Raw genomic sequence first — 72089 nt, 5'->3', positions numbered from 1 at the left:
CTATAGGAAGTGACGGATTGTGGTTTCTTGCTAAAAGGAACACATGATCTGTCACTCCTCTCACAACAGAACAGAGAAGTGTGTGTTTACACACACTCGCCCCTGTTCTGTGTCTCCTGGTCATCATCACGACCATCGGCCACAAGCATCAGCACCCCTGTTATGCAGCGGGCGCTCGCTGGTCCAGAAGTGGTTAAGGCCCTTCTACCCAGATCGCTCAGTTTGGCTGGGTGTCCCACTCTAGGAAGAGTCCTGGTAGTTCCAAACTTCTTCCATGTATGGATGATGGAGGCCACTGTGCTTTTTTTGTACCCTTCCCCAGATCTGTGCCGCAATACAATCCTGTTTCGGAGGTCTGCAGACAATTCCTTGGACTTCATGGCTTGGTTTGTGCTCTGACATGCACTGTTAACTGTGGGACCTTATACAGACAGATGTGTGCCTTTCCAAATCATGTCCAATCAACTAAACAGGTGGATGCCAATCAAGTTGTACAAACATCTCAAGGATGATCAGTGGAAACAGGATGCACCTGAGCTCAATTTTGAGTGTCAGGACAAAGGCTGTGAATACTTATGTACATGGGGTTTTTTCATTCTTTATTTTTAATAAATTTGCAAAGATTTCAAACAAACATCTGTCACGTTGACATTATGGGGTATTGTTTGTAGAGTTTTGGAGGAAAATAATGAATTTAATCCATTTTGGAATAAGGCTGTAACTTAACAAAATATGGAAAAAGTGAAGCTCTGTGAATACTTTCCTAATGCACTGTAAACCTTACATTCATTTAATCAAGAAAAAACTGTATTACTGCTATTAAAAATGTAATACTGTTTCACTGCACTGAAAGTGCACAGAAGAGTAAATACACTAGCATCATTATAAACAAAGCTATGTGCTTACCATGAATAATCCCCCCACTCCTACTCTATGAGAAAACAAAGATGTGACTAAATAACAAATCACTGCAGCCACAACATAATTATAACCTCTAGTGAGTAAACAACAAAAAGATCAAATAAATGTAGCGCTGTAAACATAAAATAATCAAAAATAGATTCAGTAAAGTCCACAAACATAAAGCGCTCAGTGCTTGTCTGTGTCAGAAACCATAAATCAAACGGAGACAGAAATTGCAGTAAAAATCACACCATTTAATATAGTGGTAGAAATGGTACAAATAGTAAATGTAGTCAAAACATAGCCAGTGTTCGGTAACCAAATCGGGTAGTCAGAACAAGCCAGGAAATCAGGGAGCCAGAGATCAGCATAGTCAGAGCAGCAGACAGGATCAGGAACCAGAAGAGATGTCAGCTAGGCAAGTCTTCAACAGGAACGCAGCAGAGAGTCTCTTGATATGTTGACCAAGGCAAAGGCACAGGAGATCTAATCCAGGCAGTTTAACCACTTCAATACAGGGCACTTAAACACCTTCCTGCCCAGACCAATTTTGAGCTTTCAGCGCTGTCGCACTTTGAATGACAATTGCGTGGTCATGCTACACTGTACCCAAATGAAATTTTTATCATTTTTTTCCCACAAATAGAGCTTTCTTTTGGTGGTATTTGATCACCTCTACGGTTTTTATTTTTTGCGCTACAAATAAAAAAATACCGAAAATTTTGAAAAAAAAATGTTTTTTTTTGTTTCAGTTTCAAAACTTTGTAAATAAGTACGTTTTCTCCTTCACTGATGGGCACTGATGGGGATACACTGATGGGCACTGATAAGGCGGCACTGATGGGCACCAATGTGGCACCAATGAAGTGGCACTGATAGGCGGCACTGATAGGCGGCACTGATGGGCGACACGGATGGGCGACACGGATGGGCGACACGGACGGACACTGATAGGTGGCACAAATTGGCACTGATAGCTGTCACGGATGGGCGGCACGGATGGGCGGCACAGATGGGCATGGATAAGCGGCACAGATGGGCATGGATAGGCGGCACAGATGGGCATGGATGGGCATGGATAGGCGGCACAGGTGGGCACTGATAGGCGGCACAGGTGGGCACTGATAGGTGGCACAGGTGGGCACTCATAGGCGGCACAGGTGGGCACTCATAGGCGGCATTGGTGTTATACTATAGTAATGGATGCCAATCAGTGCCAAACAATAATGCATGCCAATCAGTGATGCCCATTGTGGGCACTGATTGGCATCCATTATGGGCACTGATTGGCACCCATTGTGCTGACTGACATCCCTGGGGGTCTAGGGAGGATTACCTTTTCCCTGGTGGTCTGGTGGTGTCCCTGGTGGTCCAGTGTGGGCATCCTCGGGGGGGCTGTGCTGATAATCGATCAGCACAGACCCCCATGTCAGAGGAGCAGCCGATCGGCTCTCCTCTACTCGCGTCTGACAGACGCGAGTGAGGGAAAGCCGATCACCGGCTCTTCCCATTTACACTGTGATCAGCCGTGATTGGACACGGCTGATCACGTGGTAAAGAGTCTCCGTCGGAGACTCTTTACCGAGATCGTAGTTGCCGGGTGTCAGACTGACACCCCGCAACAACGATCGCCGCGATGCGCGCCCCCGGGGGCGCGCAGCGGCTCATAATCCTGATCACGTCATATGACGTCCGGTCAGGATTATGCAACCACTTTGCAGCCGTCAATTGCCTATAGGGCGGGCGGCAAGTGGTTAAATAGCCAGCAGGGCTTGTTAGCAAGCAGGATCTGATCACCAGGTGAGTCACTGAGGAATGCTCAGTGCTGGCAATTAACCGACAGCTGAGCAGCCTCAGCTCTGCGAAGGGATGGTGAGCCCAGCCCTGACAGCATGTGAGAAAAATGTGTTAAGCTGGCCATACACCATACTATTTTTGTATTCAATTTTCTTTAGATTTACCTTCAACTATGTAGTGCAAGGGCCTGCCTAACTGCATACAAATTGAAAGGGTTTAGGTTTGACCTCCTATTATATGGTTTTGGTAAATCCAAAGGAAAGTTGTACAAGAAAATTGTATAATGAATGGCCAGCCTTCATTCCATAAAGTTCTTCACAGCTCCAATGAAAAACAGATATAGTGCCTTGAAAAATGATTTATACCCCTTTAAATTTTTCACATTTTGTCATACAACCAAAGACATAAATGTATTTTATTGGTATTTACCAACACACAGTGGCACATAATTGTGAAATTATGTGCCACTTTGTGTTGGTCTATCACATAAAATCCCAATACAATCCATTTATGTTTTTGGTTGTAACATGACAAAAAAAATTTCAATACCTGAGACCTTGTAACACTAACGAGTCACATGACACCAGGGAGGGAAAATGGCTAATTGGGCCCAATTTGGACATTTTCACTTAGAGGTGTATTCACTTTTGTTGCCAGCTGTTTAGGCATTAATGGCTGTGTGTTGAGTTATTTTGAGGGGACAGAAAATGTACACTGTTATACAAGCTGTACACTCACTACTTTACATTGTAGCAAAGTATTATTTCTTCAGTGTTGTCACATATTTTAGTATAGTATATATAGACTTGACTTTCACAATAGCTGACTTTCACAACAAGGTGAAATCACCTCATTAGACTTCCAAACAGCAGGGAGGACCCTTGGGAATGTTTGCTATAGGATGGGCCTCACCGGGCAACAGCTGAGTGGTATAAATCCAGTTTACTGTACCACTGAATTTGAATCCTTAGAAGGTAAGAATGTGCATTCCTAAATCTACCACCTATGATGTTACACAAAATGTTCACCTTCATTCTTATGTTTCTCTTTTTCCAGCAAACACGATGTACCGTAAAGTCATAGTTGCAGTCCTCAATAGTGAAATGAACTCAGTACTTTTCACAAATTAAAATACACATTGCCATTGCCAAGTAACTTTGTTTGCTATACAAGGCAAAACTATGACACTTTTGTTACATTCCAGAGAAGGCTGCTAAATATGGAGAAATGCTTGTTTTTTTCTACAGCTTTTTTTTTTAAGTACAATGTGTATATGCAGAACTCTTGACAAAGCACATCTGAAGTGTAAAAATGAATGATTCCAGCCCTCGTGTTTAAGGTCCATTGCTGTCCTCTTCCCTTCTACAAGTTGGCTGGGTTCTATACTAATCAAACGACTTCAATATTTGTGTATTATTGAACTAGCACAAGTGGGCAAATCAGGAGTTCTGAGTGTACTCTTATGTTATCAACTGCATGCATGTAACAGCTCAACGTAGAGATTCCAGAGACAGCATGGCAGAGACAGACATGTTTTTCATTGTACAGGTGTGAAACAAAAGTGAATTATCTTGTTTAACCACTTCAATACCGGGCACTTAAATACCTTCCTGCCCAGACCAATTTTGAGCTTTCAGCGCTGTCGCACTTTGAATGACAATTGCGCGGTCATGCTACACTTTACCCAAATGAAATTTGTATCATTTTTTCCCCATAAATAGAGCTTTCTTTTGGTAGTATTTGATCACCTCTACGGAATTTATTTTTTGCTAAACAAATAAAAAAATACCAAAAATGTTGAAAAAAAAATGTTTTTTTTGTTTCAGTTTCAAAACGTTGTAAATAAGTACGTTTTCTCCTTCACTGATGAGCACTGATGGGGCTACACTGATGGGCACTGATAAGGCGGCACTGATGGGCACCAATGAGGTGGCACCAATGAAGTGGCACTGATGAGGTGGCATTGATGGACACTGATATGTGGCACTGATAGGCGGCACTGATAGGCGGCATTGATGGGTGGCACTGATGGGTGACACGGATGGGCACTGATAGGTGGCACAAATTGGCACTGATAGCTGGCACAGATTGGCATGGATAGGCAGCATGGATGGGCATGGATAAGCGGTACAGATGGGCATGGATAGGCAGTACAGATGGGTATGGATAGGTGGCACAGATGGGCATGGATGGGCGGCACAGATGGGCATGGATGGGCACTGATAGGTGGCACGGATGGGCACTGATAGGCGGCACAGATGGGCACTGATAGGTGGCACAGATGGGCACTGATAGGCGGCATTGTATTATATTATACTGTACTAATGGATAGCAATCAGTGCCAAACAATAAGGCATGCCAATCAGTGATGCCAATTGTGGGCACTGATTGGCATCCACTGTGGACACTGACTGGGATCCCTGGTGGTCTAGGGTTGCATACCTTGTGCTGGGCATCCCTAGTGGTCTGGTGGCGTCCCTGGTGGTCCATTGTGGGCATCCTGGGGGGGCTGTGCTGATAATCAATCAGCACAGACCCCCCCTGTCAGAGGAGCAGCCGATCGGCTCTCCTCTACTCGCGTCTGACTGACGCGAGTGAGGAAAAGCCGATCACCAGCTCTTCCTATTTACACTGTGGTCAGCCGTGATTGGACACGGCTGATCACGTGGTAAAGAGTCTCCGTTGGAGACTCTTTACCGAGATCGTAGTTGGAGGGTGTCAGACTGACACCCCGCAACAACGATCGATGTGATGCATGCCCCCGGGGGCGCGCAGCGGCTCAAAATCCTGATCACATCATATGACATCCGGTCAGGATTTTGAAACCAGTTTGCCGCCGTGTTTCTGTTATAGGGCCGACAGCAAGTGGTTAAATAAAAGCACAATATTAAGAGAGTTGACATTTGAGGAATGTAACCTAGTTATAAGAGACCTGCTAATATAGAAAACATTACTTTTATAGTGTCACAACACTTTGTTTTAAGGAGCAGATGGATTCAAGGCAGTTAGTAATACAAATGGTGTATAACTGAGGTTATCACTGCTTGTTGGCAGTGATTACTTCATGTTATGTCAAAGCCACAGTGTTCCTCAGGAGCAAAAACTTCTACTTCAGAGCCTGACTATACCTGAATGATGCAATTTAAAAGATGAGTAGTGTTGCGCTGTCAACCAAACAAAAATATCAGCTTTAAGTATGCAAAACGTGATAATAATTCCTGTGCAATAGTGCAAACAATATTACCGTGTGTCTCAAGGATGGACAAAAAAACCCCACATAAACTAGAAAACAATATCCGTGAAATAAATAGAAAATTCCTTTAATAGTGTATCCATATTATAGTCTGTAATGAATATTCGTGATGTATCCCTTTACCATTGCTTGTGAATGTGTATAATAATGGGTGACTTCTTCCCTTTCTTCTCGTGTCACCTTTGTGCTTTCCATCCTCTCACCCGAGATATGCTTGATATACAGCATATATTGATATCTCTCAGAAGTGATGTAATGTGGTCGGGTCAAAGGACTGTGTATATAGCACAAACCAGGGCTTTTTTTCAGCGGGAACGTTGGGGGAACACAGTTCCGGCACCTCCAGCACTGAATGTATGTACTGGAAAGGGGTGCTGGAGGGTCTATTGATGCTTTCTGCTGGGGTATCTATTATCACTGGTGGGGATCTGTTTTGGGGTGGGTGTCTATTGTTACTGGGTAAGTCTAATGTTGCTGGTGGGGGGTGGGTCTTATCTTGCTGGGGGGGGGGGGGGTCAATTGTTGCTGGGTGAGATCTACTGTTGAGAGAGAGGTATATTGTTGATGGCTGCTGGAGAGTCTATTGATGCTGGCTGCTGAGAACTCTGTTATTTCTGCTAGGGGTCTATTGTTGCTGGGGTGGTATTTTGTTGTTGGGGGTCCATTGTTGCTGGGGGGAAGTATTTTGTTGTGTGGGGGTCCATTGTTGCTGGGGGGAAGTCTTTTGTTGCTGAGGAAGTCTTTTGTTGTGTGGGAGGTCCATTGTTGCTGGTGGGAAAGTCTTTTGTTGCTGAGGAAGGTCTATTTTTTCTGGGGTGGAGCCTATTGTTGCTTATTGCAAGGGATGTTTTAATATCTTTCTTGTTTTCAGTAACTGAGTATCACAAAATACTTGGTTCTGTATTCTCTGAAAGGTGATGTACTGGGATGTGGGTAGGGGGTGGAACCAAGGGATGGTGCTCAGAGAAGTGTAACTCAGAAGGGTGGAGTTCCTGCACCTATTCCCTAAGAAAAAAAAAGCCCTAGCGCTAACACGAAACAGTATTTCAAATATCAGCCAGCACAACACTAAACAAATCAAACTGAAAAAAAATATAAAAATATGTGCAGCACTTAGGGATTTTGTACTGCTGCAAAATAACTTGTATATAATAAACAGAAAGGCATGCATATCTGATCAGTTTAAGCCTGTTGGGAAGTGGTGTGAGCACTGAAGCACTTTTGTAGCACATGTTAACATGTACAGTACCTTGAAAAAGTATTTATACCCCTTGAAATTTTCCACATTTTATCATGTTACAACCAAAAACATAAATGTATTGTATTGGGAGTTTATGTGATAGACCAAAACAAAGTGGCACATAATTGTGAAGTGGAAGGAAAATGATAAATGGTTTTGAACATTTTTTACAAATAAATATGTGAAAAGTGTAGCATGAAATTGTATTCAGCCCTCTTTACTCTGATAGCCCTAACTAAAATCTGGTGGAACCAATTGCCTTTATAAGTCACCTAATTAGTATATAGAGTTGATCTTGTGTAATTTAATCTCAGTATAAATACAGCTGTTCTGTGAAGCCCGCAGAGGTTTATTACAAAGCCTTAGTGAACAAACAGCATCATGAAGGCCAATGAACACACCAAACAGGTCAGAGATAAAGTTGTGTTGAAGTTTAAAGCAGGGTTAGAGTATAAAAAAAAATCCCAAGCTTTGAACATCTCACTGCAAATCTACCAAGACATGGCCGTCCACCAAAATTGACAAAACTGAATTATTGGAAAAGAGTCAGCATATGTTATGCATCAATGTGAAAATGAATATATAAATAAAAATATTAAAAATTGAAAAACAGTCCATAAGTGTTGTGAAAATAGATAGTGATAACAATCTTCCCCAACCACCACCGGAGTGATAAAAATCAGTGCCTCCACCAATAGCTGAAGGGCCTGCTTACCAGCTCCTATTTATGCCCTATTACATGAGATCAATAATGCTTGTAGCTATAACCCAGCCTTTACACCAGGTCCAGATGGTTTCCCCACCACATCACCCGCTTGGTGGTGTATAGATTAGATGGTATCTCAAAAGAACAAAGGGCTCCACATAGTGTGAAAACTTTATTTAAAAAAGTAAGGCCCTTACAACTGCCACTGATAAAAGCGCATTTAAGATCTTGTGTGCCGGCTGGCACACAAAGACAACCCATCCTCTAGGGCTCGTATGGGATTGGGGATGTCCCTGCATTACTCTGCCCTACGCGTTTTGTCATAGAATGATGTTGTCCATCCTTTTGTGGCTAATTGGCATGTTTTGGAATTAAATACGTTGGATCGATCCTTTGGTGTGCAACCATTTTCTTCTGTTCTTAGAATGGCTCAGTCAAAGTCCAGACCTAAATCCAATTGAGAATCTGTGGTAAGACTTGAAAATTGCTGTTCACAGATGCTCACCATCCAATCTGACAGAGCTTGAGCTATTTTGCAAATAAGAATGGGCAAAAATGTCACTCTCTAGATGTGCAAAGATGGTAGCGACAGACCCAAAAAGACTTGCAGCTGTAATTGCAGCAAAAGGTGATTCTACAAAGTAATGACTCAGGGGGGCTGAACACAAATGCATGTCACACTTTTCATATACTTATTTGTAAAGAAATTTCAAAAACATTTATCATTTTCCTTCCACTTCACAATTATGTGCCACTTTGTGTTGGTAAATCCCAATAAAATACATTTATGTCTTTGGTTGTAACATGACAAAATTTGAAAAATTTCAAGGGGTATAAACACTTTTTCAAGGCACTATATCTGTTTTTCATTGGAGCTGTGAAGAACTTTATTTAACAAAGGCTGGCCATACATTATACAATAATATTGTACAACTTTCCTGTGGATTTACCAAAACCATATAATAGGAGGTCAAACCTAAACACCTTCAATTTGTATGCAGTCTGGCAGGCCCTTGCACTACATAGTTGAAGGTAAATCTAAAGAAAATTTAATACGAAAATTGTATGGTGTATATGGCCAGCTTAACACATGTTTCTCACATGCTGTCAGGGCTGGGCTCACCATCCCTTCACAGAGCTGAGGCTGCCAGCACTGATCATTCCTCAGTGACTCACCTGGTGATCAGATCCTGCTCGCTAACAAGCCCCGCTGGCTGCTGGCTATTTAAACTGCGTGGATTAGATCTCCTGTGCCTTTGCCTTGATCAACATATCAAGAGACTCTCTGCTGTGTTCCTGTTGAAGACTTGCCTGGCTGACATCCTTTCTGGCTCCTGATCCTGTCTGGCAACAGCCACACAGTCTTTGGATGCTTGAACTCTTATGCCGCTTAGACACGGTCGGAGAATCCGTCGGAATGCGTGTCATCGGACCGTGTCGTCAGATAATCCGACTGTGTGTGGTATGCATCAGACTGATTCCATCCGAATCTCCGTCTGACCCAATTTTCCAACATGTTGGAAATATTTCCTGACCAACTGGGCCGGTCGGACCTAATCCGATCATGTGTAGCGAATTTTGATCGGACCAAGTGCCACGCATGCTCAGATCAAATTCCTACATCAAAGCTATTGGCTACTAGCCTGAATGTAGTCCCATCGTAACGAAATTACGTCACCGTGTTCTTGGCAACCGCTAAATCAGACAACTTGGCCCGACCATGTGTATGCAACAGTTTCGGACACAATCCGTCGGACTAAATCCGACAGACAAAATCCGACGGATTTGGTTGGCAAAATCTCCGACCGTGTGAATGTGGGCTTATGCTGCGTACACACGGTCGGAGAATCCGTCGGAATGCGTCTTATCGGACCGTGTCGTCAGATAATCCGACTGTGTGGTATGCATCGGACTGATTCCGTCCGAATCTCCATCGGACCCAATTTTCCAACATGTTGGAAATATTTCCCGACCAACTGGGCCGGTCGGACCTAATCCGATCATGTATAGCGAATTTTGATCGGACCAAGTGCCACGCATGCTCAGATCAAATTCCTACATCAAAGCTATTGGCTACTAGCCTGAATGTAGTCCCATCGTAACGAAATTATGTCACCGCGTTCTTGGCAACCGCTAAATCAGACAACTTGGCCCGACCGTGTGTATGCAACAGTTTCGGACACAATCCGTCGGACTAAATCCGACAGACAAAATCCGACGGATTTGGTTGGCAAAATCTCCGACCGTGTGTACGTGGGCTTACTGTTAGTTGTGACTGGGTGAGAATGAATGGTAATTAGGATGTATTCAATCAAACCCACCATCAGAGCTGTGAAGGAAGTTACATCATTTGCAGAGTTTGAAAGACTACATAGGGGAGTGTTATACGCTCCAGCTGCTGCAGGTAATGACTGTAGAAGGGACAGAGTCTATTAGCAGGATATACAGAGTGTCACATGATACACAGCCACAACTAAACCCACAATATCAGGGGATCTGCAGACAGCAGAGCAACATGGTACAGAGGTATGATCTATGCTGGGATTGATCGTTCCATTCAGTTCTAGGGAAAAGAAAATCCCTAAGCGCTGCACATATTTTTATATTTTTAATGTGGTCGGGTCGCCTCTGAGGGTCCTCTGTATGTTTTCCCAACACTCTGCTCTTTGAAATAGTAGTGTAGATTCTGCAGTGTTCCTATGAGGTCCTTTCCTATATCCTCCAGTTATGCATATATAAAGGAGAATACTCTCGTACTGTATTAACGTTCAAACAAGTTTATTTAAAACAAACAGTTAAACTCACATTTAAAAGTAGAAAACAAGCAAAAATCCATGAGTGCCGAACTCGTGGTCTTTACTAGCGTCACTTCTGGTACCTCTGCTCGTGCCCTATGCGTTACGTCATGCCAACATGACTTCTTCAGGTAATCATTAAAGGAAAAGGAGAATTTTCGGGACTTTGAATGAGGCTGGCACTAAAGGAATGCCTACCTCCATCCCTGTCAATATTATATGAGAGGAGAGAACCGAACACACGGTCGGAGAATCCGTCGGAATGCGTCTTATCGGACCGTGTCGTCAGATAATCCGACTGTGTGGTATGCATCGGACTGATTCCGTCCGAATCTCCATCGGACCCAATTTTCCAACATGTTGGAAATATTTCCCGACCAACTGGGCCGGTCGGACCTAATCCGATCATGTATAGCGAATTTTGATCGGACCAAGTGCCACGCATGCTCAGATCAAATTCCTACATCAAAGCTATTGGCTACTAGCCTGAATGTAGTCCCATCGTAACGAAATTATGTCACCGCGTTCTTGGCAACCGCTAAATCAGACAACTTGGCCCGACCGTGTGTATGCAACAGTTTCGGACACAATCCGTCGGACTAAATCCGACAGACAAAATCCGACGGATTTGGTTGGCAAAATCTCCGACCGTGTGTACGTGGGCTTACTGTTAGTTGTGACTGGGTGAGAATGAATGGTAATTAGGATGTATTCAATCAAACCCACCATCAGAGCTGTGAAGGAAGTTACATCATTTGCAGAGTTTGAAAGACTACATAGGGGAGTGTTATACGCTCCAGCTGCTGCAGGTAATGACTGTAGAAGGGACAGAGTCTATTAGCAGGATATACAGAGTGTCACATGATACACAGCCACAACTAAACCCACAATATCAGGGGATCTGCAGACAGCAGAGCAACATGGTACAGAGGTATGATCTATGCTGGGATTGATCGTTCCATTCAGTTCTAGGGAAAAGAAAATCCCTAAGCGCTGCACATATTTTTATATTTTTAATGTGGTCGGGTCGCCTCTGAGGGTCCTCTGTATGTTTTCCCAACACTCTGCTCTTTGAAATAGTAGTGTAGATTCTGCAGTGTTCCTATGAGGTCCTTTCCTATATCCTCCAGTTATGCATATATAAAGGAGAATACTCTCGTACTGTATTAACGTTCAAACAAGTTTATTTAAAACAAACAGTTAAACTCACATTTAAAAGTAGAAAACAAGCAAAAATCCATGAGTGCCGAACTCGTGGTCTTTACTAGCGTCACTTCCGGTACCTCTGCTCGTGCCCTATGCGTTACGTCATGCCAACATGACTTCTTCAGGTAATCATTAAAGGAAAAGGAGAATTTTCGGGACTTTGAATGAGGCTGGCACTAAAGGAATGCCTACCTCCATCCCTGTCAATATTATATGAGAGGAGAGAACCGAACACACGGTCGGAGAATCCGTCGGAATGCGTCTTATCGGACCGTGTCGTCAGATAATCCGACTGTGTGGTATGCATCGGACTGATTCCGTCCGAATCTCCATCGGACCCAATTTTCCAACATGTTGGAAATATTTCCCGACCAACTGGGCCGGTCGGACCTAATCCGATCATGTATAGCGAATTTTGATCGGACCAAGTGCCACGCATGCTCAGATCAAATTCCTACATCAAAGCTATTGGCTACTAGCCTGAATGTAGTCCCATCGTAACGAAATTATGTCACCGCGTTCTTGGCAACCGCTAAATCAGACAACTTGGCCCGACCGTGTGTATGCAACAGTTTCGGACACAATCCGTCGGACTAAATCCGACAGACAAAATCCGACGGATTTGGTTGGCAAAATCTCCGACCGTGTGTACGTGGGCTTACTGTTAGTTGTGACTGGGTGAGAATGAATGGTAATTAGGATGTATTCAATCAAACCCACCATCAGAGCTGTGAAGGAAGTTACATCATTTGCAGAGTTTGAAAGACTACATAGGGGAGTGTTATACGCTCCAGCTGCTGCAGGTAATGACTGTAGAAGGGACAGAGTCTATTAGCAGGATATACAGAGTGTCACATGATACACAGCCACAACTAAACCCACAATATCAGGGGATCTGCAGACAGCAGAGCAACATGGTACAGAGGTATGATCTATGCTGGGATTGATCGTTCCATTCAGTTCTAGGGAAAAGAAAATCCCTAAGCGCTGCACATATTTTTATATTTTTAATGTGGTCGGGTCGCCTCTGAGGGTCCTCTGTATGTTTTCCCAACACTCTGCTCTTTGAAATAGTAGTGTAGATTCTGCAGTGTTCCTATGAGGTCCTTTCCTATATCCTCCAGTTATGCATGTATAAAGGAGAATACTCTCGTACTGTATTAACGTTCAAACAAGTTTATTTAAAACAAACAGTTAAACTCACATTTAAAAGTAGAAAACAAGCAAAAATCCATGAGTGCCGAACTCGTGGTCTTTACTAGCGTCACTTCCGGTACCTCTGCTCGTGCCCTATGCGTTACGTCATGCCAACATGACTTCTTCAGGTAATCATTAAAGGAAAAGGAGAATTTTCGGGACTTTGAATGAGGCTGGCACTAAAGGAATGCCTACCTCCATCCCTGTCAATATTATATGAGAGGAGAGAACCGAATTGGGACTTTAAATGAAGCACACATCAGTAAGAGAATAAGTCAAGTGACTGCAATAAATATTTATTTTGTATAGTCCATGATATGTCATACAAACATTTTGGGCATCAACCTCTAAAATGCTCTGGGCATACAGCCTCCATACAATGAGTCATGGACTAATATTTCACAATAATTTACAATCCAAAGAGCATTCTCATAAAATACAAAGAACAGTATGCATGTATGTACGTTATTTTGCTGTGGTTGAACCCAAAATGGCCAATATAACCATGGTAACTAAGTAATTAATAAATCAGTTAAAAATGGCTAATTAATAATTTATAAATCAAAAAGGATCATATGATTCTTGATTTTCCATGATTGGGATAGAGGATAATGGCTAAAAGCTCTACGCGTTTCGCGGTATTCCAACCGCTCATCAGGAGCATACATCATGGCATAATTCTACAGAATGCATAAAAAGAAAAAAAAATTTATCTTTTTATTTAATATATAAATTAGGTAAAAATTTGCAAAATAATTTAATAATTATAAATTATAATTAATTTGAAGGCTAGGCGGCCAACTCACGTCTGCATCAACGTGCAGTAAAACGGCATCAGGGTCCGCAGAAAAAGCCGCAGTGCATAGCCGCCAAGCACCGGGGCAGCCTGCAGAACAGGTAACCACCAAAATGGGCACTCCCAGGGTGGGTAGAGAGTGCAGGGTCTGTGGAATGAATGAAGATATCTATGTGAGAGATCTATGAGGAATAGACCACATATGGATCTGTGTATGTGTTGTGTATAAGATATGTGTGTTGGAAATAAATATGGTGAAGTGACAAAGGGGCAGAAAGGAAAACCGTGATGAAACTGTCAAACTAACAAAGAACAAAGTCCACCATAACAAGAGAACAAAAGGGGGAAAAAAAAAGGAGAATGGGGAGTGAGAGTTATGGGGAAACCTAATGTGATTAGATATGTGAGGTTAGTGTCAAAATTATATGTGGGTGTACTGGGAAGGGGAAGGAAAGGTGTATAGCCCTACCTGTGAAGTACCCACAATGGAGAACCATCCTGGTTCCAGACACGGGCGTCACGATGGCAACACATACTACCGGAGAGTAGGACCGCCTTCACCTGGGCGGCTCAGCCGTCTGGCGATTAGCGCCGGTCCATCTCCCCAGGTTTCCCCATAACTCTCACTCCCCATTCTCCTTTTTTTTTCCCTTTTGTTCTCTTGTTATGGTGGTCTTTGTTCTTTGTTAGTTTGACAGTTTCAACACGGTTTTCCTTTCTGCCCCTTTGTCACTTCACCATATTTATTTCCAACACACATATCTTATACACAACACATACACAGATGCATATGTGGTCTATTCCTCATAGATCTCTCACATAGATATCTTCATTCATTCCACAGACCCTGCACCCTCTACCCATTTGGACGCCTAGCCTTCAAATTAATTATAATTTATAATTATTAAATTATTTTGCTAATTTTTACCTAATTTATATATTAAATAAAAAGATTAATTTTTTTTTCTTTTTATACATTCTGTAGAATTATGCCATGATGTATGTTCCTGATGAGCGGTTGGAATACCGCTAAACGCGTAGAGCTTTTAGCCATTATCCTCTATCCCAATCATGGAAAATCAAGAATCATATGATCCTTTTTGATTTATAAATTATTAATTAGGCATTTTTAACTGATTTATTTATTACTTAGTTACCATGGTTATATTGGTAATTTTGGGTTCAACCACAGCAAAATAATGTACATACATGCATACTGTTCTTTGTATTTTATGAGAATGCTCTTTGGATTGTAAATTATTGTGAAATATTAGTCCATGACTCATTGTATGGAGGCTGTATGCCCAGAGCATTTTAGAGGTTGATGCCCAAAATGTTTGTATGACATATCATGGACTATACAAAATAAATATTTATTGCAGTCACTTGACTTATTCTCTTACTGATGTGTGCTTCATTTAAAGTCCCAATTCTGTTCTCTCCTCTCATATGACTTCTTCAGGGGTTCTATGGATGAAGGATGGCCATACAATTGAAAGGTCCACCCTCCATTCATAGATTGCGTATGTGTAAGCTGTAGTATGGCTTCTATGATTGGACTAGCTAGATGGAAAGGGTAGGCATGTTTGGGCTTAGTTGTTTTAACTCTTGCTTCACTGGAAGATTACAGGCAGTAATTTATAATGGGGGCAGAAATAGCAATTGCCCTGTTCTCCCCTTCCAGAGGGTGCCCCAGACTTTCTTTATAAAAAATTTAACTTATTTCCCCTCGAGACTTCAATAATATATTCAATGAGGAAATGGTCCAGTTTGTAGCCTTTGCCAAGCTCTATTCATGGTTCTCTCTATTTCAACAGGCAAATGTCTTCTTTGGAACCTAACTTTTATTTTTTTTAGAACAAATGTGGTTTATCATTCATTTCATTTAACTTTTTTATTTGACCTATAAACTAATGTCGATATTAAGGGGCCTCCAAACTTGTGCCCGGGGCCCCCTAAGTTCTAAACCTGGCACTGGTTACAAAAGCAGAGGTGGGGGGTGGGTGGCATGGACAGAGGAGGAATCATCACAAAGGGGACAATATGTTGACATTAAATTATGTAATTCGTGTTGACTTTTCTGTTTTTTTACTTTATTTTAGCATTTAAGATGTGCATTCATTAATTGATTTTTTCACATTTTGGTAATGCTACAACCAGGAATTAAAATGAATTTAATTTGCAATGTTTCCATTTTATTTATGCAACATCTTTAACACTTTAAAAGTACAAAAAAGGTTTTTGACAGAAATTTTTATATAAAAAAAAGTAGGCATTTTCTTGTATAACTATTCACCTAAGTCTTGGCAGAACCACTTCTGGCTGCAATTATAGCTACATGTCTTTTGAAGTGTGTCTCTTTCAGGTTTGCACAACTGAATCCAGCAATGTCTGCACATTCATCTTGACACGGACAGTTTGTGAACAACAATTTTAAATCCTTGACGTAGATTTTCAATTAGACTAAGGCAAGAGCTTTGACTAAGGCATTCTAACACATTTAAGTTTGTTTTAAAGTGGTTGTAAACCCTTTACAACCACTTTAAACTACAGACAAGCCTATAATTAGGCTTGCCTGTAGCTGCAATGGATATCTCCTAAACCTGCAGGGTTTAGGAGATATCCCTGTATTTGCATGTGCCGACGTCATGCGGCACATGCGCACTTAAGCCAAGTTGTACTGTGCCGTTCGCAGGAGTGACGTCATCACGGCTCTGGCCAATCACAGCTCAAGAGTCGTGATACCCGAAAGCAAGCCCCGGGCGACATGTCGGCGGCCTGAGGGGGAGACAAGGATGGCTGCGGGGGATTCATTCTCGGGTAAGAAATTCATAATGAGCTAGTATGCTATGCATACTAGCTCATTATGCCTTTATCTTGCAGGGTGTTAATCCCCTCCGGTTAAGGTATGACTGCTTGTAAAAAGCTGAACCCCAACGTTCTTTTCACTAGAACTGAATGGAATGATCAATCCCAGCATAGATCATACCTCTGTACCATGTTGTCTGCTGTCTGCAGATCCCCTGTTATTCTGTGTTTAGTTGTGGCCGTGTATCATGTGACACTCTGTATATCCTGTTAATAGACTCTGTCCCTTCCACAGTCATTACCTGCAGCAGCTAGAGCCTATAACACTCCCCTTTGTAGTCTTTTAAACTCTGCAAATAATGTAACTTCCTTCACAGTTCTGATGGTGAGTTCGATTGAATACATCCTCATTACCATTCAATCCCACCCAGTCACAACTAACAGTAGGAGTTCAAGCATCCCAAGACTGTGTGGCTGTTACCTTCCTCAGATGAGGTGATCTCACCCCTCTGAAAGCCAAAATTTGAAGCCACGGACACATAGAGGCAGAACTATTAAATGTCCCTTATGATCCTCTGCTGAAAATGTGTGTAGTTACAAACATGTTATTTTCTAAACCCACAAAACACACAGTGTGTCAACACGTGCTATCTCCCATCATGGGGTATCAATGGATTGGTTTCAGGGGTGCAACCCCTTCCTCTGACATACTTTAGTTGTGAGGAAGGGGTTGCACCCTTAAAACGCGTCCATTGATACCCAGTGATGGGAGATAGCACATGTTGACACACTGTGTGTTTTGGGGCTTTAGGAAAAAAAGATGTATGGAAATACACACATTTTAGGCATGGGATTATGAGAGAAATAATGTTAAGTCACAATTTGTGGGCATCTTCAAATTTGGGGTTTACTATACTTCAAAACACGGAAACATTCCAATTAGCTATGGCAGTGTTTCACAACTGTTCTTTCTCAAGATGCAAACCCAGGTCATGTTTTCTATGTTTGTTGAATTTGGCACAGGTGATGTTGTCCTTTTCACTGTTAGTAATTCGCACAGTCGTTTTTAGACTGAGAAAAATTCAGAAAACAGGAACTGGTAGTGCACCTAGAGGAGTGGAGTGGAGAAGCACTGTATCTGAGTTCTGTGCCTAAACTTTCACATTTCAAAGTCATAAAAACATGGTAAATATTTAAAGGGCAAACAGGAGCCAACAAGTGGAACAAGAAACTTCAGATCAGGCAAGAGGAAATTAAAATTTGGCAAGCATGTCCAAAAAATTTTGGATTCTTCCCTGTAAAGCAGTGGCAGCTTCTTTGATTTCCTCTAGATCCTTCAACAGTACAACATATCTGCACTAATTCTGCCAATAGTGCATCGTGGAAGATCATGACCTAGTAAGAAGAGTAAAAAGTATTAGGGGAACGATGGTCAAGTGGCCTTACATAGTGAGTTTATGGTCAAGTTACTAGTCAAATTCCTAGTTACTAGTTAAATACTTACCTACCTAGTCTATTGTTGCTTGCAACCTGCTTGCCCTTCAGACACCTACACTACTAGAAATGTACACACTGCAACTACTTTGCAATCTTGGCCCTGGTGCCCGGGTCTCCAAAACTCGGGGACCTAGCAACACTGCCAGCTTCTTCCACCTCTTCCTTCTCCATGCATGATAGGGCAGGGGTCAAAATGTCAAGTCCTGAGCTACTAGCCAGGCCTTAAGGGTTACTAGCCACCAGTTGCCCCACACAACCCCTACCATGCACTGCCCCCTAATCCCACCCCTAAACACGTCCTCATAAATGATCTCATGAAATGACATTTAAATGTGTTATGCAGAATTAGGTTACAAAATAAATATTAACAACTTTATTATTTATCAGTGCAGCCCCCCTGTGCCTCAATTCAGCCTGGCCTGTGCCCAATACAGAATCACCTGTGCACAATGCAGCATGACCCGTGCCCAGTACAGCATGACCTATGCCCAATGCAGCATGACCTGTGCCCAATTCAGCGTGACCTGTGTCCAATACAGCGTGGCCTGCCTGTGCCCAATGCAGTGTGACCTGTGCCCAATACAGCCTCACTTGTGTCCAATACAGCTTGGCCTGCCTGTGCACAATGCAGCATGACCTGTGCCCAATGCAGCCTCACCTGTGCCCAATGCAGCGTGACCTATGCCCAGTAAAGCGTGGCCTGCCTGTGCCCAATGCAGCATGACCTGTGCCCAATACAGCCTCACCTGTGCCCAATGCAGTGGGACCCGTGACCAATACAGCCTCACCCGTGCTCAGTGCAGCCTCAACTGTGCCCAATGCAGCATGACCTGTGCCCAATACAGCGCATAGCCTGCCGTTGCCCAATGCAGCATGACCTGTGCTCAATGCAGCATGACCTGTGCCCAATACAGCCTCACCTGTGCCCAATGCAGCATGGCCTGCCTGTGCCCAATGCAGCCTGACCTGTGTCCAATGCTGCCTGACCTGTGCCCAATACAGCCTCACCTGTGCCCAATACAGCATGGCCTGACTGTGTCCAATGCAGCCTCACTTTTGAAGAGGAAGAGGCAAGCCATCCGGATCACTAGAGAGTGTGATTGCCCACTGTAATAGCTTTCATTTGAATTTCTTGTCTTCCCGGGGCTCATCGTCACATAGCCCCATCTCTTGGCAATGTCACACTTCCCACATCTGTCTATCAAAGGTGCCGGGCCAAAAGGTGGTGCTATGTGATGATGAACCCCGGGAACATTGGAAGTTGTAATGAAAGCTATTACAGTGGGCAATCACACTCTCTGCTGATCTGGACAGCTCGCCTCTTCCTCTCCTCTCACATCCTCTGGCTGGGAGGCCGTGTCCTGGAGGTGCTCTCCCCTCAACTCTGAGGCAGCCCCACGCTCACCAACAGCCATTTTCCACTCGCAAAATGCGAGTGTGCAAGTGGAAAATTTGAGGGCTGGGATAGGGAATATATGATGATCATCCTAGCAGGCATGACTCTGTGTGACTGTAATCCCTGGGGCCTCTCCTCTACCCATGTCTACACTGGCAAGGCTGCATTAATGGGCACTGATGAGCCAGGCAGCAACCAGAAACTGTTCTTGACCCCTTAAGTTCTGCCCTAAGCCCAGGACCTTCGGCCCACCTAGAAACACCCATGTCGGTGGCTAAACGAGTTTGTTTGGCACTTACTTTTTTGTGGGGAAGATGGCCTTCCCTGTTGTAAGAAGAGAAATAAATTTGATCCAAAAATAAAGAAATGTCCAAAAAGAGGAGCAGATAAGAATGTTCATATTTGCTTTATATTGTGGCAGCACGCAGGTAAAGTCACCTGGTTGTATCCAGGATGGGAAATATGTGTGCCCTAGATTCAGGCTTTATGCAGACCTTTACAATTAGAGGGGAAGAGTTAATGAGCCCAGCTGAAGTAAGTGGGCTCATTAAGACCTCTACAAAAAAAAAACAGCATGCTTAGGGAGATTCTCCATCCTGGAACCAGTTTTGTGTTGTATAGACTGGGGAGTGTGATATGTGTTCTGTGCGGTGAGTTAACGCCTGTGTGGCAAACCTCTACAACAGAGACAGGGACTGGTGCAGCACAAGGCTGCACTCAGTTGTTAGACAGGGAATCTAAGTGTGTAGTTAGAGGTCAAGCTGACCAGGATTTATTTTCATGTTTTATTTTTTGTTTGGCTGTTATATGTATCACTGCATGTAGCATAAATAAACTGCATCTTTTGTTTTTTGCACCTACAACGCTGTCTGCTGTGCCTGATTTTGTGTTGTGAACCCATCCAGGGGGTCACACACACCCGCTGCCGAGCTAACCCCTCACAGTTGGTGGAGAATTTTGGCAGTTTTTTTTTCAATTTTTTTAAAGGCCAGCATGGAGGAGATACTGAGACAGCTGGCTCTAGCAAATGCAAACCAGCAGCAAGCAAATGCAAATCAGCAGCAAACAAATGCGGCTTTACAAAAGAGCCTTGCAGCTCAGCAGAAAGCTCACCTGCAGAGTCTGGAAGCTCAGCAACAAGCCCAGCAGCAATCTGAAGCCCGCTTCATAGACCTGTTGCAGAAGCAAGAGCAGAATTTTCAACAGAAAATAGAGACATTAATACAGCAACGTCCGCAGACCAATGAAGCAAGTGGTTACAATAATACCGCATCCTTTGGTGTGAGCCGTTTATTGACAAAAATGACTGGAGAGGATGATCCAGAGGTGTTTTTGACCACATTTGAAAGGACTGCTGAAAGGGAAAAGTGGCCTAAGGAGCAATGGGCTGGACTGGTGGCCCCTCTGTTAACTGGGGAATCGCAGAAAGCTTATTATGACCTAGAGCCTGACCAAGCAAAAGACTATGTGGTGCTAAAAACAGAAATATTGGCACGGCTGGGTGTCACCCTGGCCGTCCGGGCTCAGCGTGTGCATAATTGGACTTTTCAGGTTGGAAAACCCCCCAGGTCTCAAATGTATGATCTCATTCACCTGAGCAGGAAGTGGCTGCAGCCAGAGACTTTGACCGCACCAAACATTGTGGAACGTGTTGTTATGGATCGTTTCCTGAGAGCTCTTCCTACTGCCATCCAAAAATGGGTAAGCCATGGAGACCCAGAAAATGCAGATAAACTTGTGGATCTGGTTGAGAGGTACTTGGCTACAGAGAACCTGACCACCTCTTCCAGGGACTCACAGACTTTCCACCCTAAGACCAGATCATTCCCAGTGGCGGGTAAGATGACTCCAAGGGGTGAGGGTGGAGAGAGTGAGAGGGTGGGAGTTCTACCTAAGGTCTGGCGGGAGCAGCTCAGGAAGCCCATGCTGCAAGAGACAGCGAAAAAGATTATTTGCTACCGCTGCCGGCAAGAGGGACATATTGCAGCCAATTGCCCCGTTGTGGATGAGCCTATGCAATGTGACTTTATAAGGGAGAGACGTCAGTCGCTGTTTGCGACAGTTGCATGCACTGCCATTCGGGACCTGAGAAACATTTATGTAAAATGTGTATTAATGGTAGAAATGTTGATGTGTTGCTGGATTCAGGTAGCCTGGTAACATTGATAAAAGCTGAATTAGTTACTACAGAGGTCTCTGGGAAGAACAGGGTGGCTGTTATTTGTGTGCATGGGGACACCCGAGAGTATCCTGTAACTTCAGTGTTTTTTGAGACCCCCAAAGGTAACCTCTCTCATCAGGTGGGGTTAGTGTCTCACTTACCACATGATGCTATTGTGGGAAGGGATTTTCCAAAATTCTGGGAACTCTGGGATTGTCCTGAGCCCCCCACTGGTGCCCCTATAAACCAGGAGGATGACCGGAATTCCTCTGGGAATGGTGAGGACTCTCCTGAATTTCCCTTGTGGGTATTGGCGGGGGAAACTCGAGAAACTGGGGGGGAGCCAACATCCTCAGATGAAAACATGCCGTCCGTGGAGTTTTCGGATCTTGAGGTTCACAGGGAAAATTTTGCCACAGAACAGTTAAAAGACCCCACCCTAATAAAGGCATGGGAAAATGTGGTGAAAATAGATGGCGAGTTAGTGAACCCAGATAAGACTTGCCCTTATCCTTACTTCACTATGGAAAGGGACCTGCTGTATCGAGTGGCTCAAAGGGCAGAAGAAACCATTGAGCAACTTGTAGTGCCCAAACCTTACAGGAAGTTGGTGTTAGAATTGGCTCATGGGCACATTCTGGGAGGTCATCTGGGGACAGAGAAAACCAGAGAGAGGGTATTGCAGAGATTCTATTGGCCTGGGGTCATGAAGGAAATAGAAAATTATTGTTCCTCCTGCCCTGTGTGTCAGAAGTCGGCACCTATGCCACATTTCCGTAACCCGCTGGTACCTCTTCCTATCATTGAGGTCCCCTTTGAAAGGATCGCAATGGATTTGGTAGGTCCGATAATGAAGTCCGCCAGGGGGCATCAGTACATTTTGGTTATATTGGACTATGCCACCCGTTATCCGGAAGCAATTCCTCTCCGAAATACCTTGGCCAAAACCATAGCCAAAGAGCTATCTCTTGTTTTTAGCCGTGTGGGTATTTGTAAGGAACTGCTTACGGACCAAGGTACACCCTTTATGTCCTGGGTTATGAAAGAATTATGCAAGTTGTACAAAGTGACGCAATTGCGTACATCTGTGTATCACCCCCAAACAGATGGGTTGGTTGAAAGATTCAACAAAACCCTTAAACAAATGTTAAAGAAGGTGGTGGATAGAGATGGAAAGAATTGGGACTGTCTAATACCCTATCTAATGTTTGCCATTAGGGAGGTACCCCAATCCTCTACGGGTTTCTCACCCTTCGAGTTGCTCTATGGGAGACACCCAAGAGGGCTGCTGGATATCACCAAGGAAACTTGGGAAAATGAGAGTTCTCCTCACAGGAGCGTGATTGAGCATGTCGCCCTGATGCAAGATAGAATTGCACAGGTAGTGCCAATTGTAAAGGAACATTTAACCCAAGCGCAGTTATCACAGCAGAGAGTGTACAACCGTGGGGCCAAGACCCGTACCTTTTCCCCGGGGGATAGGGTCTTGGTGCTAGTCCCTACGGTTGAAAGCAAATTTCTGGCCAAATGGCAAGGTCCATATGAAGTAATTGAAAAAATTAGTGAGGTGAACTACAGGGTTAGACAGCCAGGAAGGCGAAAGCCGGAGCAGATCTATCACGTCAATTTGCTGAAAGCCTGGAGGGATAGGGAATCCCTAGTCGCAGAGACTTTGTCACAAGTACAGCCTGATTGCTTAGTTCCTGAGGTTGGAATAGCAGACACCTTATTGAAAACCCCAACAACAGGAGGTTAAAGAGTTTGTACTTCGTAACAAAGAGATTTTCTCTGAGCTTCCGGGACAAACATCTGGCGTAGAGCATGACATTATCACCCCGCCAGGAGAAAGGGTAAAACTAAAACCTTATAGAATACCAGAGGCCCGACGGGAGGCAATACGTGGGGAGGTTCAAAGGATGTTGGAATTGGGTGTGATAGAGGAGTCCCAGAGTGACTGGTCCAGTCCTATCGTACTAGTGCCCAAACCTGATGGGAGCTGGCGGTTTTGTAACGATTTTCGACAATTAAATAAAGTTACAAAATTTGACACCTACCCCATGCCGCGTATAGATGAGTTGATTGACCGGCTGGGAATAGCCCGATATATGACAACTCTTGATCTCACCAAAGGCTATTGGCAAATTCCCCTGGCCGAGTCGGCCAAGGAGAAAACTGCGTTTGTAACCCCAGATGGGGCATTCCAATATAAGAGAATGCCGTTTGGGTTACAGAATGCACCGGCAACATTCCAGCGGAAAATGGATAAGATTCTGAGGCCCCATCAGAAATATGCTGCAGCTTACCTGGATGATGTGATTATCCATAGCACAGACTGGGTCTCACATTTGCCGAAAGTACAAGCAGTCCTAGACTCTATCCGGGAAGCTGGGTTTACGGCCAATCCAAAGAAGTGTACCATTGGACAGGAGGAGGCCAAATATCTTGGGTACACTATTGGGAGGGGGGTGATAAAACCCCAAGTCAATAAAGTCGAGGCCATACAGAGTTGGCCACGTCCCAACAGCAAGAAACAGGTACGAGCCTTTCTGGGAATCGCTGGCTATTATCGACGATTCATTCCCCATTTTGCTTCTCAGGCTGTGCCCCTCACCAACCTGACAAAAGGGAAAGAGTCTGTCATGGTTAAATGGTCCCCAGAGGCTGAAGAAGCATTTCAGTCCTTAAAAACAGCCTTATGTAGCCAGCCAGTGTTGTACTCACCAGACTTCTCTAAGGACTTTGTTGTACAAACTGATGCATCAGACGTTGGGTTAGGAGCAGTGTTATCCCAGGTCTGGAACGGGGAAGAGCACCCAGTCATTTACCTCAGCAGGAAGTTGAAGTCCCATGAGGTAAATTACGCCACGATTGAGAAGGAATGTTTAGCAGTGAAGTGGGCTCTAGATTCCCTTCGGTACTATCTGCTAGGTAGGCACTTTGACCTGGTGACTGATCACGCTCCCTTAAAGTGGATGGCTCAGAACAAGGAGACCAATAGAAGGGTAAATAGGTGGTTCCTGGCCCTACAAGAATTTAACTTTACAGTTAAGCATCGCCCTGGTGTTAAAATGGGGAATGTAGATGCTTTGTCTCAGATACATGCGTGTCTGACTGCTTGTGTTACAACCCCAAGGTTGAAACAAGAGGGGGGGGGTATGTGGCAGCACGCAGGTAAAGTCCCCTGATTGTATCCAGGATGGGAAATATGTGTGCCCTAGATTCAGGCTTTATGCAGACCTTTACAATTAGAGGGGAAGAGTTAATGAGCCCAGCTGAAGTAAGTGGGCTCATTAAGACCTCTACAAAAAAAACCCCAGCATGCTTAGGGAGATGCTCCATCCTGGAGCCAGTTTTGTGTTGTATAGACTGGGGAGTGTGATATCTGTTCTGTGCGGTGAGTTAACACCTGTGTGGCAAACCTCTACAACAGAGACAGGGACTGGTGCAGCACAAGGCTGCACTCAGTTGTTAGACAGGGAATCTAAGTGTGTAGTTAGAGGTCAAGCTGACCAGGATTTATTTTCATGTTTTATTTTTTGTTTGGCTGTTATATGTATCACTGCATGTAGCATAAATAAACTGCATCTTTTGTTTTTTGCACCTACAACGCTGTCTGCTGTGCCTGATTTTGTGTTGTGAACCCATCCAGGGGGTCACACACACCCGCTGCCGAGCTAACCCCTCAAAATATTTACCGTCATCTTTAGAATACCAAGCCATACAAAGATTTTAGAAAACATTAGAAAGAATTCTCTTGAACTACAATAAAGCTATAAAGCTACTATAAAGAACATATACAGACAGCTAATTTTCAAATATCCATATTGGTTAGATACAAATATTGCTTACTTTTTTATGATCTGATGTATGTACTCCATCTGGTCTTGTTCATGGTGTTTGAGATCAGACCATAGTTTTCTGATTTGTTCCTTTGATTGTTCCACCAAAAATTCACAATGCAAAATGGTGATGACTTTCTCCAAAATGAGGTCCTTTCAGCTGTTGGTCCTTTTGTAATTGCGCAGCTTGCAGTCGTAATCGTGCTTCTCTAGGATGTGCACCATCTCCATCATTTCACCCTTGCTCATGGGGGTTGCTTTGTGCCTCCTATGAGCTCCACCAGCCATAAAACACAGGGACAATTGTAATTTGGGACATAGGTGGGTAGTGGCCTATACTGCTTAGATTGAGGCCTATATTGGGACCAGTTTATGAGTTAAGCCAGACATTATGGTTTGTCTTGTGTTCTGTCTTGCAGACAGCATATCATTTATCATGACGGATACATTTTCAGCGCCTGATTTTTTACCACAATTCATTGACCTGTACCGGGAGCTGCCCTATCTCTGGAAGGTCAAGAGTTGAGATTACTCCAATAAAATACTGAGGAAGGCAGTGTTGGAGAAACTGCTCGAGTTGGTGAAGCCTTTGTACCCCAGGGCAGACATCAACTATGTCAAGAACAACATTTCCAACCTGAAGAGTACTTTTAAAAGGTAGCTCAACAAGGTCTTTGACCTTGTTGAGATCTGGAGTAGCAGCAGATGATCTACAGTATATGTCCCCAAGCTGTGTATTACTGACCGGACAGAACCAAGGCCATCGCTGTCTACACTCCCTTCGACATCTGCTGAGGCCGCAGCTCCCGAGGTAAAGAATGAAGATGTGGAGGAGCCCAGCTTGGCCCAGGTATAGCATTGTTGAACATATTTATATGGAAAAATGCAATGATGCTAACTAGACCTTATTGTTCAAATACAGTGATGTGAAAAAGTGTTTGCCCCCTTCCTCATTTCCTGTTCCTTTGCATGTTTGTCACACTAAAGTGTTTCGGAACATCAAACCAATTTAAACAATAGTCAAGGACAACACAAGTAAACACAAAATGCAATTGGTAAATGAAGGTGTTTATTATTAAAGGTGAAAAAAAATCCAAACCATCATGGCCCTGTGTGAAAAAGTGATTGCCCCCCTTGTTAAAACATACTATAACTGTGGTTGTCCACACCTGAGTTCAATTTCTCTAGCCACACCCAGGCCTGATTATTGCCACACCTGTTCACAATCAAGGCATCACTTAAATAGGAGCTGCTTGACACAGTAAGGTCCACCAGAAGATCCTTAAAAGCTACACATCATGCCGAGACCCAAAGAAATTCAGGAACAATTGAGAAAGAAAGTAATTGAGATCTATCAGTCTGGAAAGGGTTATAAAGCCATTTCCAAAGCTTTGGGAATCCAGCGAACCACAGTGAGAGCCATTATCCACAAATGGCGAAGACATGGAACAGTAGTGAACCTTCCCAGGAGTGGCCGGCCGCCCAAAATTACCCCAAGAGTGCAGCGACGACTCATCCAAGAGGTCACAAAAGACCCCACAACAACGTCCAAGGAACTGCAGGCCTCACTTGCCTCAGTTAAGGTCAGCGTTCATGCCTCCACCATCAGGAAAAGACTGGGCAAAAATGGCCTGCATGGCAGAGTTCCAAGGAGAAAACCACTGCTGAGCAAAAAGAACATCAAAGCTCGTCTCAATTTCTCCACAACACATCTTGATGATCCCCAAGACTTTTGGGACAACATTCTGTGGACCGATGAGACAAAAGTGGAACTCTTTGGAAGGTGTGTGTCCAAGTATATCTGGCGTAGAAGGAACACTGCATTTCAGAAAAAGAACATTATACCAACAGTAAAATATGCTGGTGGTAGTGTGATGGTCTGGGGCTGTTTTGCTGCTTCAGGACCTGGAAGACTTGCCGTGATAAAAGGAACTATGAATTCTGCTGTCTACCAAGAGATCCTGAAGGAGAATGTCCGACCATCTGTTTGTGTACTCAAGCTGAAACGAACTTGGGTTCTGCAGCAGGACAATGATCCTAAACACACCAGCAAGTCCACCACCGAATGGCTGAAGAAAAACAAAATGAAGACTTTGGAGTGGCCTAGCCAAAGTCCTGACCTAAATCCTATTGAGATGTTGTGGTATGACCTTAAAAAGGCCGTTCATGCTCGAAAACCCTCTAATGTAACTGAATTAGGACAATTCTGCAAAGATGAGTGGGCCAAAATTCCTCCAGGACGCTGTAAAAGCCTCATTGCACGTTATCGCAAACGCTTGGTTGCAGTTGTTGCTGCTAAGGGTGGCCCAACCAGTTATTAGGTTTAGGGGGCAATCACTTTTTCACACAGGGCCATGATGGTTTGGATTTTTTTTCACCTTTAATAATAAACACCTTCATTTACAAAATGCATTTTGTGTTTACTTGTGTTGTCCTTGACTATTGTTTAAATTGGTTTGATGTTCCGAAACACTTAAGTGTGACAAACATGCAAAGGAACAGGAAATGAGGAAGGGGGCAAACACTTTTTCACACCACTGTATTTCTGCCTTAACAAAGTGGTAGACAGTAGTGACCAAAAAATTATTTGAACAAGAATGTAAAATGATGGGGTCAGAATGATAGTCTTTTCTATTTCTCCACATTCAATTTGTAACAGGGAGGAGATCAAAATTGTGTGTGATTGATGACCAAACCCTAAAAAAGATTCTAATTACCTCCCATTTTAATACACAAGAAAATGTCAGTCTGGAGGAGCCAGCAGTCAGCAGCCAGACAAAGTCACAGATCCCTCCCCTATGCCCTCCTGCTAAAAGGGCCAGGAAGAGCAAGAATCTGGAGGAGGCCACAGCTACCTTCCTCAGCCAGGCCACTACTACCATCCGAACAGACTCAGAAGAGACTGAGGGATTTGCCGTGCTGACTGCCAATACATTAAGGCAGATGGATGGGGAACAAAGGAGCAGGTGTGAGGAACACTCATCCTGTAGCTCTCCAACAAGGGGGTGAGGGGCCAAACTGCAGAGAACACACACCTGCGTGATTTTGTGGCCCCACATCCACCACCTTCACAGCCAACCCACACACCACAGCCACCCCGCCCACTACAGCAGCATGACGGTCAGTGGCAATACCGGCCACAAGACCCCCAACAAGGCCGCTGGTCTGGGGATTCGCACCCTTACCCCTTTTTTTTAATAATTATTTTATTTGTTACATTTTCTATATTTTTGTATGCATAGAATGCATGTTTTGGTTAAGTTCTTTATATTTGGATGGCAGATAGCATCTCTAAGTTAATTTGTTTTCTTTTTTTTTAATGCACAATAAAAAAAATGTGTAGAATAATACTTGGCTATGTGTTTTACTTCAAATGACAGTTTGGGAGTAAGTAGTTACATTTTCTAAAATACAATGTAAAATTAACAATGAACACCAACATAGTTGTATCTTTGATCTTAAAAACTATGGGATAATGGTGTTGTGGTAGCTTGCCCAAAAAATAAATCAACAAGCATAATAATATTATTGTTGATATGTTGGCCAGACTGCTGGTTCAAAGCTAAACAGTGGGGACCTTGAGTGGAGAGTGAACAAGTCTTGCTTTTTGACTGCTGGTGATTGCAGGGTTGCATTTTTAGGTTCTTTTGGGGACTTTTCCTTGTATTTTTAACACCCTTTTCTGACACTTTTTAAACAGCTTTTTTTTTCTTTCAGCCTACTAATTAAGAAGATTGATTAATTGGTCACAGGTGCTTGAGGCCTATATAAACTTCTGTAGAGCTCATTGTGAGCCTGTTCATCTTTGAGCTTGCTGGAACTCTGCCCGAGTGGAACTGGTCTAAGTGGTGAATTAAAAACCAGAGTTACTGGAACTGGTCTAAGTGGTGAGTTAAAATCCAGAGTTGAAAACAGGAGGCTATAACAGGGGTCATAGTACCTGTGTAGTGTGAGTACCTAAGTGTTGTCTGAGTAGTGTGTGTGGATCATTAGTACTTGTGTATTGTGTACTGTGTACTTGTGTATTGTGAGTTCTGTGAGTGCACGTAGGTCTGCGAGTGCACATAGGTCTGCGAGTGGTCTGCAAGTGCACGTAGGTCTGCGAGTGCACGTAGTTCTGTGAGTGGTCTGTGAGTGCATGTAGTTCTGCGAGTGGTCTGTGAGTGCACATAGATCTGCGAGAAGTTTGCGAGTGCATGTAGGTCTGCGAGTGCACTTAGTGCTGCGAGTGTCGGTGTATTGTCTTGTTGAGTACCTGTGTATTGTATTGTTGAGTATTAGTGTCACAAAGCTTGTTGTTAGGTAATTTGGACAGGGTATAATCCCCAATCCTCATTAAATTTAATAGGTAAAAAGCCCGGTGGATGTGGAGAGGCGACTCGTTGTATATTTTGTGGCATGTATGCATTCCTTGATCATCTGATTGAGGGTGAATACTGCTGTGCAAAATGTAAGCTCATTATTTCCCTGGTAGCCTGGGTTCTGAATCTGGGGAAGCAACTGACAGCACTGAGAAGTCCCTCCATACTCAACGAGAGCCAGGAACGTACACGGGAGATGTCGGCAGGGGCCAGCACAGAGGCGGGAGGAGACAAAGAGGTGCAGGCATTAGCAAAGAGTAGATGAGTGACAGTCAGGAAGGGTGGAAGTGCCAGGGAGGCTAATCCAGGGCTGGAGCATCCCAATAAGTACGCTCCATTGAGTGACATTGGGGAAACCAGTCAAGGACCAGCACTGCTGGAGCTGAGGGACTCTCCTAGCTGCCTGGCAAAGAACTCCTCCAGTGAGGAAAGTGAGGACAGAAGACAGATTCTGGTGGTAGGGGACTCAATTCTTAGAAGGACATAGAGGCCAATCTGTAACAAAGACCTGAAGCCCTGAACAGTATGTTGTCTACCGGCGCTCGGGTTCAGTACATCACGGATCTGGTGGACAGATTACTGGGAGGGGCTGGGGAAGACACAGCTGTCATGGTGCACATTGGCACCAATGACAAAGTCAAAGGCAGATGGAGTGTCCTAAATAACAATGTTAGGGACTTAAGAGCTAAATTGAGGAAAAAGACCTCCAAGGTAGTATTCTCAGGAATACTACGGGTACATTAAGCCACATCAGAAAGGTAGAGAGAGATTAGGGAAATAAACAAGTGGTTGAAGAGCTGGGGTAGTAAGGAGGGGTTTGGGTTCCTGGAGCACTAGGCCGACTTCTCAGTCGATAACCGGTACTGTTATTTTTAACACCCTTTTCTGACACTTTTATAAACAGCTTTTTTTTTCTTTGCTTCTTTCAGCCTACTAATTAAGAAGAGTGGTTAATTGGTCACAGGTGCTTGAGGCCTATATAAACTTCTGTAGAACGCATTGTGAGCCTGTTCATCTTTGAGCTTGCTGGAACTCTGTCCGAGTGGAACTGGTCTAAGTGGTGAATTAAAAACCAGAGTTGAAAACAGGAGGTTATAACAGGGGTCATAGTACCTGTGTAGTGTGAGTACCTAAGTGTTGTCTGAGTAGTGTGTGTGGATCATTAGTACATGTGTATTGTGTACTGTGTACTTGTGTATTGTGAGTTCTGTGAGTGCACGTAGGTCTGCGAGTGCACATAGGTCTGCGAGTGGTCTGCAAGTGCACGTAGATCTGCGAGTGCACGTAGTTCTGTGAGTGGTCTGTGAGTGCATGTAGTTCTGCGAGTGGTCTGTGAGTGCACATAGATCTGCGAGAAGTCTGCGAGTGCATGTAGGTCTGCGAGTGCACTTAGTGCTGCGAGTGTCTGTGTATTGTCTTGTTGAGTACCTGTGTATTGTATTGTTGAGTATTAGTGTCACAAAGCTAGTTGTTAGGTAATTTGGACAGGGTATAATCCCCAATCCTCATTAAATTTAATAGGTAAAAAGCCCGGCGGATGTGGAGAGGCGAATCGTTGTATATTTTGTGGCATGTATGCATTCCTTGATCATCTGATTGAGGGTGAATACTGCTGTGCAAAATGTAAGCCCATTATTTCCCTGGTAGCCCGGGTTCTGAATCTGGGGAAGCAACTGTCAGCACTGAGAAGTCCCTCCATACTCAACAAGAGCCAGGAACGTACACGGGAGGTGTCGGCAGGGGCCAGCATAGAGGCGGGAGGAGACAAAGAGGTGCAGGCATTAGCAAAGAGTAGATGAGTGACAGTCAGGAAGGGTGGAAGTGCCAGGGAGGCTGATCCAGGGCTGGAGCATCCCAATAAGTATGCTCCATTGAGTGACATTGGGGAAACCAGTCAAGGACCAGCACTGCTGGAGCTGAGGGACTCTCCTAGCTGCCTGGCGAAGAACTCCTCCAGTGAGGACAGAAGACAGATTCTGGTGGTAGGGGACTCAATTCTTAGAAGGACATAGAGGCCAATCTGTAACAAAGACCTGAAGCCCTGAACAGTATGTTGTCTACCGGCGCTCGGGTTCAGTACATCACGGATCTGGTGGACAGATTACTGGGAGGGGCTGGGGAAGACACAGCTGTCATGGTGCACATTGGCAACAATGACAAAGTCAAAGGCAGATGGAGTGTCCTAAATAACAATTTTAGGGACTTAAGAGCTAAATTGAGGAAAAAGACCTCCAAGGTAGTATTCTCAGGAATACTACGGGTACATTAAGCCACACCAGAAAGGTAGAGAGAGATTAGGGAAATAAACAAGTGGTTGAAGAGCTGGGGTAGTAAGGAGGGGTTTGGGTTCCTGGAGCACTAGGCCGACTTCTCATTCGATAACCGGTACTATAGAAGGGACGGACTGCACCTAAATGAGGAGGGTGCAGATCAGCTGGCAATGAAGATGGCCAAAAAGTTAGAGGGGTTTTTAAACTAGGCGATGGGGGGAGGGTCCAGAGGTAGAGATAGTCAGCACCGAACATATTCCAGTGGGCAGTATTGGGGGCATTAGTGGTAGGTTGACCAAAGCACATAAACCCAAGGTAAGTATAGTAGCAAGTCCTAGTTGCAATCTCGGAAAACTCAATAAGAGGATAATATGTGACCAGTCTAAAGTATGTGTCATGTTCACCAATGTCAGGAGCCTGGCGGACAAGATGGGTGAACTAGAGATACTGTTGTATGAGAAAGATTTGGATTTTGTGGAAATTTCAGAGACCTGGTTCAACAGCTCTCATGATGGGCTGGCAAACATTCAAGGGTATACCCTTTATCACAAGGATAGAGAGGCTAAAAAAGAGGGAGGGGGTATGCTTATATCAAGAATAATGTACAAGTGAGAGATAACATCACTAAGGGAGCTAGGGAAGAGGTGGAATCCTTATGGGTAGTGCTCCAAAGGAATGAAGCTAAGGGAAAATTAATACTGGGCGTATGCTATAGGCCCCCTAACCTGAGGGAGGAAGGAGAGACAGATCTGCTATCACAATTTGGATTAGCAGCAAGGATGGGAAGTGTTATCATATCATTTTAACTATCCAGACATAGACTGGGGGGAGGGAACTGCACATTCATCTAAGGCTCGCCAGTTCCTAAATGTCTTGCAGGACAATTTTATGGGTCAGATGGTAGACGCACTAACTAGAAAAAAAGGGTTATTGGATCTACTGATTAACAGCAATACAGACCTGATCATTGATTAAATACGGGGCAATTTAGGTAACAGCGATCACAGGGCAATTGGCTTCAGTATAAATCACACAAATAGGAAACATAAGGAGAATACAAAGACACTGAATTTCAAAAGAGCCAACTTCCCTAAACTCCAAAACTTGCTAGAAGGCATAAATTGGGATAAAATATTAGGAACAAAGAACACGGAGGAGAGATGGCTTTGCTTTAAGAGCATATTAAATAAGGGCATTAGCCAATGCATCCCATTAGGTAATACATTTAAAAGAGTGAACAAAAGTCCTGGATGGCTTAACTCCAATGTAAAAATACATTTAAAGGCAAAGGAGAAGGTCTTCAAAAAATACAAGGTTGAGGGATCATCATCATCATTTAGACTTTATAAAGAACGCAACAAGAAATGTAAGGGTGCAATAAGGACGGCTAAGATAGAACATGAAAGACATAGCGGAGGAGAGCAAGGAAAATCCCATGAAATTCTTTAAGTATGTAAACAGTAAAAAAGGGAGGGCAGACCATATCGGCCCCATAAAGAATGAGGAAGGACATCTGGTTACAAAGGATAGGGAGATGGCCAAGGTATTGAATTAATTCTTCTCCTCAGTCTTCACGAGGGAATCGGGGGCTTCAGTAACCAAAACTGCAGTGTTTATTCTAATGACACATCACAGAAAGCACCTCCATCGTTAAAAGAAGACAGAATTAAAATTAGACTTGGGAAACTTAACATTAATAAATCACCAGGACAAGATGGCTTGCACCCGAGGGTACTTAGGGAACTCAGTCAAGTAATTGCCAGACCATTGTTCCTAATTTTTACTGACAGTCTACTGATTGGAATGGCACCAGCTGATTGGAGAAAAGCCAATGTAGCACCAATATTTAAAAAGGGCCCAACATACATCCCTGGGAATTACAGACCAGTTAGCCTAACATCAATAGTATGTAAACTCTTGGAGGGGATGATAAGGGACTATTTACAAGATTTTAGTAATGAGAACAGCATCATTAGCAGTAATCAGCATGTATTCATGGGGAATCGCTCTTGCCAAACCAATCTGTTAACCTTCTATGAGGAGGTGAGTTACGATCTAGATAAAGGAAGGCCCATAGACATGGTGTATCTGGATTTTGGCAAAAGCATTTGACACAGTTCCCCATAAACGTTTACTGTACAAAATAAAGTCCATTGGCATGGACCACAGGGTGAGCACATGGATAGAAAACTGGCTACAAGGGCAAGTTTAGAGGGTGGTGATAAATGGGGAGCACTCGGAATGGTCAGTGGTGGGTAGTGGGGTCCCCCAGGGCTCTGTGTTGGGACCAATTCTATTTAATTTGTTCATAAATGACCTGGAGGATGGGGTAAACAGTTAATTCTCTGTATTTGTGGATGATACTAAGCTAAGCAGGGCAATAACTTTTCAGCAGGATGTGGAAGTCTTGCAAAAAGATCTGAACAAATTAATGGGGTGGGCCACCACATGGCAAATGAGGTTCAATGTAGAAAAATGTAAAATAATGCATTTGGGTGGCAAAAATATGAATGCAATTTATACACTGGGTGGAGAACCTCTGGGGGAATCTAGGATGGAAAAGGATCTGGGGGTCCTAGTAGATGATAAACTCTGCATAGGAATGCAATGCCAAGCTGCTGCTAACAAAGCACAGAATATTGGCATGCATTAAAAAGGGGAACAACTCTAGAGATAAAGTGATAATTCTCCCGCTCTACAAGACTTTGGTCTGGCTGCACCTAGAGTATGCTGTCCAGTTCTGGGCACCAGTCCTCAGGAAGGATGTACTGGACATGGAGCGAGTACAAAGAAGGGCAACAAAGCTAATAAAGGGTCTGGAGGATATTAGTTATGTAGTGCTCTGTAGAAGAGACGCTTGAGAGGGGATATGATTTCAATATACAAATACCATACTGGTGACCCCACAATAGGGATAAAACTTAGAAGGGAGTTTAACAAGACTCGTGGCCACTCATTAAAATTAGAAGAAAAGAGGTTTAACCTTAAACTACATAGAGGGTCCTTTACTGTAAGAGCGGAAAGAATGTGGAATTCCCTTCCACAGGTGGTGGTCTCAGCGGGGGGCATTGATAGTTTCACAAAACTATTATATAAGCACCTGAGTGACCGCAACATACAGTGATATACAATGTAATACTGACATATAATCACACATCAAGGCTGGACTTGATGGACTTTTTTTCAACCTCACCAACTATGTTACTATATGTAACTATGATATCACTAGAAAAAAAAAAAGCCTTTTCAAATACGTTTGCCATAACTCCATCAGCATCATCAGCAAAGCAGCTTCATTATTCCATTAAAGAAGAAGAGAATGTGTGCTGCATTTCGACATTTCATAATTTGCCGTGTCACATTACGAATGCTAGTTTACAAGACTGACCACTTCCGGCTTCCGGCTCATCCTGGCTTCCGAGCATGCGTGTTTGTACTTTGGACTTTTTTGTGATGGACTTGTGTACAGACGATACGAAAATCGGACAGCAGACCGTTGTCTGCCAAAAATTTACTAGGATGTCATCCAACATTTGTTGGCTAAAAGTTGGACAACAATTGTCTGAAGGAGCGTACTAATTGTCGGATTTTAGGCAAACAGTCTGCCATCACACAATCCCCTGTTAACAATCGGATCGTGTGTACAAGGCTTAAGTCTGTGTGAATAAGAACTGATTCAGTCTGTGTGACTGTCAGGTGCCTGGGCAGTGATAGGCTGTTCCAGGACAAGTAGTCAGTTTCCTGTTTTTGTAGTTAGATACCCAAGGTGGCAAGGGTTTATTTTCAGTTTTTTTTTTTTTTTTTTGCCATTTTGATACCTGCACTTTGTAAACACAGACATTGCAAATAAACCACAATTGTGTTTCACCAATATCCTGCTATCTTGCTGTGCCTCTTTCACTGTGCTGGGACTCATCCAAAGGGTCACGCACAACCTGCTATGGAGCTAATTGCTCACAATATATATATATATATATATATATATATATATATATATATATATATATATATATATATATATATATATATATATATATATATATATATATATATATATATATGAATCTACATGTGGATTACATTGGATAAAAATATTTGTGTGTTTTTTTCATCTTTTAGCTGATGTACAAATACATGTTATTGTTTTATATATGCAGTGTTCTTCCTTCTATCTCTATGTCCTTCAAAATAAGTCCATTGCTACTTGATGTACAATGTATATGTGTGTCTCCCATATGTCATTTTTTGAACTCCAAATTAGATTTGATAAAGGTGTTTTCAGCAATAACTTTTTTTCTCACCATTTTTCCAAAAAGCTCAGCCTTGCAGAGGATCAAGGTTAAAGTTTTTCCATAAAAAGATTTTCTTATATCATATCAGCTGTGGATCTCTGATGCTCCTGTTTTATCTCTTGACTGCATCTTTGACTAATGCCCTCCTTATGCAATCATAGTGCATGACCTTTACTAAGCACAGTCAATGTTGTGCCATATTGTTCCCATTTTTAATAATGGATTTAATGGTGTTCTACAGGATGTTCAAAGGGCTGTAACTATGTGTAATGGAACCCCTTGACAAATCATTAGATTGCTAATCTCCAAATGTTATTCCACTAATGATACAGAATGTTAATAGCTTTTTGTAGCAGTTCTATGGAAATTCCTAAATCATTTAAACACATTGATTTCATAAAAAAATATATTTGCCAAATGCCATTGTTAACTGCATCAATCATTATTTAGCCAGTGAGTGCTGGGCCCAAACCAATCAATTGTTTTAGTTTTTTTAGAACTGAACCCCGATTGGCAATTCTAAAGAGCTCTTAGATTTGCTTTAATACCTCATGAATTTGTTTTTTTAGAGCTGCGACTCTTACAAGTCAACCCCATTTATCTGTTGTGATTTTTGCAGGTAACATTTGTTTTTCGTTTTTTTTTTACAACAAACTGTGGAAATGTCCAAAGTAAATACCTGTACTAGATAATAAGTAGAATTATATTTTTTAGCATGTTCACAGAAAATATTGTATTCAGATAATTTTATGGTAACATTGTTGATGCTAGAACTCATTAAAATGATTATATTCATTTCATATTTTACATGCCTTCATTTATGGTTCTCCACATTTACACATGGAATAAGTTGTCCAGCAAAAGTGATAGTGACAGGGATTGAGACAAACTATAACCACACCAAAGGTGCTTACAATGGTCAACGTTTAACTCAGTTATTTACCACTTTTGCTGCAAATGCCCAAGCACTCCAGGCAGTGTTGTAGCTGGCCCCGATCCCTATTACTTTGCTGGACAGCTTAGTCTGCATGTAAATTTAAAAAAAACATAAACAAAGGCATGTGAAATACAAAAACAAATGATATTAAATAATATGACTACATCTACTATCCACACACAGAATACACTGTGATAGTGTTTCTTTAAGTCAGAACTGACTGCTGAAAACTAAATGGGAGGCAGATGTCAGCAGTATGGATTGGATGGAGTACAATATTATTAACCAGTTTAAAGCTACCAATATAAATAAACGTGTCAAAGACATTAAACAAGACACAGACAGATAAGAAGCAAATATTTTTTTATAAACAAGTTAGAAAAGCCCTTCTGTAATCTTAAAAGAAAAGTAAATTAAAATTAAATGATGTTTCTAAATATACAGTATGCGTACAAATGCTGGCAATGAGAGAATAAAACATTCTTCGGTGTATCCTTCATCTTGCAGAAACCCATGCTTAGTCTTCAAAAGGCACACTTCTTCCAGATTATTTTATTTTTCCATAAACGTAACTTTTTTTTAGTTCAGCAGCTGAAGATAACTTCAGTATTATCTATAGTGTTTTCTTGTACTTGGATGTATGAGTTTTCTCATGGGAACAATGAGCAATGACGCTGATTTAATACAAGAGCATTATGGATTTGGTACACATATCCTATAAAACTTAATCAAAGTACACAAGTCGTGTGGTATATCCAATCCTGCTGCCCCTGTGCTGCTCCCCCCACCTCACACTTGCTGCCCATTCCACACCATCAAAATGACAGTTGGGAGTTGCCTAGTATATACAGTGAATCCTGCTATGTAAATACAGCAAAAAAAGAGAGATACAAAGAGACATTGTTAGTTTTATATCCACTCTGTTTAAATTATTATTAGCAGATCAAAGGGATGAGCTTCAACCTGCATTGATATCAGTTTAAACAGCCTGATATGATAAATAAAAACACTTTTTGTATATTAAACCCTTATTAACCATACATTTACTACAAGAAGCCCTAGTTAACTCCTTCTTCCCAATCTCCCCTTATTTTTTTTCCTACTGAATTCTTTTTTAATACTAGTTCTAGTTTGATAACGTTAAATATTATATTAAAACAGTTTTACATCTTTATTTATTTTGTTTGTTATTTTTTCGGGTGTCACATTATAAAAATGCAAGATTGAAAAAAATACCTTATTTCATTTGTAGATACGTTTTCAATGCTTTGCACTATTATTTTAATCTTGGCGTAATCTGTGGCATCTATGGCTTGGCCTGACTACCGGTGTCCTGCACCACCTCTGCGCAGGTATATATGCAAATTTATGGATCAAGGATACATGTGGGTTTCTCCACATTGTATATTTGTCCAGATTTTTCCCTAGATATTTCCAAATATGGTTGTTTTCTTTATCCATAGGCTACCTTCATGGTTCTGCTCCTGATGAGTGATAAAAAGGTCACGAAATGCGTAGAGCTGTCAACTCCCATGTTGTATACACATCTTTTAACAAAGAATGAACGTTCCATCTTTGATTCATTCCGATTTTTGTCTTTATTTATTTTTAGGTCACACTTCAGAGTGCCACATATCCATAGATAACTGGTATTTATTTTATGTGAAGATTCTCATGTATGTACTATCAAGTCCTTGTTGGAATGTATATTTTGATGAAATTCTAAATATTAATTTATGATTATGTGTAAAAATATGTGCAATATATGACTATTTGAACTTATTAAAACCTGTTTTTTATCTAATCGGATTTTCTTGCTTCCCTGTGCCTCATTTAAAGTCCCGCCCGTTGCTCTCCTTTTTTTCTAGAATTGAACCCGGGATGGAGGAGGGGTTTTGAACGGCCCCTACATATACCTCATTTAAAGTCCCGAACATTGTTGCTCCCCATTTTTAATTATATTAAAACAGTTTTACATCTTTATTTATTTTGTTTGTTATTTTTTCGGGTGTCACATTATAAAAGTGCAAGATTGAAAAAAATACCTTATTTCATTTGTAGATACGTTTTCAATGCTTTGCACTATTATTTTAATCTTGGCGTAATTGTGTATGAGACAAATCATGGGGAAAAAGTATACTTTAGAGCTACAGTAATACTTACTGTGTAAACTAACGATAAAGTAAAAAAAAGTAAGTATTTTTTATATATACAGTGGTGTGAAAAAGTGTTTGCCCCTTTCCTCATTTCCTGTTCCTTTGCATGTTTGTCACACTTAAGTGTTTCGGAACATCAAACCAATTTAAACAATAGTCAAGGACAACACAAGTAAACACAAAATGCAATTTGTAAATGAAGGTGTTTATTATTAAAGGTGAAAAAAAATCCAAACCATCATGGCCCTGTGTGAAAAAGTGATTGCCCCCCTTGTTAAAACATACTATAATTGTGGTTGTCCACACCTGAGTTCAATTTCTCTAGCCACACCCAGGCCTGATTATTGCCACACCTGTTCACAATCAAGGCATCACTTAAATAGGAGCTGCTTGACACAGTAAGGTCCACCAGAAGATCCTTAAAAGCTACACATCATGCCGAGACCCAAAGAAATTCAGGAACAATTGAGAAAGAAAGTAATTGAGATCTATCAGTCTGGAAAGGGTTATAAAGCCATTTCCAAAGCTTTGGGAATCCAGCGAACCACAGTGAGAGCCATTATCCACAAATGGCGAAGACATGGAACAGTGGTGAACCTTCCCAGGAGTGGCCGGCCGCCCAAAATTACCCCAAGAGCGCAGCGACGACTCATCCAAGAGGTCACAAAAGACCCCACAACAACGTCCAAGGAACTGCAGGCCTCACTTGCCTCAGTTAAGGTCAGCGTTCATGCCTCCACCATCAGGAAAAGACTGGGCAAAAATGGCCTGCATGGCAGAGTTCCAAGGAGAAAACCACTGCTGAGCAAAAAGAACATCAAAGCTCGTCTCAATTTCTCCACAACACATCTTGATGATCCCCAAGACTTTTGGGACAACATTCTGTGGACCGATGAGAAAAAAAGTGGAACTCTTTGGAAGGTGTGTGTCCAAGTATATCTGGCGTAGAAGGAACACTGCATTTCATAAAAAGAACATTATACCAACAGTAAAATATGGTGGTGGTAGTGTGATGGTCTGGGGCTGTTTTGCTGCTTCAGGACCTGGAAGACTTGCCATGATAAAAGGAACTATGAATTCTGCTGTCTACCAAGAGATCCTGAAGGAGAATGTCCGACCATCTGTTTGTGTACTCAAGCTGAAACGAACTTGGGTTCTGCAGCAGGACAATGATCCTAAACACACCAGCAAGTCCACCACCGAATGGCTGAAGAAAAACAAAATTAAGACTTTGGAGTGGCCTAGCCAAAGTCCTGACCTGAATCCTATTGAGATGTTGTGGCATGACCTTAAAAAGGCCGTTCATGCTCGAAAACCCTCTAATGTAACTGAATTAGGACAATTCTGCAAAGATGAGTGGGCCAAAATTCCTCCAGGACGCTGTAAAAGCCTCATTGCACATTATCGCAAACGCTTGGTTGCAGTTGTTGCTGCTAAGGGTGGCCCAACCAGTTATTAGGTTTAGGGGGCAATCACTTTTTCACACAGGGCCATGATGGTTTGGATTTTTTTTCACCTTTAATAATAAACACCTTCATTTACAAATTGCATTTTGTGTTTACTTGTGTTGTCCTTGACTATTGTTTAAATTGGTTTGATGTTCCGAAACACTTAAGTGGGACAAACATGCAAAGGAACAGGAAATGAGGAAGGGGGCAAACACTTTTTCACACCACTGTATATAAAAAATGAAGATCACTGTTGCAAGATGAGATCAAAAAAATATAGACTTGTTTGTCCTAAAAAAATTTATACAGGTATGTTCTAATTTGTTATCTTAATTAAGTGAGGTAATTATAAAGCCATTTCCAAATTAATTCCCCCATTGCAGAAGTATAAAATTTGCTCTAGTCCATAGGTGGTGTGCAGATTTGAGAGCTAAAGTGGTTAAAATCTTTGAAACATACTATGAACCGTTCTTTCTATATTTTATATTAAACAAGGTTTTATTAACTCTATTTCAGATAAAGTACACATACAATTACTGTAAACAAATAATGGTGTTTCATTGGTACCATGCCACAGTTTTACAGTTATCTGGGAAGTTTTATCATGTTAAAACTGAATGCATATTGTGAGATATGAGCACATGCCATAAGCAGGGTTGGTACCTTAACCCTAGGTTCACACTTCTTGCGGGATTGAAATTGACTTTATCCAATCCTGTTCATTCCCGCCCCACAGTTTTTAAATATTCTTCCAATGGCAGCCATTTTCAGTGTGATTTTGGCGTGGAGAGAGATAGAACAGGGCTCTGTTCAGTGCTATTAGTTTGTTAGTATGCTAACTGTGTTATTTTGCTTCAATTGACAATGTAGAATATTAGTTTAGTGAAAGTCTATCGATAGTGTGAGTGTAGTAAGGGGAGGACCATCATTCAGCTTTGCATAGTGTGCAGCTAGAGTAGGGACAGCTCATATAGTTTCACTGTAGTGTAGTGAGACCGTGTTATTCATACATACATTAGTGTAGAGAAGGGACAGCTCATACAGTTTCAATGTAGTGTAGTGAGACCGTGTCAGTAATCTTGACATTAGTGTATAGCTAGAGTAAGGACAGTTCAGATAGCATTAGTGACGGTTGAACACTGTTTATTTGATTGCGTTTCTGCCAGTTTAACACCATTTCCTTCTGTGTGCGTTACTGCCAGTTTAACGCCATTTACTTCTGTGTGCATTACTGCCAGTTTAACGCCATATCGTTTTGTGTGCGTTACTGACAGTTTAACGCCATATAGTTTTGCGTGCGTTACTGCCAGTTTAATGCCATATAGTTCTGTGTGCATTACTGGCAGTTTAACATCATATAGTTCTGTGTGCGTTACTACCAGTTTAACGCCATATAGCTTTGTGTGCGTTACTACCAGTTTAACACCATATAGTTTTGTGCGTTACTTCCAGTTTAACGCCATATAGCTTTGTGTGCGTTACTACCAGTTTAACACCATATAGTTTTGTGCGTTACTTCCAGTTTAATGCCATATAGTTCTGTGTGTGTTACTGCCAGTTTAACACAATATCGTTTTGTGTGCATTACTGCCAGTTTAATGCCATATAATTTTGCGTGCGTTACTTCCAGTTTAAAGCTATATAGTTCTGTGTGCATTACTGCCAGTTTAATGCCATATAGGTTTGTGCGTTTCTGCCAGTTTAACACCATTTACTTCTGTGTGTGTTACTGCCAGTTTAATGGCATATCGTTTTGTGCGTTAATGCCAGTTTAATGGCATATTGTTTTGTGCGTTACTGCCAGTTTAACGCCATTTACTTCTGTGTGCATTACTGCCAGTTTAATGCCATATAGTTTTGTGCGTTACTGCCAGTTTAATGCCATTTACTTCTGTGTGCGTTACTTCCAATTTAATGCCCTATAGTTTTACATGCATTGCTATCAGTTTAACGCCATATAGTTTCATGCGTTACTGACAGTTTAACTCCATATAGTTCTGTGTGACTGGCAGTTTCACGCTATATCGTTTTTTGTGCATTACTGCCAGTTTCACGCCATATAGTTTTGTGTGCATTACTGCCAGTTTAACGCCATATAGTTCTGTGTGCATTACTGCCAGTTTAACGCCATATAGTTTTGTGTGTTACTGGCAGTTTAACGCCATTTACTTCTGTGTGTGTTGCTGCCAGTGTAATGCCATTTACTTCTGTGTGTGTTACTGCCAGTTTAACGCCATGTCATTATCATCAACAGTTCAATCTCTAAGTTAAGTGGGGCAATAACTTCTCCGCAGGATGTGGAAACCTTGCAAAAAGATCTGAAGAAATTAATGGGTTTGGCAGCTACATGGCAAATTAAGTTTAATGTAGAAAAATGTAAAATAATGCATTTGGGTTGCAAAAATATGAATGCAATCTATACACCGGGGGAGAATCTCTGGGGGGATCTTGGATAGAAAAGAACCTGGGGGTCCTAGTAAATGATAGGCTCAGCAATGGCTACTGCTAACAAAGCAAACAGAATATTGGCATGCATTAAAAAGAGGATCAACTCCAGGGATAAAACGATAATTCTGATGCTCTAGAAGACTCTGGTCCGGCCGCACCTAGAGTATGCTGTCCAGTTCTGGGCACCAGTCCTCAGGAATGATATACTGGAAACGAAGCACAAGGGAAGCACGAGTACAAAGAAGGGCAAATAAGCTAATAAAGGGTCTGGAGGATATTAGTTATGAGGAAAGGTTGCGAGCACTGAACTTATTCTCTCTGGAGAAAAGATGCTTGAGAGGGGATATGATTTAAATTTATAAATACCATACTGGTGACCCCACAATAGGGACAAAACTTTTTTGTGGAAGGGAGTTTAACAAGACACGTGGCCACTCATTAAGATTAAAAAGGAAAAAGGTTTAACCTTAAACTACGTAGAGGGTTCTTTACTGCAAGGGTGGCAAGGATGTGGAATTCCCCTCCATTGGTGGTGGTCTCAGTGGGGGGCATTGATAGGTTCAAAAAACTATTAGATAAGAACTTGAGCGACCGCAACATACAGGGATATACGATGTAATACTGACATATAATCACACACATTGGTTGGACTTGATGGACTTGTGTCTTTTTTCAACCTCACCTACTATGTAACTATGTAACGTACCCAGGGTTGAAAGATGTACTAAAGCAGGCCGGAAGAGTCTGTAGACATTTCAGGCGGTCATACACAGCCAGTGCTCATTTGGTTGAAACTCGTGGGAATTCCACCTGCCCGTAAACCACCTAATTTGTGACATGCCCACCAGGTGGAATTCAACTTTGGGAATGCTGCAGTGGCTATACATGCAGCAGAGGGCTGTCAACGAGTACCTTTGCCAGTACAACATGATGACAGGCTCAGGCTGCCTTTGCTTTTTTCCCCACGCCAATGGCTGATCATTAAGGATGCATGCACTGTATTGTCACCATTTGAGGAGGCCACAAGGATGGCGAGCAGTGACAGTGCATGCATCAGTGACACAATCCCATTTGTGTTCCTGCTGGAGCAGACTCTGTGTGGCATTAGACTCTGCGTGGACAGGGCACTGGAGGCAGAGCAGCAGGAGGAAGAGGAGGACTTCCTTTCCTCTCAAGGCCCACTTTATCCAGACACCATCATTCCTAAGTCACAGAACACACAGGAGGAGAGAGGGGAGGAGGATGAAGAGGAGGATTCTGGCACGTTCATAGGCTTTTGGAGAAGAGGAAGACATGCATCAATCTGTAAACAATGGCTTTCCAACCCCAGGACCCTTGGGAGTAGTACGTGGCTGGGAGGAGGAAGTTCCAGATGCTGTCATCCTGAGTGACCCTGAGGAGTCTGCTTCTCAAGCCTCTGCAAATTTGAGGTGCATGGGCAACCTCATGCTTCAAAGCCTATGAAAGGACCCAAAGAATACGTGGCATGAAGGAGAAGGATGATTACTGGTTGGCAACCTTGACCACCGTTATAAGGGGAAGGTCTCAGAACTCATCCCGTCTTCACAGAGAGTGCAGAATATAAAATCTCTTGAAGACATGTTAAAGAGGATTTTATTGAACATTTTTCCTGATGTAGTTAGAAGTCTTCTGTTGCTCAAGAGAGGAGCGTTGGAGAAGGTGTCCGCCTAAGTGAGGCATTTTGGAATTTTTTTAGTCCTTGCCGCCCAGGGCTGTCAGTTTCCACATCCCATTGGCAGTGTCTGCATCGCATGGTGGATGATTACCTCGGGGTCACAACAAACAAACTGATTAACTGGGTCATGAGAATAGACCATTGGCCAGAACTTGCCCAGTATGCTATTGAGTTGTTGGGCTGCCCTGCATCCAGCATAATTTCAGAAGGGGCATTCAGTGCTGCAGAAGGTTTCGTTACTGATGACCATAGGAAGCGTCTGTCCACAGACTCCATGGACCACTTGACTTTTATAAAAATGAATCAGTCCTGGATTACCAGCTTTGAAGCCCCTGATGCCGATGTCACTGATTAAGTCTTTTTGGGATGTGGAATTCAAAGGACTTCGAAGCTGCCTAGCTTTGAGGTTGCTCAATCATTTCACCTGGAAAAATGTTTTTGGTATAGGTTTCATGGGCACAATTAACACCCAAAGACCAATTTTTCAGCACCTGTTTGACAGGTGCATATCATTGCAATTTTTTACAGCAAGGCCAATTCTTGCTTTCATCAAGAGTACCTCTATAGGGTTATGGTGGGAAGGTGCCACGACACCCGAAAAACTATTTTTCTGCATCTGTTTGACAGGTGCATATCATTGCTATTTTTACAGCAAGGCCAATTCTTGCTTTCATCAAGATTACCTCTATAGGGTTACGATGGGAAGGTGCCACGACACCCAAAGACCAATTTTTATGCACCCGTTACTTCTATCCAAAGGCAAAGTGACACCAGAATGTATATAAAAAAATCTTGCTCCCAGTGCATTACATTGTGGCCTCATCATACACACTGGCTCCCCAGCTGTTGCTGAGCACAATAAAGGCAGCTTGCAGGGAAAAAATTTTTTTGGGCTTTATAAATGCAATTATTGCTGCAGCAGATTCTAGACATGGTACAGATCTGCCACTTTACAGGTAGACTAATGCCTCGTACACACGATCAAACAATCCGGTGGAAAAGTCCCACTGTGCGGACTAAGAAAGTATTTTTGCACTCCAATCTGTCCGCCGAACTCGCATTTCGGCGGACAATCCAACTGTGTGTGTGTGCCAGTCCGCCATACTTTTGAAATGAACGGACTTTTCCCGCCCGGAGAAAAGTCCACTCATTTTGAGTGCATCTCCAGGTAGCCGGGGCCAGCGAAGGAGGCGTCGCTGGCCCCATCACCTGGTATGGACTTTAAGGGGAACCCCTACGCTGAAAAATCAGCGTGGGGTTCCCCCCCAGGTCCATATCAGACCCTTATCCGAGCACGCCACCCGGCCGGCCAGGAAAGGGGGTGGGGATGAGCGAGCGGCCCCCCTCATAGCCGGCCAGGGTTGTCGGGAAGAGGCCCTTGTCCTCATCAACCCCATCAATGGTGTACGGCCGTACGGCTCAGGAGGGAGGGCGCTCGTCCCCACCCCTTTTCCTGGCCGGCTGGGTAGCGCGCTCGGATAAGGGTCTGATATGGACCTGGGGGGGACCCCACGCAGGGGTTCCCCTTTAAGTCCATACCAGATGACGGGGCCAGCGACACCTCCTTCGCTGGCCCAGACTACATGGAGACACGCTCAAAATGAGCGGACTTTCCTCCGCGTGTGTGGGCGAGTCCGTTCATTTTAAAAGTACGGCGGATAGTCCGGCGGACTTAGTACGCCGTATTAGTCCGCTGAAAAAGTGCCATGTGTGGGCAAGTAGCTTGTTCCGAAAGTCCGGCGGACAGTTCCAGCGGAAAGTCCGCCAGACTAAGTCCACCAGATAGTCTGCTACGCGGCATAAGGGGACCCCCCAGGCACTATATTGGAAGGACTTTCTAATTTGTATGCTTTCACTTTAAAAATCAAAAAAATACTGCTCATTTAAAAATGACATTTTTCACAAACTTTTTTTAATTGATACATGTCCCCCAGGGCAAGACCCGGACCCTTAAAACCATTGTATGCCCAATTACTTGCATATATGCCTTCAAAATGGGCACTTTTGATTTTTAATGTTCGGGTCTCATTGACTTTAATGGTGTTCATTATTTGGGTGTGAACTTTTGTGGTGTTCGAAAGTTATGGTTTAAACTGAACAGGGGTCCATTCAGCCCATCCCTAGTCAGCAGTATGGTATTTGCAAATTGAAATCATATCTCCTCTCAAGCGTCTCTTCTCCAGAGAAAATAACTTTGCAACCTTTCCTCTTAACTAACATCCTCCAGACCCTTTATTAGCTTTGTTGCCCTTCTCTGTACTAACTCCATTTCCAGTACGTCCTCCCTGAAGCCTGGTGGCCAGAATTGGACAGTATACTCTAGGTGCGGAAGGACCAGAGTCTTGTAGAGCAGGAGAATTATCGTTTTATCTTTGGAATTAATCCCCTTTTTAATGCATGCCAGTATTCTGTTTGCTTTGTAGCAGCAGCTTGGCATTGCATATCACTGCTGATCTACCAGGAAACCCAGGCCCTTTTCCATCCTAGATTTCCCCAGAGGTTCCCCCCCCCCCATATATAAATTGTATTCATATTTTTGGCACCCAAATGCATTATTTTACATTTTTCTACATTGAACCTCATTTGTCATGTGGTTGCCCACCCCATTAATTTGTTCAGATCTTTTTGCAAGGTTTCCACATCCTGGGGAGAAGTTATTGCCTATATTGTGCTTTATTTAACAGTAAAATCTTATATAGGTGCAATATACTGTATCTTCAATAAATATTCTAATAAAAACAAAATTTTATACCAAAAACTGCATTTTATCAATCTCCTTCACAATAATAAGTCCAATTTTTATCATCAGTAATAAAGTAATTAAGGGTGTGTAGACATTGAAGAACAAAGATCATGACTGTGTTCTAATATTAGCTTCTTAAGCTCTGTATACATATGCAATTACCCAATAGTGCTGGAGGCACTTATGTTATGTGAGTGTTCCCTCCTATTTTAACCTTGCTTTTTAAAATAAACCTGTAAAACTATGGGAAGTCTCTTTTCAATTTTCTGAGTGTTGCACTACAGGGGTACAGCAGTGTGCTGATTTGTCAATGGGATATCTGTACTGAGTTTAAGACCTTAGACTTGGAAAGCAAGTTTTATTCCCTGGAAAGGGCATTTTAACTTGAGTTCCAGTCCAGTAGTTGGTGGGATTGTGTCTGGAATACTGAGTGATACACATTAGTAGATTTATAAATGATTCAAAATTGCACATAGAGATAAAGGCCATAGTTTCATGTTTTATTGTGCTTGAATTACACATTTTATTTTCTGAATGTCGTTATGTGAGATTCTTATTATTTCTTTGTTGTTATTTGAATATATTTTATAAAAGTGGAAATCCAGCTTACACCTAAGTATCCTTAAAACTGTCCCCACCCCCTTCCTAACATCTATGTATCTAACCAGTGTAAGAAAGATGTCAGTACTATGCATAAGTTTTAGGCAAATGTGAAAAAAGAAATACTCTAAATTAACCACTTAAGGTCTGCCCTATAGCAGTTTTACTGCTACAGGGTGGCACCTGTGAGTCGGATCATGTATTTAGTGATTGGACTCTTCCCTGCTCCCACGCATGTGCGCTGTCAGTGGCTCGCTTCTGCTGTGATTACACACAGCGCAAGCCAATTGGTGGATGCATGGTACTTGATGTGTTATCTTTAGAGAGGCAGAACAGTGATCTGCCTATGTAAACAGGGCAGCTCGCCGCTCTGACATGAGGGAAGGGATGAAATTTGTGTCCCTGCAAAGCAGGGAATAAATTCCATCTCTTCCCCTAGTAAAAACACCTCACACAGTGTAGTAAAATACTGGCAAGGCACAGAGTTAACCCTTTGACCGCCCCTCATGTTAACCCCTTCAAAGTCAGTGTCAGTAATAAAGTGACAGTGCATATTTCTAAGCCCTGATCACTGTATTAGTGTCACTGGTCCTCAAAAAGTGTCAAAAGTGTTAGTGTCAGAATTTCTGCAGCAATATTGCAGTCCTGCTTATAAGTCACTGATCGCTGCCATTACTAGTAAAAAAATGTATAAACAAAAATATCTCATAATTTGTAGACACTATAACTTTTTCGCAAACCAATCAATATACACTTTCCAAAAATATGTAGCAGAATACATATTGGTCTAAACTTATGAAAAAAATTGATTTTTTCAAAAAATTTTATTGGATATGTTTTTGTTTATAGCACAAAAAATAAAATCTGCAGAGGTGATCAAATACAACCAAAAGAAAGCTCTATTTGTGGAAAAAAAAGAACATGCATATTTATTTGGGTACAGAGTTGCATGACCATGCAATTGTCAGTTAAAATAACGCAGTGTCGTATAGCAAGAAATGGCCTGGTCATGAAGGGGGGGGTAAATCTTCCAGAGCTCAAGTGGTTAAGAATCCTTTCAGAAATATAAGTGTTAATAGTTTATTTTTAGCAATTAACAAAATGGAAAGTAAATGAACAGAAGGGAAAATAATAAATAAATAGATATATTTATACAATATTTGTTGTGACCACCCTTTGCCTTCAAAACAGCACCATTTCTGCAAATGAAGTTGGAGATTTGGTCAGAATCAATGGTGTCCTCAATGCTGAGAAATACAGGCAGATACATATTCATCATGCCATACCATTAGGCAGGCATGTGATTGGCCCCAAATGTATTCTGCAGCAGGGCAAAGACCCTAAACATACAGCCAATGTCATTAAGCACTATGTTTAGTGTAAAGAATAACAAGAGCCCTGATCTCATCAACATTGAGTCTATTTGGGATTAAGAGACAGAAATATTTGGGACAGCCTACGTCCACTAAGACCCAGTTCACACAGGGGCGACTCATCAGAAGACTTAGCCACCTGACAATTTGCGCCCCGTTCTGTGCAATGGAACCATTCTAATCGGAGCGACTGAAGTCTCTCCAACTTAGAAAAAGGTTCCTGTACGACTTTTGGGGCAACTTGCATTGACTTCTATACAGAAGTCATTTTGCAAGCCGCCGCTAAAGTCGGATCTCGGTCACCTGAGGCAGTCGCGCTGCAAGTCATGCTGCCTCAGTGTGAACCAGGTCTAAAGATCCGTGGTTAGTTTTTCAAGATGTTTTGAACAAACTGCATGCTTAGTTCCTTCCAAAACTGTGTGTAAGTGTGCCTGGAAGAAATGATGCTGTTTTGAAGGCAAAGGGTGGCTACACCAAATATTGATTTGATTTGGATTTCTGTTCTGTTTCCATTTTGTTAATTGATTAAAAATAATAAATTATCACCACTATTTCTGAAAAGCATTCTTAATTTACAGCATGTTTTCACACCTGCCTAAGATTTTTACACAGTACTGTGTATATGTACCTATTTTCAGGCCTCTCCGGTCTGGTCACGTGATCACGTGTCATCCGGCAATGGCTGCAGGGAAGAAGAGCGAGAGCTCCAACAACTGCTAGTTAAGTCTGGAGCACTGATGTCACCTATAGGCTTCAATGGTCCATCTGTTGTCTCCTCTCCCCTGCAGCCATGCTGGCTGATACAGAGCAGCCAGATCACAGGAACAGACCGGAGCAGCTTGAAAATAGGTAGAGGCATCTTTCTTATACAGGTTAGTTAGCATAGCTGTTAGGAGGGAGAAATTCATTCTATAATAAATATTATTATCTGAAGGTGGTTACAGATTCCCTCTCTTCATTCCATATGTGTATTAATTTGTCTATTCCTATAGTTAGCTAGTCTATAAAACTCTAATACTTACTGTTGATAGCACAGTAATAAAAGGTTAGCTATGGAAACAAAAACACTGCAACAATGTCTAATTTATTTCCCAAGAAAATAGGAAGACGCTAACATGAAAATACTATAGAGCATATAACACAAGAACATCAAAGATACTTATCGCAAGGCTGTCCCTCTAGACACGGTCTCATCAGCTGGGCTCAAGATGATGGCAAAAGAGAGAGCCATGAGGCTCAGAGAGCCATCAGGCATGAGCCAAGAATGGAAAAGGGAGGACTTCCCTTCTGTGTGCAATTTTTAACTTCATTCAGACCCACTCATAGCCACACCCCACTAGCCTCCTTTCCAATGAGATATCACCAAGAGATAGTCCTTTTAATATATTACATTTCTTTCCTGCTGTATTGGTCACCTAGGAGCAACATTGTCCATGTATCATGTTTATGTTCTCTGGGTCCTGTTGGTCCTTTGATATTTGTAACCCACCTTCATCGATCATCCTGGCAGTCATGTCCCTCTTTCAAGCTGGCTTGCATAGTGTTATCACACCAGTTGATCAGGAGCCAAGTTTTGTTTTACAAAGCTTTGGTGTGCAAATTCTTACATTCCAAAGGCCACCTTGCTGCATCAACCTGGAAGTGAAACTCCAGAAATATGATATTAAAACATGTTGCCTTCCAACAGAGGGTGGGGGGGATAGTTTTGAGGCTAGTTGGGTGTAAGCTAGAATTCCACTTTAAGGTGAGCAGCATGCTGTATGTTTAAGGTATTAATGTACATAAGATAGTAGTGTGAGGTTACTATATTTAAATGCTCATTGCAGTCTAAATGTTGTAAAACTTGAACACTGGATATAGTGTTTGGTCTATTGGAAAAGGGCACATCTAGAAGAGCTTTCCTACTTAAGGTATTTGTTTGCACAATCTAATGTATAAAATGCTATATTGTTTACTAGAATCACATCCTAGTGTCCCAGCTAATATCTGAAAATCAGCCATAAAACATACATTTCTGCTGGTTGATCTAGCAGCAGTTGAGATTTAGCAGCACGCTTCAAACTGGAATAAGTAAATCACAACCACCATGAAATGTATATATACAAACTGTTATAGTCTTCACAGATATTTTCATTTATAGCTGGTCTCAAAGAAGATTTTACACATGAATACCTTCCTTTTGTGTGATTTCTATAATTTTTGTAACACGCTTTCCACACATTCCAAATTCATCCAATCCTTAGTATCATACAACCAGGCTGTTATTCCCAGAAAATCATACACTTGCTCAATTATCAGAAATTCAAGCTTGCATTTTTCATATGTGGATAACCTGATATATGTGACGGATTGGTCTGTTTCAACCATTTGCCACTGGGCACTTTTACCCCCTTTCCTGTCCAGGCCAAATTTCAGCTTTCAGAGCTGCTGCATTTTGAATGACAATTGCGCAGTCATGCAACACTGTACCCAAACAAAATGTCTATATTTTTTTTCACACAAATAGAGCTTTCTTTTGGTGGTATTTAATCACCACTGGGTTTTATTTTTTGCTAAATAAATTCGGAAACATTTTCATAGTTTGTTATCAGATTTTTGCAAATGGGTAATTTTTCTCCTTCACTGATGTGTGCTGATGAGGCTTCACTGATGGGCACTGATAGATGTACTCATGGGTACTGATGAGCTGGAACTGATGAGGTGGCTCTGATGGCTATTGATGAGCACTGATAGACTTCACTGATGGGCACTGATGAGGAGGCACTGGTGGGCACTAATGGGGAGGCACTGGTGGGCAATGATGAGGCTGCACTGATAGGCAGCACTGATGGACACTGATAGGTGGAACTGATGAGCACTGATAGGGAGCACTAAAAGGTGTCACTGATGGACACTGGTAGGCGGCACTGATAGGCACTGGTAGGTGGTACTGATATGTGACACATATGTGGAGGCACTGATGGGCACTTATCGGCAGCACCGATGGACACTTATTGGCAGCACTGGTGGGCACTGATTGGGAGCACTGGTGGGCATTAGGAATGGGCTGAACACCCTCTGTTCGGTTCGCACCAGAACATGCGAACTGGAAAAAAATTTATTTGAACACACGAACACCGTTAAAGTCTATGGGGCACGAACATGAAAAATCAAAAGTGCTCATTTTAAAGGCTTATATGCATGGTATTGTCTTAAAAAGTGTTTGGGGACCTGGGTCCTGCCCCAGGGGACATGTATCAGTGCAAAAAAAAAGTTTTAAAAACTACAGTGATTTTAATAATGCTTAAAGTGAAACAATAAAAGTGTAATATTTCTTAAAATTTTGTACCTGGGGGGTGTCTATAGTATGCCCGTAAAGGGGCGCATGTTTCCCATGTTTAGAAAAGTCTGACAGAAAAATGAACCTTCTAAACGAAAATAAGTAATTTAAAACTACTCCTGGCTATAATGAATTGTTGGTCCCGGCAATACACATAGAAGTTCATTGATAAAAATGGCATGGGATTCCCCCACAGGGGAACCCCCGAACCAAAATAAAAAAAATGCTTGGGGGTCCCCCTAAATTCCATACCAGGCCCTTCAGGTCTTGTATGGATAAGTAGAACCCCGTGCCAAAGTTTTAAAAAAAATGGCGTGGGGGTCTCCCTCAAAATCCATACCCTTCAGGTTTTCAACATTGAAAAAAAAATCCAGATTCCGATAAGCCCCCTTCGGGGTTCCCCTGTGGGGAAATCCTATGCCATTTTTATCAATTAACTTTTATGTGGATTGCCGGGACCAACAATTCATTATAGCCGTGAGTAGTTTTAAATTACTTTTTTCCTTTAGAAATTTAATTTTGCTGTCAGACTGCTCTAAACACGGGAAACATGCGCCACTTTACAGGCATACTATAGACACCCCCAGGTATGAAATTTAAAGGAATATTACACTTTTATTGTTTCACTTTAAGCATTATTAATATCACTGCTCCCAAACACTTTTTATGACAATAACTTGCATATTAACCTTTAAAATTAGCACTTTTGATTTCTCCCATAGATTTTTAAAGGGTGTTCCGTGGCTTTCAAATTTGCCACAAACACCCCAAATTGTTTGCTATTCGGCAAACAAGCCAACAGCTAATGTTCGTGTCGAACTTATGTTCGACCCGAACATAAAGCCCATCCCTAGTGGGCATAGATTGGCAGCGCTGGTGGGGACTGTTGGGACTGCACTTATAATCAGGACACTGGTAATCAGTGCACTAATTATTAGTGTACATGTCCCTTTTAGAGAAGCCAATTATCGCTGTCAGCTAGAAAGGAGTGCTGATAACCAGCTTCTATTTACATCCGCGATCAGCTGGAATTGGACACAGTTGATCATGTGGTTTACCTCACTCAGTGATCAGCAGTGCCCTCCGGACACTGTGATCACAGAGCACATCTGCCTGTGCCCAGCAGTGGACATGCAACAGGCGCAATCATGGGGGGCCATCATATGACGGTTTCCAGAACTAGCCAGCCTCGCTGTAGCTTTTATTCAGCTATAGCGATGTCGACAAATGGTTAAAGGCTAATGTATCACTGTTGCAGAAAAATACAAGCTTTCTTTGATTTTGAGAACAAGGCCTTACCTTAACCCTTGCTATATTTCTTAGAAAACTTCTGAGACTCCCTGATTTACAGAGACAGAGGAACAGGTAAGACACAGAAAGGAGTTTATTAGCTGACCTCATTAGCACACCTTCACCCTTCAACTAAGTTTTCACAAACTATTTCTCCATGCATGCCTTTGCCTGGCTTCCCCCAGTGTTCCTTCAGATGGGCTCAGGCTACATGCTAAACTCCCTGGGGCATGCAGCCCATGGGACACAGCTAATGTAGTGCAAAGGCCTGCCTGATTGGATACAGAGTGATTGGATAGATGGTGTGTCCTCCTATCACATAGTTGGGGGAAATCTAAAAGAGGTTAAATAGAGATTTATAATCAGATTGTATAGTGTATGTCCACATTTATCAACCTAAAATTACCTAGTTACACTTTCGGTGTCATTAATTGTTAACAGCACGTCAAACACAGATACAAACACATATTTGCCACATAAAAAAAGGAGACAAATGCAGTAAAAAAACATGCAATTTGCTCCACGCCAATATGTCCCATGTGCTACTTTGCCATGTGTAGCACAGCCCATTAAAGTCAACGGGCTGCCCTATGTGTGTCACTGGCAAAAGAAGCCAAAAAATATGCGCTCCCACCACTCTAGTTGTAAATGGGGCCTAAAAGTGAAATTGGTGCATTTACACAAGAACAATGAGACTCCATTCATATCTGTGTATTTACAAACGCAATCCCCAGAGAAAATGAATGCTTTGCCATGCATTTCAGAAATGTTGTGAATATTCATTGTGCTTGTGTTGTCATCACATGTTAAACGCACCCCAAGTGCGGGCAATGCACCAAAACTGCAAAAAAGTTTTTCTGGGGCATATGTTGCATGTAGGGCAGCCCATTCAAGTGAATGGGCTGCCCTATGCGTGACAAGTGAAAACGCTTCAAAACACCCAAAACAAATGCATTCGGGAATGTGAGTTTGTGCTATGTAGACATGTGAATGAGGACAACTGTGACAACTGAGTGTCTCCGTCCACTCCCTCCTCTGTACTTGTATAAAGCTGGCTATACACTATGCAATCTGATTGTATCATCTCTGTACAATTTCCTTTAGATTTACCAGAACTATAGAATAGCAGGACACACCTGACCAATCCATTCGATATGTATCAAATCAGACAGGCCCTTGCACTACATACCTGATGGGAGAGCTAAAGGAGATTGTACAATCAGATTGTATAGGAAGTGGGTGGAAAGGGGTATTGTAATGAGGGAGGTACAACCCAAAGTGGTGAACACACATTATCACACCCTCTTCTGTGATGCAACAAGGAAGTGAACATTTCTGGGAGTTGATTTAACAGCAAGTGAAAGCTGAGAAAGTGATGGAATCTAAAAATCTTTTTCAAAAATACAAATAAACTGACAAGATTCTAAACCTCCTGTGAATAGGGTAAGCAAGAGAAAAGCACATCGGGATAGCTGGGCCAGAAATGGAAAAGCACTTCTATTTATTATGAAAACTGAAATTTGGCCTGAAAAGATGAACTTATCTTTTTAAACCAGATAACTATTGTTGCAGCATGCTTAAACTGTTTCAGTCACCTTTTTAAAATTGCTTTATGTCACTCTGGTGACCCTAAGATTCTAACCACTGGATGATCAGGTCTCTAAAGAAAGAGGATATTTCCCGGAAAGGGTCAATTAGAAAATATGAAGTACCAGACAAACGGAGATTGTATCCAGTCGTGAAGACTCCTTGCCTAAAGAGATAAAGAAACATAGTCAAAGTGAGATGCCTAAGGTCATTGTCAATTTCAACTAGAATCAAGCATCAATGCCAAAGTTTGAATACGAGATATAATCCGGAACAGCAAAGCAAGTATTACCAAGCTCAGTACATTCAAGTGTCCAGATTCATGCAAAAAAAGTAAGGTGAAGCAAGGCATGGGAAAATAGCAGGGCTAGACAAACTCAGTGCAGGTATGAACCAGGAGTCAGAGGACTAAGAGATGGGACTGGAAAAACAGGAAATGGGAACCAGAACTAAGAATTGAAACAATTAACAGTAAACACTCTAAGGACAGGATTCAACGAAACATTGACATGAAATTGATATAGGATCACACGCAAACCCTAGCCACAGCAACTGTTGGTGTGCCTAATGAAGTGTGGACCAATTTGGGGTTCATCTGGCACCTGACCACATTAATTGCTGTGGATGCTAAAGTTGGGACACTTAAGAAAGTTGACTAAAAAAATAAAGATGATTACAGGAGAGGGAGTAGCCAGGAATATAGCGGCAACAGTATTGGGTGCACAGTAAGGAAAGTATGTAAATACAAAAGCACCCAATATGTGACCAGATGCAGAAGGCAAAGTAGGTCAAAGATGATTGTCCAGTGCCCAGCTTGGCAAGGGAGGTTTCTGATAATACATATATAATCTAGATCCATACTTTAAAGAAAGACAAATATGAATACCTAAAAAAATACCCAAAACATGGTCACTTGCCAGCCCGGTGTTGTGGGCCAGATTCGTGGGTACCAGAATACCTTTTATGTGTGTCAGAACTTTATGACAGCCAGAGAATTGTATTAATAAAACCACAATCTTACAACAATCCTAAATTAGAAAAATGAAGACTTTCTTGATGAGTTCATGAGAAATGAATGTAAAAAATAAAAGGCATGTTTTATAATAAAGAAGTCAGGTTAATACATTTAAATTGAGAATATCTGACACAATAGCAGAACTTGTTGCTAGGCAATAATAATGATAATTCCAGTAGCTGAAAAGATCACTACTCTGAAAATGTAAAAATGTTGTTTAATGAGAGATATACGTTCTTTCACTCCATATTAGTTAATATGTATTAATTATAATTTTAAAATAAATATTTTAAAATGTATGCTTTTTGGCAATTTTCTTATCTCATGGTTAAAATTCAACCCTCAATCATAAGTTACCTACAAACACTTTAGCAATCAGTTGTATAGTCATTATCTGACCTGCATCATCCCTTATAGAAAAATTCTTTGCACTCATACTCCTATTGACTAAACATCCATGTTTCTGCCTATGGAGGAGGACCAGAGAGAGGATACTTCTGCTAGTGCAATCTTATCTAACTGACAAAATGGTTAACCAGCCAGAAAAGTCCAAACTCGCCAGTTTAAAGAATAAAATTGTATTGAGTTAATAAATATGGCTCTGTGTTATGCAACTCATTCACATGGGCTCTGTGGTCTATACAGTGTAAGCCAGTGTCTTTTTCTTCTATGCGGCTGCAGCTGAGCACAGACAGGCTATGTTACGCTATGGGGATTCAGTAGCTGAATGGTGATTGGTGAGTAATTAGTACTGATTGTAGCTGAATGGTGAGTAATCAGTACTGAGCACTCACTGTGTTCATTCAGGAAAGGAAGGGGCTGGTAAATACAACATATTTACTCTCCCCCCCACCCTACTCGCTATCCTGAAAGGATCCCCCTGTATGCCCACAGCATCCAGCAAGAGGGGGAGGAGGGGAAGTCATTTGCGCTGTAAGGGAAAGGGGCACACCAGGGGCCTGGACAGCAGGAAGAATCGGACCCTAGACAGGAAGAGTGATCTGTTTGGTTAGGGGGGCATTTCTGAAACTGATCCCATGTGTGTCTCCCCCTGCAGCAGAAAAAGTTGGCAGGAGGGAGGGGAAGAAAAGTCAACTTTCACCTGCTTCTGGGAGAGCCATACAGGAGATTGGTTCCAGTAATTGCCCCTCCCCCCACCCCAGTGATCACCCTCCCTGTCCGGAATCCCTTCCCCCTGCTTGTGAGTTGCCTGGGAGCCCCTGTTGAGCTGATGGGGCCTGGACCCCGCAGAAGGGAACCCCTTATCAGATGCCTTGCTGGAGAGTGTCTCAAAGGAACTAGGTATAATCTATGGACATTGTCAAGGAATTAAGTAGCAGCAGCAGATCAATTGCAACTTGGGGTAAGGACTTTTTTTAAAAGTATCCTTACAGGAGCTTAGATCTAGCCTGACTGCTAATATAGGGGCAACTACTACTAGAATACCTCATAAAACTGAGTTCAGCAATAAATTGGTTGGCTCCCAACATTTGTGTACCCCAAAGTATGCCAAGGATTCATGGCTAGGAAGTTAGATGCTAGCCTTTTACACTACTTTGGGGGTTATTCTAGACCATCCTAAGGGGGGGAGTGTTACACATATATAGCATATAAAGTGTAAGATTCAATTAGGAAGAAAGAATCTTCTGATTTTAGTGGTACTCCAATCTCTATGATACGTGGTGATGTGATAATGCCTAAAAACAGAGCCGACCTTTTAGTTTAGAAGAGTGTTTTTCCTTCCACATTACATCAAAGAAATCTGCAAGATGCTATGCACTCTCTCATGTATATTTACTCACCTAGTAAATGTTCAAATGTCCCGGAAGGCAGAATCAGGATCAATAATCTCCTTCTGTTTTTGACACCATGGAGCTTACTGCAGATGTTAGCAATGTATTCCAAGCATCCTCTTTTCACACCCAGGTGTTGATACTTAAAGTGACTCTAAAGTGAATCTGTAGCATCACACATATTTTAGTGCATGAGGAATGCCTAGACACAATAATCTAATGGGGCTTCAGGGAACCACAAGCACACAGAGGTGGTCCAGGCATCCCAGGAGTGCAGGATAATAAAGATTTTTTTGCTCTTAAATATATATATATCTGTTAAAAGGGCAGTTGTAAATGTATTGCTTGACTCAGGGAATGCTATGCTTTCATTTATATAGTGCTAGAGTCACTAATGGAAGGAAAATGTACTGCTTCTATCAAAATTCTAAAATAATAAAAGGTGAACTTTAAAGTACATTTAAACCAATAAAACGTGAACAAAACAATAAAAATATGTATTTTAAAGAAGTTTCAACTTCTGTTGTAAACACTACTACATATAACTGTGGGATAGATTTAACATTTAATAGTACAAAATGTACATTAAAATATTTTGTCACATAGATCTCTCCAATGCAATGAGTGCCAATTATCAGGTGTTTGAATAAATCTAAAAACTATTTTTCATACAAGCATGACATTTCTTATTAGGATACATATTACACAAGATCTACTGTGTTAAACCCATAAATGGATGACATTTAGCTTGTTAAAACATTGTGTATCATAAACAATTACCATGTTTTTTTCTTTAAAAAAAAAAATCTTCAACTTTTTTTTTTTTTCAACCTTTTTTGTATTTCAGTGCTGCCAATCTTCTCTAGCTTGTTTTAAGTCTATAAGCATGTGTTCCAGCGGCAACTGTATGTCATTACTCAAGACCTGTGCATTGAACGACTCCACCAATAGAGTATCTGACGAGGGGACACAGAAGGGCAACTAGGAGCCAGAAATGGTTCACAACAGTCAGTGCTTGAATAAGCTCCATGGCAGAATTACTAGATATTTTTTAACAATAGCTGTAGGTTTGAAAAGACTGAAAAAAAAAAAAAACCTGACACTTGAAATGACATTAACATTTTAGAAAGTTATGTAAATTTTTAACTATTAGGTTTACATCTAATTTAAGCTATATGTTTAGGCTGTCCATATTTTTTATACTCCAAAGATATATTTAAAAATGTCTATTTATTACATAAGCCCATGAACATGTATTATAAAATACTGCTTGCATAACTGCTTGAAATCTCCCTTTATATTTTATTCCCTCTAAACAGCAGAAATTAGACTGAAAATGGGAAATTACACACTGTAATATAACTAGACTCTAATGTATTTCACAACAGTATAATGTGATTACATTCTTTCACAGTTCAGTGAGTAGGCAGGTGACACAGGAAGCTACAGAACTGCAGCTGTGAATTGTGGTATCACTGTCCTGACTGCAGTGGGACCGAGAAGTGTGAACCATTAGACTAGATCATTTGAATTACAACTTTTTTGGCACGTAAATATGTTCTCATATGTCGTTTGATCATCAGATGGTTCGATAAGAGTTCAGCCCTAATCGTGTTTTTTATTTTTTCCTATTTTTTTTTTTTTTTTTACAGAGCATGTATGGTATTTTCAATTATTTTTCCATGAGCACATGAAAAAAGAAAAAAATTAATGTGAATAATATGTGTAAATGTATTAAGTCATTTGTCTATAATTTGTATACAGTGTCAACCATTTTTGTCTATTACATATCCAGTCTGCTCCCTGCTTCTTGCTTTACAATGCTACACAATAGTTGTGTTTTTTTTGTTCCTTCTCACAATGCAAGCCTATGAGTCGGCTAATTTACTAAAACAATTCTCTACCTGTGTGGCTGATCTCATATTGCAGCTATCTAAGCAGAGAGGTAGAGAAATGGCAGCAGCCAATCTACCCTCCCTACAATCTACAAATCTATATATTGATTCTAATAACACAAATATACAAGTGCAAGCAGATAAAATCGGAAAGCCACATCAAAAATGTACTTTAAAGTTTGCAATAATACACTAAATAAGTGTTCATTGAAAATGCACCGTTCTTTCCCTTTCAACACATAGAAAAATCTGCACATGCACCTCGTGCTACGAAAATGAATGGACATAAACAGTGCTCTGGATAGGCAGAAAACATAGTTATTTACATTAATATGGAAATATTATAAGACAAGTATGGTGGAACGCAACTTTTTTAACCACTTGCTTACTGGGCACTTAAACACCCTTCCTGCCTAGATCAATTTTCAGCTTTCGGTGCTCTCACACTTTGAATGACAATTACTCAGTCATGCAACACTGTACCCAAATTAATTTTTTGTCCTTTTTTTCCCACAAATAGAGCTTTCTTTTGGTGGTATTTGATCACCTCTGGGGTTTTTATTTTTTGCGCTATAAATGAAAAAAGACTGAAAATTTGAAAAAAAAACGCATATTTCTTTGTTTCTGTGACAAAATTATGCAAATTATACATTTTTCTTCATAAATTTTGGCCACAATTTATACTGCTACATGTCTTTGGTAAAAATAACCCAAATTAGTGGATATTATTTGGTCTTTGTGAAAGTTAGAAAGTCTACAAGCTGTGGTGCGAATCATACAAAATTGATCACATCTGATGTACTGGTGGCCTATCTCACTTTTTGTGACCCGAACAAGCCAGGAAAGTACAAATACCCCCCAAATTACCGTATATACTCGAGTATAGGCCGACCCGAATATAAGCCGAGGCCCCCAATTTACCCCCAAAAAATCTGGCAAACTTATTGACTCGTGTATAAGCCGAGGGTGAGACATGCCTGTCCATCCCTGTGTGTGTGTCCGTCCATCCCTGTGTGTCCGTCCATCCCTGTGTGTCCGTCCATCCCTGTGTGTCCGTCCATCCCTGTGTGTGTGTGTGTCCATCCATCCATCCATCCCTGTGTGTGTGTGTCTCCATCCATCCATCCATCCATCCCTGTGTGTGTGTGTCTCCATCCATCCATCCATCCATCCCTGTGTGTGTGTGTGTCTCCATCCATCCATCCATCCATCCCTGTGTGTGTGTGTGTCTCCATCCATCCATCCATCCGTGTGTGTGTGTCTCCATCCGTGTGTGTGTGTGTGTGTGTGTGTGTGTGTGTGTGTGTGTGTGTGTGTGTGTCCAGCCTACCTGTGTCCCGAGCCTTTGTCCGAGCCTCCGTCCCGTGTCGTGCCTTGCCTTGCCTTCGTCCCGTCCCGTCCCGTGCCGTGCCGTGCCTTGCCTTGCCTCCGTCCCGTGCCCTCTTCGTCGGCGGCCATTGTAAAATTCAAAAGCCGCGCCTCCTCCTTCGCCTGTGATAGGCGGAACACTGAATTTCCCAGCAGCCTGTGTTCCGCCTATCACGGACGTCGTATCATCCTCGTCCGTAGTACGAGGATGAGCGGATGCCCGTGATAGGCGGAACACAGGCTGCTGGGAAATTCAGTGTTCCGCCTATCACAGGCGAAGGCGGAGCCGGAGGCGCGGCTTTTGAATCAGAATGGCCGCTGTCTGTCTGCTCGACACGCTGATCGAGCGGGCAGACAGCGATGACTCGAGTATAAGCCGAGGGGGGCACTTTCAGCCTCAAAAAAGAGGCTGAAAATCTCGGCTTATACTCGAGTATATACGGTACCCCTTTTTGGAAAGTAGACATTCCAAGGTATTTAGTAAGAGGGATGGTGAGTTTTTTGATGTTGTCATTTTTTCCCACAATTCTTTGCAAAATTAAGATTTTTAATTTTTTTTATTTTTTTCCACAAAATTGTCATTGTAATAGGTTATTTTTCTCACATGCCATGTGTATACCACAAATGACACCCCCAAAAAAATTCTGCTACTCCTCCTGAGTATTACAATACCACATGTGTGGGACTTTTTCACAGCCTGGCCACATAGAGAGGCCCAACATGCAGGGAGCGCCATCAGGTGTTCTAGGAGCATAAATTACACATCTAACTTGTTGTCTACCTATTACACTTTTGAAGGCCCTGGACCACCAGGACAATGACATGTGACACTGATGACAGATGGCACTGATACGTGGCACTGATGACACATGGCACTGATGACACATGGCACTAATATGTGGCACTGATGACAGATGGCACTAATACGTGGTACTGATGACAGATGGCACTAATACGTGGCGCTAATACGTGCCACCGATGACAGATGGCACTAATATGTGGCACCGATGATGCGTGACACTGATGACAGATGGCACTGATAAGTGGCATTGGTGACACTGACAACACTGACGTGGCACTAATACGTGGCACTGATGACAGATGGCACTAATACGTGGCACTGATGACAGATGGCACTAATACGTGGCACTAATACGTGCCACCGATGACAGATGGCACTGATAAGTGGCATTGATGACACGTGACACTGACAACAGATGGCATGAAAAATGTATATTTGGTTAATGTTATTATTCCTACTGCATCAACTATTGGTTGGTTTGACTGATAATTGCACTTAATACCAAAATGTAATTACATTATTTAAATTCAATTATTTTTTATATAATATTTCCCCTTTAAATACAAGGCCTGCTTGGTTGCTCATTTTAACCCCCCACTTTACTCTGCTATAACAAACCCGGCAGGAGGGAGAAGCCAGGAGCGCTGGCAGTGGATCCAAGACGAGGAGGATCTGGGCTGCTCTGTGCAAAACCAAGTATAACATGTTATTTAAAAAAACAAAACCAAAAAAACTTTAATATCACTTTAATGTGTAGCTATATCATTGGATGAGCTTAAAGTTTAATGCTTTAAAGCTTTTCACTTTTGTGGAAAAATAATATGAAAATTACAAACAATAATATAGCATATACAATTGCTACAAAATTACCTTTCATTTTCAATCTGCAGCTCTGTAATTTTCTGTAGAATTTATTGTATTCTGGAGGCAACCTGGAAGTGTTCTGTACACTGTTGATGTTCAAAGCACAAATGGAAATGTCACATCCTGCTTGTGTTATTGGCTCACAGATTTTCCCAGAAGTCTGCACTAAAAAAAAGTAAAATTTTAGGTATTTTCTGCAATAGAATGTCATTATTGGGGAGCTTCTCCCAAGGGTTAATCACTTCTTCCAGAATGAGTATGCGATCCTTCTTGTGATACAAAGAGCTTTTTCTTAACACCAGCAAAAGGTAGGCATCTGCTACAAAGTTTGTTAAAATCCCTGCAAATACATTGATCACCCAGGGTTTTTTTTTTTTTTTAACACAAGTTCACAGCAGGAGTCCGGTGAATTTCCATTCACCATTTCATGTCCGATTTCAGCCTGAATTTGGACCAAAAACAGACCAAAAGACAGACAGGACTTCTGTGCAATTCACACTGGAGGTGCTGTGGAGATGTGTGAACCATAGAGAGCTGGTCACAATCTCCTGCTATGCAAATTGGATGCGGGGAAACCCGCATCCAATTTACAATAGTGTGAACCCAGCCTTACTCTTTAACCACTTGCTTACTGGGCACTTAAACCCCCCTCAGTCCCAGACCAATTTTCAGCTTTCAGCGCTGATGCACTTTGAATGACAATTGCGCGGGCATACAACACTGTACCCAAATGAAATTTTTATCATTTTTTTCCCACAAATAGAGCTTTCTTTTGGTGGTATTTAATCACAGCTGGGAGTTTTATTTTTTGCTAAACAAACAAAAAAATATTCAAAAAAATAAATAAATCATGTTTAATAGTTTGTTATAAAATTTTGCAAACAGGTCATTTTTCTCCTTCATTGAAGTGCGCTGATGAGGCGGCACTGATAGGCTGCACTGGTGGGCACTGATAGGCTGCACTGGTGGGCACTGATGGGCTGCATTGGTGGGCACTGATAGGCTGCATTGGTGGGCACTGATAGGCTGCACTGGTGGGCACTGATAGGCATAGTTAAGGCGGCACTAATAGGCACAGATAAGGCGGCACCGTTGGGCACAGATAAGGCGGGACTGGGTGGCACTGTAGGCACTGCTGGGTGGCACTGACGGGGGGCACTAATTTTTTATTATGAATAGTTATGAGGGGGCAGGCGGGCACTGGCAGGGGGCAGGTGGGCACTGGCAGGGCTGGCCGTGATCGGGACTAATGTCCCGATCACGCCCGCCGGCGATCGGCTTTTTTTTTTCTCCTCGCGCTGTCAGCGCGAGGAGGAATAACAGCCGATTACCGTCTCCGTTATATCACATGATCAGCTGTCATTGGCTGACAGCTGATCACGTGATAAGAGGTCGGGATCGACCCCTTGCACGGATCGGTGATCAGGCGAGTCTCGTAGACTCGCCGATCACAGAGCGCGCCGCGCGCGCCCCTCAGGGGGCGCGCAAGCCGCTCGTGCACGGGACTATGTCAATAGACGTAGTCCCGGAAAAGGAGATCCGCGCTGTAGCCGTCATTCGGCTATAGCGCGGGTCTCAAGTGGTTAACCACTTGCCGACCAGCCACCACAGTTAGACAGCAGGTTGGCTCAGCTGCACAAATCGCTGTAGGTGTACGTTAGGTTTGTACGCGTTAATCTGGGGATGCGCGCGCGCACTCCCATTGGCCAGCGGGGGAGCCAATCAGCGTGCATTGTATTGTACAATTTTTCATAATGTACCTATACATAAGACAAAAAAAGAAGTAGCAGCAAACTATTTTAGCTTATCTCAAGTTAGAAAACCTAAAAAAAAATATGTCTACAAAACAAAATTATTAATTGGAATTAATAGATATTTTTAAGACCCCAGTCATTTTAATGATTTACAGTGAGTACTTAACATTACATTTCTATTCACACTAAACTTTCTTGGTCATAGATAGTATGACAGTATAATACATAAGATATACTGTCACCTTTTCTATTTCTGACAGGTCTCATTTCCTTTAATTAAACCACGGAAGGGTGCAGAGGGGACTTCCAGGGAGAAGTGATTCTACACTTTGCAGCTGTTAAAGTATATCTAATTAATTTAGTAATGTTTCTGCATGCAGTCAAGTCAGGCTAACTTAGTAAAAGAAGTAAGATAGAATTTAGGAGAAAGAGACATCGACTTTAGAAATCTTTCATTCCCACTCTCCTGCTTTTTAAATAGGGCAGCACATAACCTGTTATCTCTAGGATTTAGGGGCCTCCCCCTGGGCACTAGAGTTCTGGCTTTTTTTTTTAATGCCCGTACTCTTCCTCTTCATTCTATTCTGGAGACAGAGGGCCAATAGTCTCATTGCTTCTTTAAGTACAGCCACCATGTTTGGAACACAGATGTAGTACTTTTAAATTAATAGAAAAAAGTGAAACTGGTATCTTAGCTGTATCTAGTTTGCAGTCTTTTCACTTAATTAGATGGTATCTAGCTTGCTGAAGGACTATGTATCATAAATAACAGGCAAAATACTGGTTTCGCTTCTTTTTTCTTAGTGCTCCATATTGTTTTCAGACACTTCTGGTCGACATGCACTCATTCCAGCATTGGCTGTACATTATTTGTCTAATGCAGCTTACTAGAAGCAGTGGTGAACCATGAACTAGAACAGTGGTGAACCATGCCGGCACAGGGTGTCATCATGGCTTCTTTAGTTTTCTTCAAGGGATACATGTGAAAGCACAACAGGGAGACAGTTGTTATCCCCCAAAACAAAACAAAAAAAATGAATCAGTACTTAATCACCAGGGATTCTTTGACTAAAAGCTGTAGAACTTAAACTTTTGAAAGCAATTTCTGAAATTGCATTAACATGGTAAAGGTTATATGATATTTTAGCAATTAGGTTTATTATTATTATTATACAGGATTTATATAGCACCAACACTTTACGCAGCGCTTTACAATATTAAATAAGGAGACAATACAATAAGAAAAGCTTACAATCTAATAGGGTGGGGAAGGTGGTACAAAAGATTGTAATTGTGGGGAATGAGCTGATGGAAGTGGTAGAAGATTAGTTGGAGACGTGATAGGCTTTCCCGAAGAGATGAGTTTTCAGGGATCGCCTGAAGGTAGCAAGAGTAGGGGATAGCCAGACAGGTGGAGGTAGCGAATTCCAGAGGATGAGAGAGGCTCTGGAGAAATACTGGAGACGAGCATTTGAGGAGGAGATGAGAGAGCTTGAGAGTAGGTGGTCTTGAGAAGAGCGGAGAGGACGATTTGGGTAATATTTGGAGACAAGATTGGTGATGTAGCTCAAGGCAGAGTTGTGAATGGCTTTGTATGTTGTGGTTAGTATTTTGAATTGAATTCGCTGGGTGATTGGGAGCCAGTGTAGGGATTGGAGGAGAGGGTTGGCAGACACTGAGCGGTTGGTAAGGTGGATAAGTCTGGCAGCAGCATTCATGATTAGTGATGGCCGAACGGTTCGCCCGGCGGTCGTTTCGCGGCGAATTTCCGACATTCGCGGTCCGCACGTTCGAACGCCTTTTTCCGTCGTTCGCCGCGGCGGACTTACGTGTTTAATGTATACAAGAACTTTAACCTTTGGTGACACGTTTATCATGTGATACAGGACAGCCAATTGAGACATGACAGCACATGGACACTTGTACATTCCCCCTAACCTATAAATACACCCGATCCGGTGGCCATTTTACATTCTTTCTTCTGTTACGATAGGGACAGGTTCCTGTGTGGAGTAGGGAGAGATAAACCACTAGCTATTTGGTACACAAAAGTTCTTTTCAGGACTGGTATAGGTGTTAGGTGTTGATAGGTTTGCTGTGCTGCTGATTCTTGCAGCAGCCTGAGTGTCTTTTGTTAGTTTAGAGAAAGGGAAAGGACGGTGTATGCTACAGGGACAGCCAGATTAGTCTTTCATCATCATCATCATCATCATCATCATTAGCTGTTACTATCAAGGTCCACAAAAGAGCTGTTCCAGTAACCACTAATCGTTCTCTTTTTTTGCCAATTTGTATAGGGACAGGAAGGAAGCAGTGTTGTCAGGCAGTGAGGGTAATTTTAAAGACTTGCTGTTATTATTAGTTCCACAAAGGTTCTTTTCAGGACTGGTATCAGTGGTACAGTAATAGGCTTGTACATGTATAATATTCTTTCTTCCAAATATAGAAAGGATATTATACTTGACTGCTGCCCTTCTGCTGCAGTCTGCTAAACATTCACAACTCACTTGTTCCACAAAAGTTCTTATAAGGACTGGTAACTTGGTATAGGGTGCTACGGTACATAGGCTTGAGTGCGGTACAGTCTGCTGTTCTGTAAGGACCGCTATCGGTCCACAATAGATAGGGTTGACGTGCACCACTGCTGACCGCTGCCCTATACTGCAGCAGTCCTTCAGCGGTATAGGGACTGACGTACAGTCTGCTAATCACTAACACACAACCTGCTTGTTCCACAAAAGTTCTTATAAGGACTGGTAACTTGGTATAGGGTGCTACGGTACATAGGCTTGAGTGCGGTACAGTCTGCTGTTCTGTAAGGACCGCTATCGGTCCACAATAGATAGGGTTGACGTGCACCACTGCTGACCGCTGCCCTATACTGCAGCAGTCCTTCAGCGGTATAGGGACTGACGTACAGTCTGCTAAACACTAATACACAACCTGCTTGGTCCACAAAAGTTCTTATAAGGACTGGTAACTTGGTATAGGGTGCTACGGTACATAGGCTTGAGTGCGGTACAGTCTGCTGTTCTGTAAGGACCGCTATCGGTCCACAATAGATAGGGTTGACGTGCACCACTGCTGACCGCTGCCCTATACTGCAGCAGTCCTTCAGCGGTATAGGGACTGACGTACAGTCTGCTAAACACTAATACACAACCTGCTTGGTCCACAAAAGTTCTTATAAGGACTGGTAACTTGGTATAGGGTGCTACGGTACATAGGCTTGAGTGCGGTACAGTCTGCTGTTCTGTAAGGACCGCTATCGGTCCACAATAGATAGGGTTGACGTGCACCACTGCTGACCGCTGCCCTATACTGCAGCAGTCCTTCAGCGGTATAGGGACTGACGTACAGTCTGCTAATCACTAACACACAACCTGCTTGTTCCACAAAAGTTCTTATAAGGACTGGTAACTTGGTATAGGGTGCTACGGTACATAGGCTTGAGTGCGGTACAGTCTGCTGTTCTGTAAGGACCGCTATCGGTCCACAATAGATAGGGTTGACGTGCACCACTGCTGACCGCTGCCCTATACTGCAGCAGTCCTTCAGCGGTATAGGGACTGACGTACAGTCTGCTAAACACTAATACACAACCTGCTTGGTCCACAAAAGTTCTTATAAGGACTGGTAACTTGGTATAGGGTGCTACGGTACATAGGCTTGAGTGCGGTACAGTCTGCTGTTCTGTAAGGACCGCTATCGGTCCACAATAGATAGGGTTGACGTGCACCACTGCTGACCGCTGCCCTATACTGCAGCAGTCCTTCAGCGGTATAGGGACTGACGTACAGTCTGCTAAACACTAATACACAACCTGCTTGGTCCACAAAAGTTCTTATAAGGACTGGTAACTTGGTATAGGGTGCTACGGTACATAGGCTTGAGTGCGGTACAGTCTGCTGTTCTGTAAGGACCGCTATCGGTCCACAATAGATAGGGTTGACGTGCACCACTGCTGACCGCTCACCTATACTGCAGCAGTCCTTCAGCGGTATAGGGACTGACGTACAGTCTGCTAATCACTAACACACAACCTGCTTGTTCCACAAAAGTTCTTATAAGGACTGGTAACTTGGTATAGGGTGCTACGGTACATAGGCTTGAGTGCGGTACAGTCTGCTGTTCTGTAAGGACCGCTATCGGTCCACAATAGATAGGGTTGACGTGCACCACTGCTGACCGCTGCCCTATACTGCAGCAGTCCTTCAGCGGTATAGGGACTGACGTACAGTCTGCTAAACACTAACACACAACCTGCTTGGTCCACAAAAGTTCTTATAAGGACTGGTAACTTGGTATAGGGTGCTACGGTACATAGGCTTGAGTGCGGTACAGTCTGCTGTTCTGTAAGGACCGCTATCGGTCCACAATAGATAGGGTTGACGTGCACCACTGCTGACCGCTGCCCTATACTGCAGCAGTCCTTCAGCGGTATAGGGACTGACGTACAGTCTGCTAAACACTAATACACAACCTGCTTGGTCCACAAAAGTTCTTATAAGGACTGGTAACTTGGTATAGGGTGCTACGGTACATAGGCTTGAGTGCGGTACAGTCTGCTGTTCTGTAAGGACCGCTATCGGTCCACAATAGATAGGGTTGACGTGCACCACTGCTGACCGCTCACCTATACTGCAGCAGTCCTTCAGCGGTATAGGGACTGACGTACAGTCTGCTAATCACTAACACACAACCTGCTTGTTCCACAAAAGTTCTTATAAGGACTGGTAACTTGGTATAGGGTGCTACGGTACATAGGCTTGAGTGCGGTACAGTCTGCTGTTCTGTAAGGACCGCTATCGGTCCACAATAGATAGGGTTGACGTGCACCACTGCTGACCGCTGCCCTATACTGCAGCAGTCCTTCAGCGGTATAGGGACTGACGTACAGTCTGCTAAACACTAATACACAACCTGCTTGGTCCACAAAAGTTCTTATAAGGACTGGTAACTTGGTATAGGGTGCTACGGTACATAGGCTTGAGTGCGGTACAGTCTGCTGTTCTGTAAGGACCGCTATCGGTCCACAATAGATAGGGTTGACGTGCACCACTGCTGACCGCTCACCTATACTGCAGCAGTCCTTCAGCGGTATAGGGACTGACGTACAGTCTGCTAATCACTAACACACAACCTGCTTGTTCCACAAAAGTTCTTATAAGGACTGGTAACTTGGTATAGGGTGCTACGGTACATAGGCTTGAGTGCGGTACAGTCTGCTGTTCTGTAAGGACCGCTATCGGTCCACAATAGATAGGGTTGACGTGCACCACTGCTGACCGCTGCCCTATACTGCAGCAGTCCTTCAGCGGTATAGGGACTGACGTACAGTCTGCTAAACACTAACACACAACCTGCTTGGTCCACAAAAGTTCTTATAAGGACTGGTAACTTGGTATAGGGTGCTACGGTACATAGGCTTGAGTGCGGTACAGTCTGCTGTTCTGTAAGGACCGCTATCGGTCCACAATAGATAGGGTTGACGTGCACCACTGCTGACCGCTGCCCTATACTGCAGCAGTCCTTCAGCGGTATAGGGACTGACGTACAGTCTGCTAAACACTAATACACAACCTGCTTGGTCCACAAAAGTTCTTATAAGGACTGGTAACTTGGTATAGGGTGCTACGGTACATAGGCTTGAGTGCGGTACAGTCTGCTGTTCTGTAAGGACCGCTATCGGTCCACAATAGATAGGGTTGACGTGCACCACTGCTGACCGCTCACCTATACTGCAGCAGTCCTTCAGCGGTATAGGGACTGACGTACAGTCTGCTAATCACTAACACACAACCTGCTTGTTCCACAAAAGTTCTTATAAGGACTGGTAACTTGGTATAGGGTGCTACGGTACATAGGCTTGAGTGCGGTACAGTCTGCTGTTCTGTAAGGACCGCTATCGGTCCACAATAGATAGGGTTGACGTGCACCACTGCTGACCGCTGCCCTATACTGCAGCAGTCCTTCAGCGGTATAGGGACTGACGTACAGTCTGCTAAACACTAATACACAACCTGCTTGGTCCACAAAAGTTCTTATAAGGACTGGTAACTTGGTATAGGGTGCTACGGTACATAGGCTTGAGTGCGGTACAGTCTGCTGTTCTGTAAGGACCGCTATCGGTCCACAATAGATAGGGTTGACGTGCACCACTGCTGACCGCTCACCTATACTGCAGCAGTCCTTCAGCGGTATAGGGACTGACGTACAGTCTGCTAATCACTAACACACAACCTGCTTGTTCCACAAAAGTTCTTATAAGGACTGGTAACTTGGTATAGGGTGCTACGGTACATAGGCTTGAGTGCGGTACAGTCTGCTGTTCTGTAAGGACCGCTATCGGTCCACAATAGATAGGGTTGACGTGCACCACTGCTGACCGCTGCCCTATACTGCAGCAGTCCTTCAGCGGTATAGGGACTGACGTACAGTCTGCTAAACACTAATACACAACCTGCTTGGTCCACAAAAGTTC

Source organism: Lithobates pipiens, unplaced genomic scaffold (genome assembly GCF_037356315.1).
Source record: "Lithobates pipiens isolate NorthernLeopardFrog02 unplaced genomic scaffold, aLitPip1_a1.2 Scaffold_18, whole genome shotgun sequence".
Lineage (NCBI taxonomy): Eukaryota > Metazoa > Chordata > Amphibia > Anura > Ranidae > Lithobates > Lithobates pipiens.
The sequence above is the reverse complement of the archived record's forward strand: the minus strand, read 5'-3'. Positions refer to the sequence as shown.